This window comes from Pongo pygmaeus, chromosome 7 (genome assembly GCF_028885625.2).
Source record: "Pongo pygmaeus isolate AG05252 chromosome 7, NHGRI_mPonPyg2-v2.0_pri, whole genome shotgun sequence".
In the NCBI taxonomy this organism is placed as follows: Eukaryota; Metazoa; Chordata; class Mammalia; order Primates; family Hominidae; genus Pongo; species Pongo pygmaeus.
Genome location: NC_072380.2, coordinates 29,448,363 through 29,519,590, shown reverse-complemented (window position 1 = coordinate 29,519,590; position 71,228 = coordinate 29,448,363). Strand labels below are relative to the sequence as shown.

General features: G+C 46.4%; 2 protein-coding genes across 2 annotated transcripts; one reads left to right on the top strand and one right to left on the bottom strand.

The window, feature by feature from the left end:
* Positions 1 to 41,635: 41,635 nt before the first annotated feature.
* Positions 41,636 to 48,358, bottom strand: LOC134739967 (serine/arginine repetitive matrix protein 1-like). The gene is made up of 4 exons (XM_063668481.1): positions 48,071 to 48,358; positions 47,709 to 47,789; positions 45,540 to 45,617; positions 41,636 to 42,810 (listed from the first exon to the last, which is right to left on the bottom strand). Exons 1-4 carry the CDS (start codon positions 48,356 to 48,358, stop codon positions 42,706 to 42,708), a joined length of 552 nt encoding a protein of 183 aa, XP_063524551.1. The 3' UTR covers positions 41,636 to 42,705.
* A 141-nt stretch (positions 48,359 to 48,499) lies between these two features.
* DUSP4 (dual specificity phosphatase 4) lies at positions 48,500 to 62,794 on the top strand. Its single transcript, XM_054498959.2, has 4 exons — positions 48,500 to 49,378; positions 59,006 to 59,151; positions 60,748 to 60,967; positions 61,841 to 62,794. The coding sequence occupies exons 1-4, from the start codon at positions 48,946 to 48,948 to the stop codon at positions 62,224 to 62,226; spliced, it is 1,185 nt and encodes a 394-aa protein (XP_054354934.2). The 5' UTR covers positions 48,500 to 48,945; the 3' UTR covers positions 62,227 to 62,794.
* Positions 62,795 to 71,228: the final 8,434 nt, after the last annotated feature.

Genomic DNA, 71,228 nt, shown 5'->3' with positions numbered 1-71,228 from the left:
TAGTGTGACTGTACAATCCATTTGCCAGGCACAATCGTGGCTTATGCCTGCAGCCCCAATTTAAAGATGGACCCCTCCTTCACCCTACTGATGGGGAACATTATAAAGGTGTCGAATGTTCCACGGTGGGTGACAGAGAGAGGATTTGTTTCTCAGTGCAGACAAAATATAGGTGAGTTGATATTTTGCAGAGAATGATGAAAGGCATGAACAGCAATAGAGCAGAGCTAATGTTGCACAGGAAACGGTCTAGGAGGGTTACTGTCCCACAGGATCATCATAGCATGTTACAACCCTTTGCCCTTTGAACTCTGTGTGTTTTGTGCTTTGGGTATTTGCTTGCATTTACAGCATTCTCTGTCATACTTGTAGCTTTGTGTCTGTATCCACACAGAGAGTATTTCTTCTAATAAGATGCAGATTCCTTATGGAAGAGATAATGCCTTTTTTTCTTTAGTATCCTTCACCCCACAGTGACAGGAAGAGGTTTGTATGCAGAGAAGCAGGTAATAAGCTCTTACATCTCCCATTAGAATGTTGTAATTGAGGTTGTTCACTGCCTACCATTTCGTACTGATGTCTGGGCACAGAAGCCAACCGCATTTCCCAGACTCCCTTATGGTTCAGAGTGTCATGTGACTCAGTTCTCACCCAACAGACTGTGAATGGAAATGACATGTGTCACTTCTAGGCTTGAGCGTTAGAAAGTGGCCATGCCTTTTCTGAATTATTTTGTCCTTTCCTACCAGCAAACCTACTCACCACCCAAGCTTCAACCATGTAGCAATGACAAGACCATAGTTGATGGTGGAGAAACCCAGTAGAAGGAAACTGGGTCCTTGATAGCTGGTGTGGAGCAGAGTGGCCTGCCAACTGGAGTGTCTCTTTGGACTATCATATGAGAGAGGAATACAGTTCTAACTTTAACCACTAAACTATTGCTGAGTCTCAATTACTATAGCTAACCCTAAACCAACTATAGCTAACCCTAAACCAACTCAGAGAAATACGAACTCCAATAGGTCAGGGATCTTACCTGCCTTGTTTATACCTGGCAGAAATAGGCATTAACAACTATCTGTTGAACTAATAAATGAAATTGCCCCCCGGAAATGTGAATGAGGAAAAATTTACGGATGAGACTAACAGGCCCTGCCTAGATGTCACTAGGAAATTTATCTAAAATGGAAACATTGCTAACCACATTATTAGCTTAGAATTGTAATTTTTAATTGTGAAAATAAAATAATATGATGAAGTTGAGTATTTAAGGGAAAAATCTGGATTTAAGTATTTAAGGGAAAAATCTGATTGGCCCATTTTTCTCCAACACTGTTAATAGGAGACAGTTCCTGACCCAGTCTGCTTGACATATACAGCTGTGTAGAGAAGAGAATGAAGGATAAACCTAGCACAGATTGATGAAAACATGCTAACATTATCCAACTCTTTTTGTTCTGCTTATGATTTCACTGAGTGATCTTCCCATATTCTTTGATCTTCTAAGCAAACTTTCCCATTAGAAGATAAAGAAAAACAGAAGCACTTATTCACCACTGCATATCAGCCCAATTGTTACCTGTATCCATGTATCAGTTAGGATCAACTAGGTTCTGTTGCAATAACAAAAATTCTAAAATCTACATGCTATACTGGAATAAAGTTTTAATTATTGCTAATGCTTACATGCCCATTATAGGTTCATGAGTAGGCAGGCTATGCTCACTGTAATGATCCAGGGATCTAGGATGATAGGATACTCACTACCTCAAATGTTGTCAGTTTCTGTGCAGTAAGGAAGCAGAGTGAGTTGTGGAGGGTCTTGAACCAGCAATTAAATGTTCCAGCTAACGTGACAATAGGCTTAGCTTGCTGGGGACTGTCCTGATTTAGCACTGTAATTCTCACAACCTGGGAAACCCCTCAGTCTCAGGAAACTAGGACACTTGGTCACCTTCGCTGTAGCCCAGATGTGACATATCTCATTTCTACTCACAACTTAATGTCAAGACCCAGTCATGTGTATCCTCTGCCCAACTACATGGGGGCCAAGAGGTATAATCTGAAAATGCACCCAGAAGTAGAAAGAACCAGAAATAGTTGACAAGCAGTATGAGCATAAACTCTGATCATAAATTGGTATTCTACTTTACAAATCACTCTCTCATGAATTTATTTTTTTACTCCTTATTTTTGATTTCAGGGGAACTTGGCTATATGAGTCAATTCTGAATTTCTATCTCTATGCTGAATTATGCAGGAGCTGTAGAGATAAGTAAGCTTTAAGCCTTGCCCTCAATAGAGTTTTAAATTAATAGGGGAAAGAAGATACTAACATTATAAGATGAATGCAAAAGTACATAGAAAAGGCTGAGATGTTAAGAGTAGAGAGGAATCACACCCAGTTCAAAAGTCAATCAGGCGAATAATTCAGAAAGAATAATATTACCCCATATGATAGTATTCATCAGAGACATCAGCACACAAAAAATCAGAACCATACCATCATGCCCTCCAAGAAACCTTGCCCAAATATCAAACCCTCCACCAAATCTTCCAAATTTAAGACAATTAAAACTGATCCCAAAGGCTGGGTTTGTTACTTACATGTTATTATCCTAGCCTTCATATTTTACAAACCTTTGAAAAAAATTTATTTTCACTCACTCCATACTTATAGCATGCTATGTCATTTTACCAGTGTTATTTTTGCCATCACTTTTAGGAAATCTCTGCATTATTCTAAAATTCTTCAACAACATCCCTATAAGTGAAAACTGGCATTGATGTGTGGGGATGTTTTGTTCTCTGATAATTATTCTTAATAAAAATGACAAGTCTGTACACTGCCTACTTGCAGTTGACGGGGGAGGTGTCATGCGTGTTACCGCAATTAACCAACTAGTAACTTAGAAACAGATTTAAAAGAAAGAGATGTCGACTGGCCTTGGTGGCTCATGCCTGTAATACCAGCATTTTGGGAGGCCAAGGCAGGAGGATAACTTGAGGCCAGGAGTTCGAGACCAGCCTGGGCAAGAGTGAGACCCTGTCTCTACAAAAAATACAAAAATTAGCTTGACATGGTGGCATGTGCCTGTAGTCCCAGCTACGCAGGAGCCTGTGGAAGGAGGATCACTTGAGCCAGGAAGGTTGAGGCTTCAGTGAGCCATGTTCATGTCACTGTACTCCAGCCTGAGTGACTAAGCAAGATCCTGTCTGGGAAAGGAAAAAAAGAGAGAGAGAGACAGACAGGAAGGAAGGAAGGAAGGAAAGAAGGAAGGAAGGAAGGAAGGAAGGAAGGAAGGAAGGAAGGAAGGAAGGAAGGAAGGAAGGAAGGAAGGAAGGAAGGAAGGAAGGAAGGAAGGAAGGGATGTCTTCATGTTCCTCTCTGTGTGGGACCAGGAGGGGGCTTGCAGTAATCAGGCAAGATTTTCTACATTTTCTATCAACAGATCGTTGGTGGCAGGCCCTTTTTCCAGCCAGATTTTGGGAATGCAGTCCTGGAAAATGGCATCTGCAGTGGGTGAGGCTCACGGCCCTGTTTGCAGTTTCCTCCAGGATCTCAGGAGAATCTGTCACCAGAAAGGCAACTAGTACTTGAAAGTGTTTCCAGTTCTTCCACAGCTTTCAGGCTGCAAACAACTGTGGAATGGAAATCTGTTGCACAAATTGAGAAAGGGCCAGATGCAACCCGATAAAGGGATTTAAACTTTTTTGGGAGCCTTGTGTCCCTCAGTGAAAGGCATTTGGCAGTCTCCTGCCCCCCTCTCACTCCGTGTCCTCCCTCAGTGTCTTTCTACTCCCAGATGGTCGTTCCACAAGTCCCCCCAATCAGCTCCCCTCCAGCAACACAGCAATAGCATAAACCTGGACTCCCAAAGGAGATGAGGCAGCCTCTGTATATATGAGTCTCATTATCCAAAAGCTTCAGGGAAAATCATTCATTCACAAACACTTATTGGACCCTACTAGGGATCAGACACTGTGCAATAAGCCTGGGGCGCAAAGATAATTAAGACATGGTCCCTGACACTAGAGATCCCTTCAGACTTACATGATAGACAGAAAGACAAGTGAGTCCAATGCGGAAAGAGCTATAATAGAGATGCAAACCAAGTGCCAACCCAGGAGAGGAGTGGTGTTTGACCTAGGTCTTCAAGGATAGTGAAATGGTAACCGAGAAAGGGGCCCTTCTTGGCAAAGCAAATAGCATGGAGGTAGAAAAGGGTTGGGCATGTTTGAAAAGCTGCAAGAAGTTTGGGGTGGTGGAAGTACCAAGGGGCAATGAGAAGGGGAAAAGTTTTTTCATTCATTCAGCAAATATTTACTAGATGTCCTGCTGAATCTCATGTTTGGTGTTAGAGATATAACAGAGAATAAGACAAGGCTTAGACCTTGAGCTTCTAGTAGAAGGAGACAGTCAAGAAACGAGCAAAAAAATAAAGACGAATTTCAGGCAGGGTGCAGTGGCTCACACCTGGAATCCCAGCGCTTTGAGAGGCTGAGGTGAGCAGATCTCTTGAGGTCAGAAGTTTGAGACCAGCCTGGCCAACATGATGAAACCCCATCTCTACTAAAAATACAAAAGTTAGCCGGGTGTGGTGGTACATGCCTATAATCCCAGCTACTTGGGAGGCTGAGGCAGGAGAATCACTTGAACCTGGGAGGCAGAGGTTGTAGTGAACCAAGATTGCACCACTGCACTCCAGCCTGGGGGACAAAGTGAGACTGTCTCAAAAAAAAAAAAAAGAAAGAAAGAAAGAAAAAGAAAAAAAGATGAATTTCAGAAGGAGATAACAGCAAGAAAGATAATAAAACAGAAAATGTGAGGGCGATGGAAAGGGACCATTGTTAGACAGTGGTCAGAGATAGCCCTAATGCGAGGAATGCATTTTGGCTAGGAACCTGATACAAAACAGGCAATGACATAACGTCCTAGGGAGAGAGATTCCAAGCAGCCTGAACAAGCAAGTGGGAGGATGGTGGAGTGAGGAAGACAGTGGAGTGAATAGCCTTGCCCACTATGATGATTGCTTAGAAATTCAAGGTCTTACTCATAATTGGCTTACCAATGGCAAAAAGAGTGATGATTTTGGAGGTCTATTCAGTTGGTGGCCCTATAACATACCCAGAACATATACAAATAATCTCTGACAGGGCCAAGCAAGGTGGCTCACGTCTGTAATCCCAGCACTTTGGGAGGCCGATGTGGGTGGATCACCTGAGGCCAGGAATTCGAGAGCAGCCTGGCTAACATGGTGAAACCCCATCTCTACCAAAAATACAAAAATTAACCACACGTGGTGGTGCACGCCTGTAATCCCAGCTACTCAGGAGGCTGAGGTGAGAGAATCACTTGAACCTGGGAGGTGGAGGCTGCAATGAGCCAAGATCGCACCACTGCCCTCCAGCCTGGGGGAAAGAGGGAGACTCTGTCTCAAAATAGATAAATAGATAAAAATAAAATCCCTGACAGAGCTAAACATCAACTTTCTAACACCTAGGTACTTAAAATTCTTATTTGAAGAATTTTCTAAAGAAAATGCTACCACGTATGCAGCCACTCAAGAAAGGAGGTCAGTGCTAATAAGGTATAATGTGAAGAGGACTAAAAAGGAAAATAATCGTTCTATATCCCAAGTGGACGGAATCTTAAGAATTGTCAAATCTAACCATTCCCCTAAAACCCCATTTCACAGATGGAAAAAAAAAAAGGATCAGAGTGTTCAAGTCACAAACTAAATCAATGGCAGAGCTAGAACCAGAGAGAACCCAGGTCTCTTAACTTCCAGGTTTAATTCTCTTGCTAGTTTGTTTTAGAAAAACTCAAGCACTTAAGCAACATTAACCTATGCAACTGAACTAAGAAAGAACACATACTACTCCTATTCATTTCCATTTAAATAGAATCACCAACAATAGCAGGGCATAGAAAAGTTTATCTGTGAACAGCCTTGGACTTTATTAAATAGACTGTATATTTCCTCTGCCCCACTCCCACCTGCAAGCACAGAAACAGCACCTGCTAGCAAGGACTTTGGAGAGCGAAGTTTTACTGTGTACTCAGTTTCAGAGGTGGAAAAATCAACTCTAAAATCAATAATCATTTTGCAATCAAGTAGGAGACGTTAAAATGGAAGTATTTCTTACTCTTGGGGAGGGGTTCTCTCCACCGTTTTCATCAGATGGTAGTAGCCACAGAAACCTACTTTCCTTATACAAGTTGAAAAGCCATTTCCAACTTCTCCATATGGAAAATGAAGAAAATATTTTGCCTTGAGAAACTTTTGGCATTTTCCCTTCCTGGTTGTGATCCATGCAGCCTGAGAAAAGCCAGTGTCATACATACTATTTTGGTAGATCTAACGCCAATGCTGAAAGAAGTAAAATTAACTACAAGTGAGGGAGAGAGATTCAACCGTAAGTTGTGTTCGAACTGGTTTCCATTTGGTTTTGTGGTGGAGAGGCAGTCTTGGTTCCTGCACAGGCTTTTGGGTTATTTCATAAATGCTCTCCTTCGAAGCCCTGTGAGGTTCTTCTATGTGATTAAAGTCACCAAGAAGTTTTATGATTGAAAACTCCCCTTGGCTTAGGATTTATTTAGATACTCCTCTGACATGCTCTTGCTAACTCTGTAGCTCTGGTGGGAATTGTACAAGGAAATTTACTCATAAGTCACAAAACCAAGCTAATATGACAAGCAGAGAAGAGCCATCTGGCAAATTGTTTCTAAAACACTTTCCTCATATTTGTTCAATTCTGTTTCCCTGCAAGGCATTTAACAGAAGATCCAGCACACACAGTTAAACCAATTCTGAAAGTTCCCCAAAGCTTTTTGGGTGGGTATCTAGGGTGAGAAATTATTTAAAGACTTACAGGTGTAAAATAAAGTCTTAAGAATAAAGACAGAGTCCTCAGTGCTGGGAGATTTAATTATGGAATTGTGAAAGAGATTTGGGCATTACCTCTTTGGTCCCATTGTCTTTCTTTGGTCCCAGAGGTTTCTAGGACTCCCAATGAGTGATGAAACAAAACCAGCCTTTGGTAGATTGAGTGCTAGACTGTACTTGCCTTGAAGTTCACAAGAGGCCCTGAATAAGGGAAAAAGAAGGCCACAGGAGCGCCACTCCCCCAGCCTTACGACGCAGAACCAGCATTTGCAGCACATCATTCTACCTGAGTGAAGAGGGATGAAAATAAAAAGGTTCCAGACTCCCATTCCAGCCAATAGTGGATAGGGAGCAGAAACCATTAGACAAGATAGAATCAAGCTCTGAAAAGTCTTTAACTAATAAGGTACCAGACCTACTCCATTTCAAAATGCAAAAATGGTTTACATCACTCTAGATACCCTGTTCAGGCCCTGGGACTCTGAAATGCTTACAGCCTTCAAATGGGTCTTGTTTTAGCATCTGATCATTAACAAGTACAATCCCCCCTCCACCTTTTTTTAGAGATCATGTCTTGTTCTATTGCCCAGGCTGGAGTGCATTGGTGTGATCGTGGTTCAATGCAGCTTCTAAATCCTGGCCTCAAGCAATCCTCCCGCCTCAGCCTCCCGAGTAGCTGGGATTACACGCATGTGCCTCTGCTTCTGGCCATGCGGTCTCCATTTCTTACTTTGGTTTTAATTCACGGCTTAATTAGTGAAGGCCACATTGACTCTTTGGGTTTGGAATACCAAAGTTGAACTTCACCCCACACCCCGCCCCCGAGTTTGCCTCCCCTATGTCTCTGCCCTTTCCTCCCCATACCTCATTCCAGCCTCACCTCAGAAACACAGGTGTGGACCTGTCCCCAGCGTCAGCTGCTCTGACCACTCAGCAGCTGACAGCACAAGCTGATGGTGCTGACAGCTGTTATTACCCAGAGCTCCTAAGGAGAGATGCCAGAGGTAGAGACCTGCCAAGCCGGTAAAATTTGTTTTAGCAAAGCAAAGTGAAGAATCTACAAAATAGGAGCCTCTGGCCCAGGGTGAATGAAGGGTTTCAGCAGAGTCCCCAGCTCTCATCTCTCCCCTACGTGTGGGAAATCCCCAGGACTGCTTGATCACACTGACCATTCCTGGATTCTCTCCACTCAAAGGTGAGCAGTGAGCCTCATGAATCTATTAGTGCTGGGAATACAACAGGAAAGGGTGCTGGTTATATGTTCAAGTGTCCACTGTCCCAGAAGGAAGTAGTTGGCTTAAATTCTCATATCAAGGACCGCAAATGTTCCTACTTCAATTTCTCATCTCTTAGGTAGAGATGATCAGAGCTCACCCCACAATCCTCTCTGCACCTACTCTCTCCACAACTTTAGGTCTGTCACCCTTTGGAGAGGAAGAATTTACTTTTTAAAGAAAAATATCTATAAATAGGATAACTGGGAGGAATTGGAAAGTTTTAAAATTAAACAACTTTGTTTCAAATAAAGTGACCAATTTCTAGACATTCTTATACTGACCTCCCAAGACAGCTTGATACGTAATATGCATCTTGAAAATGTATTTTTCCAGTAGCTATCTACACATGCATAGTCGATTTTCTTTTTTTTTATTTTATTATTATTATGCTTTAAGTTTTAGGGTACATGTGCACAACGTGCAGGTTTGTTACATATGTATACATGTGCCATGTTCGTGTGCTGTACCCATTAACTCATCATTTAGCATTAGGTATATCTCCTAATGCTATCCCTCTCCCCTCCCCCCTCCCCCCACCCCACAACCATCCCCGGTGTATGATGTTCCCCTTCCTGTGTCCATGTGTTCTCATTTTCAATTCCCACCTATGAGTGAGAACATGTGGTGTTTGGTTTTTTGTCCTTGCCATAGTTTGCTGAGAATGATGGTTTCCAACTTTATCCATGTCCCTACAAAGGACATGAACTCATCCTTTTTTACGGCTGCATAGTATTCCACGACATGCATAGTCAATTTTCTAATTACCTATTTTGATAAGGGTTAGAGATAGTCTGATGACTTAAAACTTTATTTTAAGATTGAGTAGTGCTCTAACTTATTTTCTTCCTTTTTTTATTTTTATTTATTTATTTATTTTGAGACTGAGTCTCACTCTGTCGCCCAGGCTGGAGTGCAGTGGCGTGATCTTGGCTCACTGCAGCCTCCGTCTCCCAGGTTCAAGTGATTCTCCTGCCTTAGCCTTCTGAGTAGCTAGGACTACAGGCACTAGACACCACACCTGGCTAAATTTTATATTTTTAGTAGAGATGGGGTTTCACCATGTTGGCCAGGTTGGTCTCAAACTCCTGACCTCAAGTGATCCACCTGCCTCGGCCTCCCAAAGTGCTGGGATTCCAGGCATGAGCCACTGCGCCTAGCCCTCTAACTTATTTTCAAAGCGAATAAATGTCATCCCGTTTGATCTTCTCATCTGTCACCTGAGGGAGGAAGGAGAATAAACTGGGTAATAAACCCAGACGTGCCCCCTATTGCAGAAGAGGTCTCAAGTTTTCTGCTTATTCGGCGTTCACAGTTTCACTAGCCTCTCTGAGATTTTCCAAACCACATTTCCACCCATGAGGCCAAACTCCATTTTCATACATTCACTAGAGATGCCTCCTGACTTGAAGGTCAGAAGTTTTTTTCCCCTGCATTCCCCGTCTATCCTCTGGTCAGGCTGAAAGAGTGAGTAAATTGTAAAAACAGGGCCAAGAAGAAAATCCTCTCTCTGGTGGCTCTTCTGGCCCCTCTAACCAGCCCCTCATCCACCACATCCAACCCCAAGTGATCAGTTCTTACCAAATCAGGCTTTAAAAAGCAGGACGGAGCACCGACTACCAGAGTAGTGGAGAGGAAGTGATCAGAGAGTTCTGCTGAGTATTACCTACATTGGGGAATCCAAAGAGTCCATCAATGCCTTACTGGAATGTGAAGAAGTAAATTCAGATCATCGAGTGTCCCGGATGCCAAGTGCACTACAGGTGCTCGAATACAATGCGTGTTTTGAGACAGAAGAGTTCAAACCAGAAGAGAAAGCACTGTCAGAGGGCCCGTGAGATCTGGCTGCAGTCAGCCCCTGGCTAGATACCTGGCTGGGGCCTGGCCGAACAGCAGCCTTTAAAGGATTGTGAAGAAGACAAGTGTTTCAATATGGACAGCGGAAGACGGAAACGTTTGCAGTTTGTCCAGGGAATTTGCGTCTTTTTCTTTGTTCTACTCACAGTATGACAGGCCCCTGACATAGTTGGGAAATAGACACAAACACAAAGTGCCCTAAAAGAATGAAATTTGTGAAAACAGGAGGTGATGCAGGGTGAGGCAAAGAGGAGACACTGACAATACATGTTGTGCCCAGCAATTTTCCCCTTCTGAAAATGTGTTCTCAGAACTCACTGGACAAGTACATATGAGCAAATAGACATTATTACATTATCTTAGCATTAATTCTAATAGCAAAAAAAACTATTACTAGGATACAAGTTAAATCAATTGTGATGTATCCATAAAATAAAATACTATTGAACTATTTTAAAACAATATTATAAAAACAACAATGGTCTGGGTGCAGTGGTTCACTCCTGTAATCCCAGCACTTTGGGAGGGCCAAGGCAAGAGGACCGCTTGAGCCCAGGTATTCGAGACCAGCCTGGGCAACATGGTGTAACCTCGTCTCTACCAAAAAAAAATACAAAAATAAGCCAGGTATAGTGGCATGCACATGTAGTCCCAGCTACTCGGGAGGCTGAGGTGGGAAGATCACTTGAGCCCGGGAGACAGAGATTTCATTGAGCCATGATTGCATCACCACACTTCAGCCTGGGCCACAGGCCACAGAGCAAGACCCTATCTCAAAAAATAAAAACAAAAAACCAACAATAACAACATTGTAAATCTATATATCAACATGGTTAAATGTCTACAACATGGTAAGTTAAAAATCAAGGTACCAAGTGGCGTTTGTGGTATGATTCCGTGTTTCAGTTGTTAAAAAAATAAGCACTTGCGTGATGTAAATTTTTGTTAAAAAAACTGTTTATATATTACAATGAGACAGGGAAGATACATACTGTAATGTTATTAGTAATCATGGGTAGACAGTGGGATTCTTTTTTATGCACAGAATGTCATTTTTTTTTTAAAAATGGAGTCTCGCTCTGTCGCCCAGGCTGGAGTGCGGAGGTGGCGCCATCTCTATTCACTGCAACCTACGCTCCCAGGTTCAAGTGATCCTCCTGCCTCAGCCTCCTAAGTAGCTGTGATTACAGGCACCTGCCTCCTGGCCTGGCCAATTTTTTGCACTTTTAGTAGAGACAGAGTTTCACCATGTTGACCAGGCTGTTCTCCAACTCCTGACTTCAAGTGATCTGCCTGCCTTGGCCTCACAAAGTGCTGGGATTATGGGCAAAATGTCTTACTAGTCTGAACTTTTTTTTTTTTTTGAGACAGGATCTCACCCAGGCTGGAGTGCAGTGGCGCGATCTCGGCTCACGCAACCTCTGCCTCCCTGGTTCAAGCGATTCTCCTGCCTCAGCCTCTCAAGTAGCTGGGATTACAGGCTCATGCCACCATGCTTGACTAATTTTTTGCATTTTTAGTAGAGACAGGGTTTCGCCATGTTGGTGAGGGTGGTCTCGAACTCCTGGCCTCAGATGATCTGCTCACCTTGGCATCCCAAAGTGCTGGGATTACAGGTGTGAGCCACCGCACCTGACTGAACTTTTTATAATGAACATATATTAGCCATATATTCGCACACTCCCAATCTAAGTTAATTTCCCTCTATAAGAAAGCCGGGCCTGGGCTTGCTTCTGGAGCACACATAGTGTGCACACCAGCTTGTGGGGGTCACCTGTGCGTGTCCTTCCGCCCTATCACGTGGCTGTCACCCATACCTGGAACGTAGGATGCTCCGAGGACTCTGCTTCTGCTCTCAGCTATTTTTTGGAACAGACTTGAAGACTTGTCATTTGGGTCACCTATCAGACGAAAAGAAAAACAGCAAATGAGTCAGAGAAACCACATATAAGGAAAAATAAAATAAGCTCCCTAACCTCAAATACATGAATATGAATTTGGATGCCATGTAGTTCCCCCCTGGGGGTCAAGTTTGTAATGATTGGCAAAAAAGAGAGAGAGAGAGAAAAAGAGAGACAGAACCTGGTTTCAGGTGTATAAAGATCAGATAAAGCAAGGCTTTATTTGAAGTAAAACAAACGCAAAAGGAGAAAATTATGTATTGCGACATTTTATGAGGATCTCGTCTTCCTTTTCTTCCCCTCAACTCTCAACTGCTAAGCTCTTTAATGTATGGGCATATTATAATTTCTGTGATTTCCCCAAGCAAAGACCTGGACAGGCAGATAAAACTTTTCTTGGGCAGGAGGATGTGAAGAATTAGGGGTAAGGTAGGCAGAGAGGAGAAAGGCAAACAGAAACAAAAAAAGCTAGAGGCAGACCTGAGTATCCTGAGTTGAAATTGGGGGTTATTTGGGTTTTTGTTAAACAAAGCTGAAGAGTGAAGACACAGGGTGGACCCCAAATTCTGAAGTCCTGGTGCATCTAAAACCCATCACTTAGTCCTGGTGCAGTGGCTCATGCCTGTAATCCCAGCCCTTTGAGAGGCTGAGGTGGGAGGATCACTTGAGGCCAGGAGTTTGAGACCAGTCTGGGCAACTGAGTGAGACCCCTATCTGTACAAAAATTTAAAAAAATAGCAGAGCGTGATGTCACATGCCTGTAGTCCCAGCTACTCAGGAGGCTGAGGTGGGAGGATCGCTAGAGCCCAGGAGTTGGAGACTGCAGTGACCTATTGTTGTGCCACTGCACTCCAGCCTGGGTGACAGAGCAAGATCCCGTCTGGTAAGAAAAAGCCCAGAATTTTACATGAAAGAGGGAGGCACCTGTGTGTGGGTGTGAAACAATGAACTCCATCATTTCACAGTATGTGAAAGAGGGAAAGAATCATCCAAGATTCCACAGAGAAGGAGAAAAAGAAGAAAACTGAATTTCTCTCCAAAACCTCTGCACAGACAAGTCTCTTTCTGGAAGCAAGGCAAGGGGTGGTATGGGTGGGTCCGGGTCTGTCCAGAGCCCTGGAGAAGGTGAAGGTTACCTGGTTGGCCCCCGCAATGGATGCTATGGCATTAGAGGCTTTAGCAGTGCACAGGGACTCTGCAACTCTTTGTTGCTCAGAGACAAGCCAACCAAAGGCCTCTTCACGTCTCTTAAGTCCGAGAGTGGGATGAGGGGCGGGGGACGGTCCGAGAGCGGGATGGGAGGTGGAGGACAGTTTTTTTTTTAAAAGAAAGGAGATGGCTCTTTTACTTTCCTTCCTTTTTAAGGAAGGAAATTTCTGGTTGTTGTTCACTCCCGATTTCCTTTCCTATTATTTCCACCTCCTATTCCCACACATCATCTTAAGAAACACAGCTTCCTCCCTAAACAACTGCCCTGATCTGAGGCCTTATCCTGCTGTCTGACACAATCTTGACTTTTTCATGCCAAAACAAAAATCAGAGGAGGAGACGGTTAATAGGTACAAAAAAAAAAAAATAGAGTGAATAAGATCTAGTATTTAATAGCACAACAGGGTGACTATATTCAGTATGTGTGTTTGTATTTATTTATTTTTTTATTTTTTATTTTTTTTTGAGATGGGGTCTCACTCTGTCACCCAGTCTAGAGTGCAGTAATGTGATCACGGCTCACTGCAGCCTCGAGCTCCTGGGCTCAAGTGAAACTCCTACCTCAGCATTCCACGCAGCTTTGATCACAAGCACACACCATCACACCCAGCTCATTTTTTAAATTTTTTGTAGAGATGGGATCTCGCTATGTTGCCCAGGCTAGTCTTGACCTCCTGAGTACAAGCAATCCCCCTGTCTCGGCCCCCCAAAGTGCTGGGATTAGGCGTGAGCCACCACACCCAGCCTCAATAATAATTTAATTGTACATTTTTAACATAACTAAAAGGCTGGGTGTGGTGGCTCACATCTGTAATCCCAGCACTTTGGGAGTCTGAGGTAAGTAGATCACCTGAGGTCAGGAGTTCAAGACCAGCCTGACCGACATGGAGAAACCCTGTCTCTACTAAAAATACAAAATTAGCCTGGAGTGGTGGCACATGCCTGTAAATCTCAGCTACTTGGAAGGCTGAGGCAGGAGAATTGCTTGAGTCTGGGAGGTGGAGGCTGCGGTGAGCCAAGATTGTGCCACTTCACTTCAGCCTGGGTGACAGAGGAAGACTTCCTCTCAAAAAAATTAAAAATTGAAATAAAATAACTAAGAGTGTAATTGGATTGTTTGTAATACAAAGGATAAATGCTTGAGGGGATGCATATCTCATTTATCCTGATGTAATTATTACACATTGTATGCCTTTATCAAAATATCCCATATACCTCATTAATATATACACCTATTTAAAAATTTTTTAATTAAAAAATTAAAAATCAGAAAATCAGTCTTCAGAAAAAAAGTTATTTAACAAATTTCAGCAAATGGTTTGTGAAAGTCAAACATTCCCAACGCCACCCACTACACCTCTGTGAACTAGGTGCGCTTTTTGGTGGTGTTGTTGTTGTTTTTGTTTTTGTTTTTGTTTTGAGACAGAATCTTACCGTGTCGCCGAGGCTGGAGTGCAGTGGTAGGATGTCAGCTCACTGCAATCTCTGCCTCCCGGGTTCAAGTGATTCTTGAGCCTCAGCCTCCCAAATAGCTGGAATTACAGGCGTGCCCACCACACCCAGCTAATTTTTGTATTTTTCATAGAAATAAGTTTTTACCATGTTGGCCAGGCTGGTCTCAAACTCCTGGCCTCAAGTGATCTGCCCACCTCAGCCTCCCAAAGTGCTGGGATTACGGGTGTGAGCCACCACGCCTGGCTGTGAAGTAGATTTTGTTATGCCCCATGTTTACAGGAAGAATGTGAGGCTCAGGGAAGTTTGTGAGCATCATGAGTAAGGATATTTCACAATGACACCGGAGGCCAGGCTGTTGCACAGCCCCAGAGGCCTCAGTCTCTCCTTTGTAATCTGATAAGGACCTATCATTCCGAGGCACTAGGGTAATGGACATCTGGAATATTTTTGATGAAAAACTCAGAGGGAAACCTCTTTGAAAAATTCCTGAGTCTCTCTGTTTTGCTGAATCTCCCTCTTAATGTTAATTTCTACCAGGGAACATTTCTAAAAGAAGGCTGGGAGGGTGCCTCTGATGATCTTAAAGAATCCTCCAGGTTTCCTATGGCTTCTGCTATTCTGTATCTGTGCTTCCTTATCCCACCCTGTCACGTTCTCGTTTTCATTCCTTAGATATCTTAAGAGGGAAGTGCAGAGGATCCACATTTAGAAGTACTATGTGCCCGTCACTCATGTGCACACCCCCACACACATGCACACGAAATTGTATGTATGTGTATTGGTTTATTTTCTATACATTTGTTTCCTTTAATGCTCACAGTAAGCCCTTACAAGATAATGATATTGCCATTCCACAGATGGGGAAAAGGAATCTTCAAGAGGTTAAGTAATTTGTCCTTGGTCGCTGCTGCATTGCTTGTGCAGTAGTTAACTCACTCTAAAATTAAAGTAAATTACCGCCCTGGCTGGAGTGCAGTGGCACGATCATAGCTCACTGCAGCCTCCAACTCCTGGGCTCAAGCTATCCTCCTGCCCCAGCTTCCAAAGTAGCTGGGACTACAGACGTGCACCACCACACCCAGCTAACTTGTTTTGTTTTTTGTAGAGATGGGAACTCACTGTGTTGCCTAGGCTGGACTTGAACTCCTGGGCTCAAGCGATCCTCCCTCCTTAGCCTCCCAAAATCCTGGGAGTACAGGTGGGAGCCACTGTATCCAGCCAACTTTAAAAATATGTCCATAAAAACAGTGTGATACTTGCACCAGATGCTTCTAATTTATACACTGCGAGCAGTTAGTGAGCATTCAAGGACAAATCAGGACCTAGCCTTCCAGAAGTGGTTAACAGATGAAGTGACCTAATCAAGGATCAATATCTTCAAAGGTAGTTACTTAGCATTTAAGTTATAGTATGAAAAGCTACACTAGAGAGTTTATTAGTTAGCATAAGGGATGCTAGAAATATTTGTATTGGCTACATGAATAGGTGGTTCATTCTAAAAGAGGTCATTGGTTAGAAATATTACACAGCCTCCAGTGGCTTTGCATATTTGAGGCTAAAAAGGTGGGCAAGTCAGGCATTTTCATGCCAGAGGACATTCCTATTGATTCTGTCTTTCCCATTCCCTGTGGACCTAACAAAAGATGTGCCCTGCACTTCTGAGCAAACCTTCCAGGCAAGGCGCCTGTCTGAGTGACACAGGACAGGTTGGGTGACCAGGTTGCAGGACTCTTTGTACCAGCTTGCTAATAAATATTTGTATGCTTAGTAGAATTTAGTTGAAGATTCACTAATACCCACTATTAGGAACATGGCTGAGGAAAGAGACCTCAGCCCACTTATCTCAGAAGGTCACTGTCTTTGCCAGGTGACCCCTGCTGCTTGCTGAGTGTCTGGACTGGCTTAGGTGTGTCAGCAACAGTCCCATAGCTGGTGAGAGACAAAGGCAGAATTTGGGACCAGCTCCATCTTCTCCAAACCCCAGCTGCCCCTTGAAAGAAAGGATGGTCCTGTTGAGGCTCAGAAACGGATACCTAAAATACGGCATTTTGACATGCTGGACTACAGAAGCAGCCTCCAGGTCTCTCTGACCTCCCCCTCCTGTCTCTCAATCTTCTCTCTGTCTCAAAGTGCAGGATGAAGCTGTTCTCTGAAGTTCCCTTATCTGCCTAAAGTCTGCACCTACCAAAGAAGAAAACAATCACCTCTGGTCCCTTCCCTGAGTTTTCATTAACCAAGCTCATATCGCAGGAAGAAAGGCTGAAGCTTATCAACACACCTGGACAGACTTGTCACAAACCATTGTCTTCTGCTTCAGTCCCATTCAGTATTTCAAGGAGAATATTTTACCAGCCGTTGTCTGCTCGTGGGCCCAACAGACTTTGTCCCAGGCCATTGTATGTTCTCCAAGCCCATTGAATTATCCCAAAAATCATTTACTATACCTCTCAAAGCCATCCACATTTCTCCATCTTTCCCCTATGAAGGGTATATAAGCATCTGTAACCCATCAGGTTGTGGGGTCATTGATTTCCTATGGTTCCCCCCAAATGCAGGTAAAAATAAATTCTATATGCCTTTTTTTCCTGTGAATCTGCCTCTTGTCAGTTGGTGTTCTGCAAACCTTCAGAGCGTGGCGAGAAAGTTTTCCCTTGGCCCCTGCAGTTTTGGCACTGTGAGCAGGACAACCAAATCCACTCTGCTTTTCTGGAAGCTGCAGTCAAGGGAACCCAGGACCTGACAAGCTGGCAGAAGGGTAAGAAATTCTTACTGGTCAGATTCCTGGTCTTTTTTATGTGGAATTCAGTTGAGCAGATGATAAAAGTCACTGTTTGTCTCTTTTTCTTTTTCCAAGTTTAAGATGAATGGGAGAAAAGTATTTGTGTGACTAGTGTTAGGTTTAGCGACTGATGTATTTATTGTTAAGAATATTCATAGTCTGATTTTTTCCCCCCAGAAATAGTCCTTGTTTTTCCTGTCTTTGTCTTCCTGTGTCATTTTGTCACAAAGAGGGGTATCATAGGGTACAACATGAGCCTAATGCCCCTCTAAGCCTGTTCCTTGAGCCCTTACAGATTGGTAATTTTTGTTCTCATCAGACTAGCAGACAAATTGTACTATGGGTCTCTGAGATAAAGATCGGATGAGGTTCACCTCTCATCTTGTTTGATGTCCTTGAGAGCTTGAATTGTGACCAAGTGGGAGCCCCCCACTATCTGCTATCTGAGGGGCATGATTTTCAAGTCATGTCTGGTGGCCAGTCCAAAAGCACTGGGGATGACAAGACATGTTCAAATTTTAAGCAGTACACTCTCTGTTCCTAGCATGCTAAGCTCTCAGGGGAGTTTATCTTAATAAGAGGTCCCTTCCATGAGGGGCTTTTGTTGTCTCAACTCTTGTTGCCTGGTACTCCTGGGAAAGTCCAATCCCAGGAGGGCCCACCTGGTGTCACAGATTAATGAGTCTGTGATTGGCAAGCCTTCCCACCAAACAAGTTTGTGGGTCCTGGAGGCACCATATGCACAAACACCATTCTTAACCATCTGTGGCAACAAGAGTCTTTTTCCTACCTTAGTCTATTTCTGGTAGTGAATTTTTGGAGAATCATGGAGGCTGCATTTTCTGTGATGATTTTAAAAAAATATCACTAACATCCATGATATGCTAGACCTGGAAATTTACCTCTGGGACTTTTTATGAAAAAGGCTCATTGGCTTGAGTCACTTATGGGATAAGTATATTGGCCATATATATTTTTAAAAGTTTTTAGAGCGCTCACATCTTAAATAGCGATCTTACTGGTACCTATGAAAAGATAGGAAAGAAATAATAGCCTTGAAAATTATTTTGGACTGGGCACAGTGGCTCATACCTGTAATCCCAGCACTTTGGGAGGCTGAGGTGGGCAGATCACTTGAAGCCAGGAGTTTGAGACCAGCCTGGCCAACATGGTGAAACCCTGTCTCTACTAAACAAACAAAAAGTAGCTGGGCATGGTGGTGCACACTTGTAATTCCAGCTACTCAGAAGGATGAGGTGGGAGAATCACTTGAACTTGGGAGGCGGAGGTTGCAGTAAGCTGAGATCACCATTGCACTCCAACTACACTTCAGCCTGGGCAAAAGAGCAAGACTCTGCTGGAAAAAAAAAGAAAGAAAAAAAACTCATTTGGCAAGATTTTTAACAGATTGAAAACAAAGTGGCCAGGCATGGTGGTGCGTGCCTGTAGTTGCAGCTACTCAGGAGGCTGAGATGGGCCTTGGGCCCAGGAGGACAAGGCTGCAGTGAGCTATGATTGCTCCACTGCACTCCAACCTGGGTGACAGAGTAAGACCTTTCTTAAAAAAAGAAAAAAAACTTTAAAAATCCCTTGTACAGTCACACTGCCTGCTTTGGGTTCCCTATGGGATTTGCAAAAAAAAAAAAAAAGGCACTCACTCTACCCTGTCGCTTGCCTAGTGGTTAAGATTCTGTACTTTCACATTGTAGCTTGGGTTTGATTCCAAGTCAGGGAACCAATTTCTGGAAGACGTAAATCCCTTAACTCAGATCAAAACAAAAAACAAAAACAACAACAACAAAAAAGAATTCATTTGAATTATTTGTTTTGATTATGTATTTGTGTGACTCGACTTTTTGCACTACCCACTTGTTCTTGATCCTCTTCCCTCCTGTGGACAGCTCTTGTCTTCCTGCTCATCTCTAGGTGCCTTTTTTTGTTGTCTTTGTAAGGTGGCTCTGGATCTTGTAAGGACTCCTTCTTTGCACCTCTTTGGAGATGGCTCATACATCCTTGGTTGTCATACAGGTTTATTGGTTTGGTTGAGTCACTTGGTAGGCATCTTTGATTCAAAAGGAAAGAAAAAAGCCTGGGTGTGGTGGCTCATGCCGGTAATCCCAGCACTTTGGGAGGCCAAAAGCAGGTGGATCACTTGAGTTCAGGAATTTGAGACCAGCCTGGAAAACATGATGAAACCCTGTCTCTACTAAAAATACAAAAATTAGCCAGTCATGGTGGTGCATGCCTGTAATCCCAGCTACTTGGGAGGCTGAAGCAGGAGAATTGCTTGAACCCAGAAGGCAGAGGTTGCAGTGAGCCGAGATTACGCCACGGTACTCCAGCCTGGGCAACAGAGTGAGATTCCATCTCAAATAAATAAATAAGTAAATAAATAAATAAACTCTGTTGAGTTGTGGGGTAATCACACTCTTGTGATTCCCTCTGCTTCCTCCCACCCATGCACATTAAAATAAATTTGTATGCCTTTCCTCCTATTAATCTGCCTTATTTCAGTTGAGTTTTCAGCAAATCTTCAGAGGGCAAGGGATAGTTTTCCTTTGGCCCCGACAAAGCCAGCAAAAGGAAACATTTGAGGCCAACAGTTTTGTTAGTCAACAAGTAGGAAAAAAGAAAATCTTTTTTATTGACTGAACGATCTTTAATCTTCAAGATCTTCCATAAAGTGAATCCTTCAAAATCCTATTCGTGTCATATCTTCTTTAAAGGTCAGGCTGAATATATAAACCACTTTAAGTCCTAACAGGAAATAAATGATGTTTACACTAAAATATGTACTCAGATATTTTATATGAAATTCAGTACAGGGCCATAAAATGAGAGAGTGGGGAAAGCGATGGCCCCAAGGTTCTCAATGTTCTTCTGCAAAAGATCAACTTTATTATTATTCTGGTGTCCTGGACCCAGCCAGGGAAGTGCACCCTCTGTTTCATGTGGTGAAACTCCAGGCTGCTGCTTTTTCAAGCAATCAGATTGTCCAGATCATCAACAAGGACTTATTTTTAGACCTGCAAGGATGAGAATTTCCTACCCTTCTACCGCCCATTGAAGGCGATGGGGCCTTGTTTGTGAGTTTTATCAACAAGGATATAAAACAGAAAATCTTCCAGGTTTTTTTTTTTTTTCCACCCACACTGACATATTGACTGAAAACATTTCTGAATTGGACCCAAAAAGAGAAAACATGAGCAGGAAAATCGCCTCAATGGCAATGACTGTTGAATTGCAGCCTTGAAAACATTCAGCTCCGTCTGTAACACACATGAGCGCCCTGTAAAAAGATTGCTGGGAAGTTTCCCTCGAATGCATTTATATTGGTGAGATCAATGGTATCTGTGAGTAGAGTTCATAATACTAGAAGCACAGGTTTCTAGTTGGAAATCTGGAAGGGGTCTTGGAGGCTGTCTAATCTAGCTTTCTCATTGTACGGATGAAGAAACCCACTCACTCAAGTTCCGATGATAGCTAGAGGCAGAACCAGAAGAATGCAAGAGTTTCAAATCCTAGTGTCCTTTTCCCAATACCTCTTATCAGAAACTAAATTGCTTGTGAGCTCCAGGCCAAGCTGGGGCATCAAGAGATAAAAATATCTCTAGATCCTTCCATACTAATCTTTCTATGATAAAGAGTTATGCTGGCCCGGTGCAGTGGCTCACACCTGTAATCCCAGCACTTTGGGAGGCTGAGGCCAGAGCATCACTTGAGCCCAGGAGTTCAAGGCCAGCCTGGACAATATAGTGAGACCCTCTCTCTATTTAAAAAAAGAAAATACGAAAACTAGTCAGATGTGGTGGCACGGGTCTATGGTGCCAGCTACTCTAAAGGCTGAGGCAGGAGGATTGGCTGAGCCAGCAGGTTGAGGCTGCAATGAGCGGTGATTGCACTGCTGCACTCCAGCCTGGGCGACAGACTAGAACCTTGTCTTTAAAAAAACAAACAAACAAACAACAACAACAAAAAAGTCAGACTGAGGTCAGAGTGCCTAATACACCTCCTCTTCTCCACACTTCTCTTGACATCTTCAGTTCCTGCCTAGAAGAACTTAAAGTTTTCAAGATTTATCATTTAACAAAATATATTTATCCCTGCACTGGAACAAACATTCTGAAATGAGGCCATATTTTCTATCCCTTGTAAAAGCACCTTCCCACCTAAAGCCAAGTGTCTAGTTTCCGGAGGAGCTAAATGGCTGAAGACCCTGGCTGGGTGAATGAAAACTATTTACCATCTGCCTTTGTTTGATGCCTTAACAGAGGATCTGAAGCACCAGTCTGAAGCTATTCTGAGAAGTGATAGAGGCAACGAGTCCTAGACATGACAGTGAGCCAACCTAGGTGAGCTTCCTGGGGATCTCCAGGTAAATTTCTTTTTTCTTTTCTTTTCTTTTATCCTTTTCTTTTCCTTTCCTTTTCTCTACTCTTTTCTTTTTGAGTCGGAGTCTCACTCTGTCACCCAGGCTGGAGTGCAGTGGCATGATCTCGGGTCACTGCAACTTCCACCTCCAGGGTTCAAGTGATTCTCCTGCCTTAGCTTCCCTAGTTTCTGGGATTACAGATGTCCTCGCCACCATGCCTGGGTAATTTCTGTATTTTTAGTAGAGACAAGGTTTCACCATGTTGGCCAGGCTGGTTTCGATCTCCTGACCTCAGGTGATCTGCCCACCTCGGCCTCCCAAAATGCTGGGATTACAGATGTGAGCCAATGCACCCAGCCAGGTGAATTTCTTGATCCTAAATGGGAGAAGTGCTGTGCTTGGTTCTATCAGTATACAGGAATAAGAGCAATAAGGTATGGGGCTTGGGGGCAGGAGAGAGAACCCCTCTTATTCTTTATTCTGTAAACTTTCAACCTCCTGGTCCTTATCTCCAGCCCCATCCCCCAGACATTCCTCCCTATTTAACATTATCCTTTTGTCCCTATATCCTGGAAGGTTTGTTTTTCCAGGAAGTAAAGATAATCTGGAAGCAAGAGGACCAAGTGGATTCCACAGTGGGCAGTCTGCTAACTCCTTTTCATTCATTCATCATACACATTCTGAACATTTATGTGCTGGGCTCTGTGGTTAGCACTGAGGCTCTGGTGTGAACCAACTCCTACATCTTCCCTAAAACTCAGCCTTTCTCCTAGCAGGATGACTCGGACTGATACCCCTAAGCCCTTGAACTAGGATCGCAGAATTCTGCATACTCCTCTTCCTGACCTTTCATCCATTCAGCCAACACTTACTGATCACATGTAAGTGATTCAAAACACTGACAGTGTGCAGGCAAATCAGGTAACCATCTTTTCCTCACTGTCTAGAAGGGAAGATGCTCATATAAAAAATAAAACGCATGCCGGCACAGTGGCTCACACCTGTAATCCCAACACTTTGGGAGGCCAAGGCGGGCAGGTCACTTGAGGTCAGGAGTTCGAGACCAGACTGGCCAACATGGTGAAACCCTGTCTCTACTGAAAATACAGACACTAGCCGGTCGTGGTGGCGGGCATCTGTTGTCCCAGCTACTGAGGAGGCTGAGGCAGGAGAATCGCTTGAACCCGTGAGGCAGAGGTTGCGGTGAGCCAAGATCATGCCACTGCACTCCATCTTGGGCGACAGAGGGAGGGTCCGTCTCAAAAACTAAAAATAAAATACAAATCTAGATTGTTTCCAATTTGCAGGTATTATTTTAAAAAGCTACAATGAATATACCTGTATGATTTTTTGTGGACATATGCTTTCATTTATCTTAGGTAAATACAGCATCCAAAGGACTGTTATTGGATGAATAGATAAATTGTGGTATATTCATTTATTCAATGAAATATTATTCTGAAATAAAGAGGAAAGAACAACTAATATTTGCAGCAATGTGGAAGAATTCCAGAAACACTGTGATGAGCAAAGGAAGCCAGGAACAAAAACAGTTCATTCTGTATGATTCTATTTATATAAAGTTCTAGAACAGGCAAAACTGATCTGTGTTGAGAGAAATTAGGACAGTGGTTGCCTGTGGCAGGGGGCATTGACTGGAAAAGATGCATGAGGAAAGGTCTATATCTTATCTGGGGTGTTGGTGGCACAGATGTACACATTTGTCAAATCTTACCACATCACACACTTAAAATCCGTTCATTTTGTTATATGTAAATCATACCTTAATAAATATTTCATTAGAAAAACAAATCTGCACAGGGTTTATTTGTATCAGGAACAAACATGGCAAAAAGTTAGGATCTGGCAGTTAGGAGGTGGTTACATATGCGTTTGTTATTTGTTGTATATTTTTGTGCCTTTCAGTATGCTTGAAACAAATCCTAATAAAAATATTTTTAAAGTTTAAAATAGAAATACAGAATAATCAAATCCCAAGTTAGAAAACATCTTAATGTTCATTTTGTCCAACTTCCAATTTTGAGCTTGCATTCCCTTAAAACATCCCTGGTAGGTGGTCTTCCAGACTGGATGGGAACTCACTGAAGGAGAGTACTTCCTACCTCCTAGGGCAGCATATTCCAAAACTAGCATGGTGAGTGCAGCAGGCAGAGAGGTACAGGGACAGGATGCTATGGAAACTCAAGGGGAGAAGGAAGCACCTGCCCTCCTTAAAAGCAGATGGACTCCAGAACCGCCAGGAGCTGGCACTGGAGATGTAATAGGCAGCAAAAGCTGACCCACCCTTGCAAGCGGCAGAGCTGCGGCTGACAGTTTGATACTACTTAAAGGTCTTGTTCTTTCTTCTCTGCCTAACACTTTCCAAGTCTGCTAGCACTGACCTAGCTTCAGGGCTTTTAGGAGTAGATCAAGGAGGGAGACAGTGACCCTGGAGCCAGGCCTGCTAAGAGTCAGAGCTGGGAGGCCAGGCCAGACGCTGGGCACATACTGAAAGGGGCCCCCTCCCTTCTATCCAAAACATGGGTAAGGTAAAAAGGACATTCTGGAAACCGTGGTGCAAGCTATCAAGGAATTTTCTTTATGGCAACATTGACCACCCAGCCAAAGAGTAGGGGCAGGCCAGCTCTTCCACGACGTCACAGGACAGGAGTGGCTCTGCCTGCTGCCCTTCCTCCTGCCAGGGCTTCACCATCACTGGGGAAAGCAGGGCTCCGGGGACCCTGTGACCCTGGCTGGACCTATTTCAACCTCTCCCTGTGCAGGATCAGGTCCAAGGGCAAGCCGCAGATTGGCTTTCCTATCACTTAGGATTCTCAGGTTGCCAGCAACAGAAAACAACTTGATCTAGGCAAGAAAATGAATGTATGAGACAGATACAGGGTAGTTCCTAGAGTAGCAGAAAGAACTGAACAACCAGGCTTGCAGGGACAGGAATCATGGCCAGCTGGGATCTGAGGAGCACAATCACATGGACAGTCCCATTGGGACAAACTCATGCCAGCTGTTCCATTGTCTGCTCAAGAGAAAGAGAGTCTGATAGGCTGGCCTGGGGGTGGGGGTGTATCCATTGTAGGCAAGCATTTAGATTGGCAATTCCACCAAGCCCAGGGATTTCTCCAAGGGAAAATGATGGTGCACTGGCCAGAAGAAGTGCCGGGCAAGTGAAAATACTTCCAGTGCCCTCAGTGTCTAATTTGTGTCCTCATCTGCTACAGGGCGTTTGCAAGGCCCTGCGATATCACAGAGCAACATGGCACACTGAGCCCGAATGGCCCAACTAACCTCGAGGCTCCCCCAGGGCCCTCTCTCCTGTGTGTATCCGAAATAGCCCACCAAAGACCTGGATAGTGTGGAGTTCAGAATGAACTCTCCAAATCCACCAGACAAATTATTGTCCACAATGTGAGCTTCCCAGGACGTCCGTTTTGGCCCAACCTAAGCTCAAATTGCGTGGGAGATTTTCCTAAGCAAACCCCACGCTGACTCTTCCTGAGTCACCTCTGTCTCTGTCTGGCTGAGCACGTCCAGGTCTTCCTTTGCAAGCTCTGCCAAAAACCAGGCTTTAGGGAAGTCTGTTCCTTTTGGAGGCTGTGATGTGAGCCAAGCAGGTAGAAGAGGCCCACAGCTCCAGATCTAATCTTGGCCTTCCCTATAATTTGTACTGACTCCAGGGGTGGCCAGGACCAGGAGGCAAGATAAGGTAGCCCAGGCAGCACAGGGTCTGGAGTGGAGGCAGGACGCAGGATGGGGATGCCCCATGGGACAACCCCAGCTTCAGGCTGCATAGAATTTTCACGAATCTGGTTAGCATCACTCATTCATTCACTAGAAACATGTGATCCTCAAGTGCAGGGTTTCTCATTCATTTTTTTCACTGCTGTGGCTCCACTGCCCAGAGCAGCACCCAGCCCATCTGGCAGTCACTGTGTCTTTGTAGCATGAATGTGTAATAACATGGCGTTGTCTTCTTTGCAAAACCACAGTGGGATCCTCTTCCCCACTGGCCGGGACTGCCTGTGGAAAGGGGCTCCGAAAGCCCCCCTTCTGCTAGGTTCCGGCCATCAGAGGCAGCCGTGTGACCCAGGCAGGCAGCTGGCCAGCAGCTCTGCAGTACTCAGGGCTGAGGATGAGTCAGGAGTTCCTCTGCCCTCAGTACTAGGCTGAAGAGGCTGTGACGTGCCTGGTGGCCCCTCTGGGCAGTGGCTGGCAGCAGAAACACACACGTAGCAGACACACTTGGCTTCCTCAGCCGGAGAGCCGGGAGAGAGCAGTCTCTTCTGTTACGTAAGAGACAGAAGGGGGACTGGGGGGCCTGCGGCTGCACAGGGCCTGCTCCCACTCGGCCTTCTTCCTGAGATCCTTTTCTTCCTTTGACTCCAGAGGATGTGATGAGGAGGAGAAGGGAAGCCTGCTGCCGAGAGCAGCTCCATTCACTGAGCCCCGGCCCCTTAGGAGCTGCAAGGGCACTCACCTCCCACTCTCCCTGACCGAGGCCATGGCCTGCAGCAGCTGCCTGGGAAGCACCCTTGGCAAGGGCCCTGCTTGCCACACCCCTGGGCAGTTAGCACCCTGCCTGCCCACTCTGCACCCCTGGCGCTGGGGGTCCGCACCTCCCTGCAGCCTCTCCACTTCCTTCCCTTCTCCTCCTCCCCAGGATTTCCATGGTCAGGAAGGATTTTCCCTGGGTAACCAACTGTCTCTGGGTACAAAGAACTGCCTGTGAAGGCCATCTCCCCAACAGCCTATCAGAGCTCACCTCCTGCTCACCCCTGGGCCGGTCACAGAGGCTTGCTGCGTCTCTGAAGGGCTATCCACGGCCCTTCCACCTGTGTACATCAGTGAGCACTGTGGAGGTTTCAAGAGTTTCTGGGGCGAGCCCACCTGAGCTCACCACCTGCAAGCTCCTACCAGAGAACCTCGGGGAGTGACCTAAGCTATGCGTTCCTCACTGTCCTCATCTGTAAATTGGGAGCAATCACAGGGTCCACCTCATAGGATCTGTGTGTGAGGATCTGTGGTTCGGGTATCACTTAGAACAGCTGCTGGCAGGTAGCACAGGCATAAGAAACATTCACAGCTGTCCTCATCCTACCTGCCTTTCAGGGCCTATCTGGAAGTCTCATCTGGTCTTTCTCTTATCCAGACCCCCAGAGTACTTCCATCTGCAGCACACAGGACATCACAGATTGTCAACGCTGTCACACAGTACTGCTCCGGTTATTCCTCGTGGTTATCTTTGCTTCTCAGGGAGATGGTGAGTGTCCAGCTACGAGTCTCTCTCAACTTGGGCATTCTGTGTGCTGGGCTCTTGATTTCTTGCAAACTGATTTCAGAATTCACTTATATAAATTTTTTTTTATTTTACTTTTTCTTTTTTCTGCTTATTTAGAGACAAGTTCTCCCTCGGCTGCCCAGACTGGAGTGTAGTGGTATGATCATAGCTCACTGAAGCCTCAAACTCCTGGGCTCAAGAGATCCTCCCACCTCAGCCTCCCGAGTAGCTGAGACTACAGGCATGCACCCCCACACCTGGCTAATTTTTAAATTTTTTGTAGAGACAGGTCTCACCATGTTGCTCAGGCTGGTCTCGAACTCCTGAGCTCAAGCAAACCTCCCACTTCGGCCTTCCAAAGTGTTGGAACTCCAGGTGTGAGCCATCACACCTGGCCCACTTATAGGTTTTTTGAGCTATAATCTCCACTGCACTCCAGCCTGGGCAAAAGACTAAGACCTTTTCTCTTTAAAAAAAAAAAAAAATATATATATATATATATATATATATATATATATGTAGGTTTTTCATATTTTCATATTTAAGTGCAAACAAGCAAGGCCTATTTTTCAGGAACCTATCACGTGGTAAGTACTATGAGGATGAAAAGACTCATCAACACATCTGCTCAGTTCCAGCCAGAAACCTGTAAGTTACCCAGGCCTGCCCTCCGCTAGTCCCCATCTCCAGCAGTCACTGAGCCCTGTGGTTCCCACCACATCCTTCCCCTCCTGAACTTCCTCTCAGCCACTGCCCTCATCTTGGCCCCCTGTTTCTTGCCGAAACCATGGCAAAAATCCCCCACTGGTCTCTCTGCCTCTAGTCTCTAACCCTAAGACCCCAGAAGTATCTTCGCCAAATACAGTTTAGATCCCGACATTCTTTCATCTCACGCACAAGTGGAATCTAAAAAAGTTGAACTCTTAGAAGCAGACAGCGGAATGGTGGTGACCAGGGACTGGGGGCTGGGGGAAGGGAGTAGGAAGATGTCGGTCAAAGTACACAAAATGTCAGTTACACAAGAGGAACAAGTTCAAGAGACCTATGGGACAACACGGCACGATAGTTAAAACAATGTGTATTGTGGTCTTGACAATCACTAAAAGTGATTTTTGTAGTGATTTTTGTACTTTTTGTAGTAATGAGTGTTCTCACTACAAAAAGTAATAAGTATGTGAGGTAATGTATATGTTAATTATCTTAATTTAACACACAAGGCATACATACTTTTTTCGGTGTTTTATTTTGTTTTGTTTTAGACAGGGTCTCACTCTGTTGCCCAGGCTGGAATGCAGTGGCGCGATCCTGGCTTACTGCAGCCTTGACCTCCCAGGCTCAAGTGATCTTCCCACCCCAGTCTCCCCAGTAGCTGAGACTACAGGTGCACACCGCCATGCCTGGCTAAATTTTTTTGTATTTTTTTTTTGTAGAGACGAAGTTTTGCCATCTTGCCCCAGGCTGGTGTCAAACACCTGGGCTCAAGCGATCCTCCTGCCTCGGTCTCCCATAGCGCTGGGATTATAGGCGTAAGTAAGCCACCATGTCAGGCTGGCATACATATTTCAAAACATCGTGTTGTATACCATTAATATATACAATTTTTATTTGACTACTTAAATAATTAACTAATTATTTTTAAAAAGACTCCCAGCGTTTCCTGTGGTCTCTGGGATAAAAGTTCAATTTCCACACAAGTCTACAACCTTAACAGCCTCAGCCCCCACCTCCCTCCACTGCATGAATTCCAGACATCCCCCGTCTTGTGCCTGGACACACTCTCTTTCTTCCATTGAGAACAACTTTCTTCCCTTACTCTACCTGGCAGCCACCACCCTTCCTTTACAACCAGCTCAAATGCCACTTCCCTGGGCTTCCACAAAGTTTGTCTCTGCCTCTTTATGCTCCCGCAGAACTTAGTACAATCCTGTATTAGAATACTTGTCACTTGGAATTGTCATTGTTTGCAGAAGAATTTCTTCTGCTGGGGAGTGGCTAGGCCTTGTTCGTCCAGCACCCATCCCTAGCCTGTAGTAAATGATCAAGAAATATAGGAATGACTTCATGCAAATAGCACTGGAAACTCTAGGACTTACCTCCCATTTTTCTCTTGCCATTTTCAGCAATACTGAACAGAAGACTGGTTTATAATCACTGTCTCCAATTCTGCTTCTCCCATCTTTCTTGAGTCCACCCCAATTGTTTATCTGCACTACTTCTCTCCAAGGTCACTGGTGGCCTCCACATTGTTTAACCCAGTCGTCAGACGTCGGTCCTCCTCTTCTGCAGTTGATCCCTCCTCTGCCTGATCACTTGCTTCTCTGGCGTTCTTTCCCATCTCATCTCATCACCGGCTTCTCAGATTTCTTTCTAATTCTCCCTCATCTCCCTAAACTAATGTTAGAGAGTTTCAGAGCTTGGTCCTGGGGTCTCTTCCCTCTCTATTTTTTTTAGAGACAAGGGTCTCACTGCATTGCCCTGGCTGGAGTGCTGTGGCACCATCATAGCTCACTGTAGCCTGGACCTCCGGGACTCAAGTGATCCTCCCACCTCAGCCTCCCAAGTAGCTGGGACTACAGATGTGTGCCACCATACCCAGCTCTTTCCTCTCTTCCACCTGCACTCACTTTCTTGGTTATCATATGCAGATACATGGCATTAAGTGTTATCTCTATGTGGATTATCCCCAAATTTACGACCCCTGCCTATTTTCCTCTCTTAAACCTAAGGCTCCCATGTGCAACTGTACACTCCACGTCACCACTCCACCTCTCAAGCTTGTTCTGCTGGATTCCTGATCCTCTCTTCCCCTCCCCAACACCTCTTCTCCAGCAGTCTTCCTCGTGTCAGTGAATTGCAGCTCCCATCTTCTGGCTGCTCAGCTCAGACATCTTAAGTTGGCTTTGGGTTCTTTTTTACTCTTAAGACCTCACCCCCATCCATTGCCAAATTCTGTCACTCTACCTGCAACTTATCTGCAGACCTGGCTAGTCTCACCTGGACTATTTCAGCAGGCTCGCAACTGGCTTTCCCACTTTGGCCTTTGTCCCCTACAGTCAATTCTCAACATGGTGGCCTGATTGATCCTGGAAAATCCAATCCAGCTCATGTCACTCTTCTGTGCAAAACTCTCCAAAGGCTTCCATCACCCAATGGCCAATGAAGCCCCAGGTGATCTGGTCCCTACCGCCTCTCTGGCACCACATACTCCCCTTCTCTCCCTCCTGGACTCAGCACCAGCTACTCTGGCCTCCTTGCTATTGCTCAGACAGGCCAGGCACACTCCTGCTGAGCTGACCATTGCGCACATGGTCCCCTCAGCCTAGCATGCTTCCCAAAGGATGCAGGACTCACTCCTCCATCACCTTCCAGTCTTCTCCAACCACCTTTATAATATTTGTAATTTACTTTAAAATACTTCAGTACAATCAGTGGGACATTATGTATGTGCCAGCTCACTGAAGCTTTAATTCTAGAGCCAGTCAGCCAACGTGCAATCGAGAATGCACAGTTCAGCAGGCCCTCAAAAGACCACCCTCCAAAAGCTGCTAAATCTGAAGAGTTTCTGTCACCTGCATCTCAAATAACAACCAATACTTTGCTAATTAACACATTAATTTTTTTAAAAAATGGCTTTATTGGCGAAACTAGCAATATGTTAAATAACATGGTGAAAGTTAAAATCAAGGTAAAATGAGAATTTTTTTTTTTTTTTTGGATTGGCTCAAATCATTGACTACAATTATTTATAGACAACCCTCACTTTTTTTTTCTTTTTTTTTTTTTTAGATGGAGTTTCGCTCTTGTTGCCCAGGCTGGAGTGCAATGGCGTGATCTCAGCTCACTGCAACCTCTGCCTCCCAAGTTCAAGAGATTCTCCTGCCTCAGCCTCTGGAGTAGCTAGGGTTACACACCACAACACCCAGATAATATTTGTATTTTTAGTAAAGACAAGGTTTCACCATGTTGGTCAGGCTGGTCTCGAACTCCTAACCTCAGGTGATCCACCTGCCTCAGCCTCCCAAAGTGCTGGGATTATAGACGTGAGCCACCACGCCCAGCCCAGACAACCCCTACTCTTACATAAATGGGCATAAGAATTACACAAGGCTTATAACCTGTATTCATCAGGAGAGACTTGAGGCCTAATCCGCCCTGTGTCCATCTGTTGGTTTGAGAGAATGTGTGACTACCTGATCCCAACTACAAGGCCAGAACCTCAGAAATGTAGAGAGTGATGAGAATTCAGAACAGGTTGTATTAACAATTTGTGGTCTACTTTACAAATAATCATTTGGTTAATCAAGCAGAATTCCGTTTGAGATGTGCTTTGATTATTCCCCGATAGTGGCATTATGGCTGAGTGGCTCATGATCTCACCTGCCTCAAACTCCTTAGTGTCTACTACTGTTTACCAAAAACAACTTAAGAATTTCACATACCCAAACCGGGTTAGGTCAAGCTCCCAAGACCTTCCTATTCAAAATTGGAAGCATTTTCCCACACTCCCTACCCCTGTTCCACTTTGCTCCCAGTCTGTCACCATCTAACACACCATGTATGTCACTTCTTGTGTTGTGGATTGTCTGTCTCTACCCATAGATGATGTAAGCTCCATGAGGTCAGGGATTTGTGTCTATATTTGTTTGCTTTGCTCAATACCACAACCCAGTGCAAATAACAGAGCCTAGTGGAATAACAATGGCTCAGTCAGGTGCGGTGGCTCATGTTTATAACCCCAGCACTTTGGGAGTCTGAGACAGAAGGTTCACTTGAGCCAAGGAATTTGAGACTAGCCTGGGCAACATAGCAAGACCCCATCTCTACAGAAATAAAGAAATTAGCTGAGTATGATGGTGCTTGTTGGTAGTCCTAGCTACTCAGAAGGCTGAAGTGGGAGGATGGCTTGAGCACAGGAATTCGAAGCTGCAGTGAGCTATGAGCTATAAGCACACCACCACTGCACTCTAGCCTGGCTGACAGAGTGAGACTCTGTCTCAAAGAAACAAAAACAAAAAATAATGTCTGAGTATTTGTTACATGAATGTATAAAAGAAGATGAGGGATCACTGCAAGAGAGCAGATGGAACACTGAAAACTTTCAAAAGCAACACCTTGGCTGGAATATCAAGAAAATATAGAATGTGATCATGTCACGGAACAAAGATAACCAGTGCAGTCTCAATTACAGACACAAACTTATCGTTTGCCCAGTAAGGGGAGTCCCATCCTTTAAGAAAAGTCAGTGAGTCTCCTTGAACTGAAAGTGAAAGGGACAGACATAATGTGGAAAAGTTTTGTCCAAATTTCCGATTGATTCAGAAGTGAAGTTTGAAGTCTCTCTTGAGATGGGTTCTTACTTTTGTTTTGCATCATTGAGACGTGGGGCAATTCTCAAACAGATCCAGGATTTGCATAAGGCTTCCGGGGAGGATGCTGGAGATAACACTGAGGGCAGATTCGTACATGCCTGCTCCAAGCTGGGCAAAATCTTCCTTGAACTATCCCAAGAGGCCCAGGAAAAGGGCAACTCGGGCAGAGAAAACAGTGTGAACCAAAACATTCAGGAGATAGAGTAGAGAATGCAACCAGGAAGACACGTGGTTCAAGGAAGCTGAGCAAGGGGTGATTCCAGATGAGGGGTGGGAGATGTTAGGAAGGGAGGTCAAGGTCCCACTGTAGATCCCATGAATGTGGGAGGCAATAGAGAGTCCTAAAACATTTGCGATCGGGAAATAGAATTGGAGTTGTGAAACTGGGGGCAAGAGGGCTGGTTTGGAGGCTGGTGTGATATTCCAGGTAAGAGGCAGTAAAAGCCTAGACTCAGAGCCAATAGACAGACATGCCAGCTGCCAGGGAGGGGGCCAAAGAAGAGGGTGGGAGGAGTCACAGATGGCTCTGGGACAGGCCACCATCAATCTGAAGTCCACCGATATGTATGCTTCTCCACACCCTCACTCTCTCAGGTGGTAAGGCTGTGGCTCAGCCAGGAAGCATGCTGAACTTCACAGGGGCAGGTTGGTGGCCTGGAGGGATTAACCTGGTTTGGATTAGCTGGTCACTGGGTGAAGGGAGAGGGAAGGAAGGGCAGGAAATGCAAATCCCAGTGGTCAATGGTCAGTGTAACCAGCTCCAACACTGGGTGTCACTCTGGGGGTACAGAAGCTGGTGGTTCAGCCCCCCTTATTTAGGAGGTGGGATTTAGTTCCCTCTGAGGAAAGTTCTGACCACCAGACCCAGCCAAGGAAATAAGATACAGGCAACAAGAACCCAAGCCCAGAGGGGATGGAGCAGAAATTAGAAAATCATGGTGAAAGGTCAGGCCCGGGCCCTGCCTGGGCAGACCCAGTGTAAGGCTACCAGACCCATGCAGGGCTTAGCAGATAGTGGGGAAAGAGCTCCAGGCATGCAGCCAGGCTTGGCTGAGGGGCAGTGGGGCTAAGTGCCTTCGTGGACAAGCGGTGGAAGGCTGGGAAGCTTACTTCCAATCCCACATTCCCTTGCCCACTCCCTGACAAAGTTTCATGCAGACAATTGGGCTATGGAATGGCCATTGATGATTTACCCTTTGTCTATGTCCTGTTGTATCGGGAAGAAGGGGTGCTTCTGAGTACACAACACCCAAACAGCTCTAACACAGCTGCCTCTGCCAAGCAAAATGGACTTGCTTCTCTGTCACCTCTTCATCTTTGTGAACCTTCTGGAAAAGGTGGAAACCAGCCATTAAACGGCAGGAAAAGGCAAGACAGGGAGGCCAGGGAGAATACAGCCACCAGCAGGGCAGCTTGCCCCAGGCAGTGCCAGGTCAAACACGTGCAGCTGCCCTTTGCCTGGCTGGCTCTTCTCCACCCCCCCATCATTCTTCTCTCAGAAGGTGTTGCCGCCCAAAGTCCCCCAGATGCCGCTGCCCCTCAGAGCCCTGGACCTCAAGGAAGCCCCCACTCCCAGCACCACAGAGCCATGGGGGAGATGTGTGGATGGCACTTGGTGCACTGATTCCAGCAGCTCTGCAACCTCCTTCAGAGAGAGAAGCTCCTTGCCTGTCTCCGGGGACGTCCTCCACACACTGCCTTCTACAGCAAGAAGGGTCACATTCTTCCAACTGACCTGGCACTCTCCCTCTTCTTCCTCACCTTCTTCAACTGCTCTTAGCAATTGTTTCTCACTCTCCTGACAAATAAACAGGTCACCTTACCCAGCCTGGGGAATTGCGAATCACTGGAATCTGACAGCTAGTGCAAGTGGCATTTGCCTCGGCCCCAATTCAAGGCTGGAGAGCTACTATTTCAGGCTTCAGCCTCTCTGGCATCCTCACCAGATCTCTGCCCCATCCTCTGCTTGTCTTGGGACATGTACCTCTGGGGGATGGAAGCCCCTAGTCCTCCCTCAACCCCAAGCCCAGCCGGGTAAGGAGCTACTGCTGTGGAGAAGGTTTGGGAGGGATGAGACCAAGCAGGAAGCTGGCTCGGCTGTGCCTGCAGGAATCTGGAAGAGATGAGGTCCCCAGGAGACTGAGATCTTCCCTAGACATTCAAAGATGTCGTGAGATGGGCACAAGCCATTGACCCAGGAGACAGTTGCTCACCTTATCACAAATAGATGCATCTGTCTGATCCCTGAAAGGGAAGTCCTTGGAGACCTCAGAGAAGTGAAGACACATTCCTGAGCCTAGAGTCAAGGTAAGAAAATTGGGTATTGAGCCAGATACCATGCTAGGCTGTTTTATATCATCTCATTGAATCCTCAGGCTTACCCTCAGGTGGTCTATTTTGTCCCCATTTCAAGGCAGAGAAAACTGGAGATCAGAGACATTAAGTAACTGACCTAAGGCCACATAGCTGGAAAGGTCAGAGCTAGGGTCCAAACCCAGCCTTGGCTGACTCGAGAACATGTAGTCAAGCTCTTGTCAGCCCTGGCTTACTCTCTCTACTGCACAGAAGTGCCTTCTGGTAAGAGTATAAGAAAGAAGAGTGCTGCCAGGTTCAAGCCTCTTTCTGAGAAAATAGCAACAGTTCTGTTATGTCCTCTCCAAATTCATATATAGAGGTCCTAACTCCTGGTTTTTCAGAATGTGATGTGTTTGGAGATAAAGTCTTTAAAGAGGTAATTAAGTCAAAAAGAAGTCATCAGGATGAGCCTTAATCCAATATGACTGATGTCCTTATAAGAAGAGAAGATTAGGACACAGACACAGACAGAAGACCAGAGAGAAGACAGCCATGTATAAGCCAAGGAGAGGGGACTCAGAAGAAACCAATCCTGTGACATCTTGATCACAGACTTCCAGCCTCCAGGACTGTGAGAAAATAAATTTTTGTTGTTTAAGCCACACAGTCTGTGGCACTTCACAACGGCAGCCCTAGTAGACTAATACGAGTTCCCATTTACTGAGGGTTTTTTGTTGTCTAGTCCACAGTCTTGGACTTCCCAGCCTCCAGAACCATAAGCCAAATAAATTTCTGTACATTGTAAATGACCAAGTCTCTGCTATTCTTTGACAGCAGCACAAAATGGACTAAGCCATGTAGGCAGGAAACCCCTCATAAAATTCAGCATGTAGCATATGTGGCATATGTTTCTGTCAACTCTCTTTCCATCTTAATTCTCTTGGCAACAACTGCCCTTGGACTTCTCTCAAAACAGGACTTGACTTACAGGAAGAGTACGGAAGGGAGCAGGATAAACACTGGGTGAGCCTTCCTGACTGTAAGCCTAAGCTGACCTTGAGGGCATTGGCAGAGTGGGATACCAGGCACTTCTTCCCTTGGCATACTTTGAGCAACTGCCTTTCTCATCCACAATAATCACAGTGAAATGCAACATGCTCCACTCCTGGGGGTGCCCCCGATCTTTCCTGTTCCTGCCTATCAATCACCACCCAGTGACTGCTGATAACCTCTTCTAGTGAGGAAGACTCACTGAAAAGTGAGCAACTCAGACTGGAGGTGAAAGGAAATTGGTCCCTAAATTTTGTGAGCATTAAATTTGAGTACATTCTGCGATGAATGAACGATAACATAAGTAACACTCACAGAAAGGGGGAAGGAGAAAACTCCTTTGAATTGCAAGGGGTGGAGAAGGAACTAGGGCTTTGTTTTTTGTTTTGTTTTTCACAAAAATGAATCCAGGGATAGAGGGAGAGGTTGGAAATGGGTGTTTCAAGAAGAAAAAAAAATTACATGCACACATACATACACACTCTTCATCTTCTGCAATGTAAGGTCTTGGGGAACCTTATACAGGGAGAAGGCCTTAGCCAGAACTGTCCAGTAGGGAATGTTTAAGCCCATCTCCAGCATTTTTCTTGATTCTTCAGTCAATTGTTAAAAAAGAAAGAAAGAAAGAAAAAGAAAAAGAGAAAAAAAGAGGCACAGGAATAGGAACTCTCATAAGTAAGGGAAAATCTATATTTTTAGCCTTCTGCAGTTTGGTGTTCTTCAAACTTGAGAAATTCCAAGTGGAAATCCTGGTGGGTTTTTTGTTGTTGTTATTTTTTGGTTTTTGTTGTTGTTGTTCTTGAGACGGAGTCTCACTCTGCCACCCAGGCTGGAGTGCAATGGCATGATCTCGGCTCATTGCAACCTCCGCCTCCTGGGTTCAAGCAATTCTCCTGCCTCAGCCTCCCAAGTAGCTGGGATTACAGGCATGTGCCACCAAGCCCAGCTCATTATTTTGTATTTTTAGTACAGACAGGGTTTCACCATATTGGCCAGGCTGGTCTCGAACTCCTGACCTCAGGCGATGGGCCTGCCTCAGCCTCCCAAAATGCTGGGATTACTGGCATGAGCCACAACACCCAACCGATCCTGGTCATTTTTATTTCTATTTCTGTGTTTTACACAGCCCAAAGACTGTGAAGGTACTGCTAAAAACCTCTGTCTTTCACCTCAAACCAGTGATAGAGAAGTTACATTATATCTTCAAACATCCTAGAAAAAAAAAAATCTGTTCTAGAATTGCCTATACTGACATGGGCACAAAATACCTAACAGCATGCTTTGTTTATTCCATCTTTATTCACATGTATAAAACAGAAGAAGGAAAAAAATCTTTGCCTGACCTAATAGTCTGGACGACAATATGCTCTAACCACAGTTCATTCCAAAAATTAAAAATATCCCTTCTGAAAGGGAAAAAAAAATGTATGTGATGCTTATGCCTTAGGCCAGGAAGTATATATCCTTTAGCTTAGGTTTGCTCTAAAGAGCCAGCTACACATATAAGCATGTTTCTGTATGACCGACTTGTGCACCTCCATTGTGTGGAAGCAGCAAGTTGTGTTAGAAGTTCCTGTAAAGGGCTGGGTGCGGTGGCTCACACCTGTAATCCCAGCACTTTGGGAGGCCTAGGCAGGTGGATCACCTGAGGTCAGGAGTTTGAGACCACCCTGACCAACGTGGTAAAACCCTGTCTCTACTAAAAACACAAAATTAGCCTGCCATGGTGGCGCCTGTCTGTAATCCCAGCTACTCCAGAGGCTGAGGCAGGAGAATCGCTTGAACCCGGGAGGCAAAGGTTGCAGTAAGCCAAGACTGCACCACTATACTCCAGACTGGGTGACAGGAATGAAACTCTATCTTTAAAAAAATAAAATAAAATAAAGAAGTTCCTGCAAAGCATGCGAGAGGATGAAACCTGCATCTCTGGGGCAGGACTGGAAGTGCCTGGAGCTCTTGGACTGAGGATGGAGTAAAGGGAGCGTAAGAGGAGGTGGCTAGGGTGTATCAGTCAAGATGGGTATCTCCAGAGACAGAGTCATGGTCCTGGGTACCCAGGCAGGAAACCTCAAAGTCATACAAAATCAATAAGAAATGGAAGCCAGCAACATTGATGTGTGGTAGAGAAGGTGGATTTGCAGGTATTTGAAAGAATGTAGGGGACACAAAGGGAACAGAGACACAAGCAGGGTGGGGAAGGTGGGGGATTGGTGCTTGGCGTGTTCCCCGAGCACAAAGTCATAGTAATTAATCAGTTAACTGATCCCTGTTCCAAATATTTGGTGCACAGCTGTGGCCTGAGGATTGCAGAATGTTTGTCAGTATCCAAGAACAGATCTTACAGTGCCTGCTGGGTAGATAATATGGGCAGGGGTTGTAAGGTGAATTGGCCGCAATATTTAGGAATACTTAATTTTGCTATAAAAAAATAAGAAAAACAAATGTTAGCCATAGAAATAAATAAAATATGTGAGTATTGAACACTGATTTTAAAAAAGGATGAAACCGGTGGTCTCTCAAAAAGTTAAGCAGAATTACCATAGGACCCAGCAATTCCACTTCTAGGTATATACTCTCAAAGAAATGAAAGCAGAGACTCAAACAGATACCTGAACATCCATGTTTGTAGCAGCATCACTCACAATAGCCAAAAGAAAGAAAACACTCAAATGTTCATCAACAAATGAGTGAATTAAAAAACATACGGTATACACAAATGATGGAATATTACTCAACCCTAAAATGGAATAAAATTTTGATACATGCTACAACACGTGTGAACTTGGAAACATTATGCCAAGTATTGAAATAAGCCAGACACAAAAAGACAAATCCTGTATGATTTTACTTATACGAGGTATCCAGAATAGGCAAATTCATAGAGACAGAAAGTAGAATCGAGGTTACTAGGGGCTAAGGGGAGGGGAATGAGGAGTTGGTGTTTAATGCACACAGTTTTTAGTCTGGGGTGATGCAAAAGTTCTGAAAATGGACAGTGGTGATGGTTGCACAACATTGTGAATTCGCTTAATGCCACTGAATTATACTCAAACCTCGAAACAGTAAAGTTTATGTTGTGTGTGTTATACCACAATTCTTAAAAAAGAATAAAACAAATAAAAATGTTGCTTACGTTACAGGAAAGGGATCCCAATCCAGACCCCAAGAGAGAGTTCTTGGATGTTGCGCAAGAAAGAATTCAAGGCAAGTCCATAGAGTAAAGTGAAAGCAAATTTATCAAGAAAGTAAAGGAATAAAAGCAAGGCTGATCCATAGGTAGAGCAGCCCTGAGGGCTGCTGGCTGCCCATTTTTATGGTTATTTCTTGATCATATGCTAAACAAGGGGTGGATTATTCATGCCTCCCCTTTTTAGACCGTATAGGTTAACTTCCTAATGTTGCCATGGCATTTGTAAACTGTCATGGCGCTGGTGGGAATGTAGCAGTGAGGAAGACCAGAGGTCACTCTCTTGGCCATCTTGGTTTTGGTGGGTTATAGCCAGCTTCTTTATTGCAACCTGTTTCATCAGCAAGATCTTCATGACCTGTATTTTATGCTGACCTTCTATCTCATCCTGGGACTTAGGATACCTTAACCATCTGGGAATGCAGCCCCGTAGGTCTCAGCCTCATTTTACTCAGCTCTGATTTAAGATGGAGTTGCTCTGGTTCACACGCCTCTGACACTTATAGTCAGAAAAAAGATGAATGGGCCAAGTTACAACATGTGTATTATGCCACCTCTATATGACAGGCACATTATCGCTGAATCAACCATCATTGGTGAAACTACGTTAATCCCATCTGTCCCCACATGAGCTTTGTCTAGAAACACAGAGAAAAGCAATGGCTGTTTAGCAAGCTCTTTATTGGCCAGGCATACTTGCCCCTTCGTCTCTCTGGTAGAGCAAGATCATTTTGGCTTCAGGCAGTTTTCTCTGCAGAGCCTCCTTTTTCCAAAGTAACTACCCCATGAGCTTGGAAGGTCAATGTAGCGGAGAACACCGGTCACATGAACACTGAGTCACTGAGGAACGGGTCGTGTGGTCCTGCCACCTGCTTGCACCTTAAGCTAAGTGGGTGAACCTATCTCACATCTTTCCCCCTGAAAACACTGGATATTTTCAGCTGATTCAATAAAACTTGCGATATGAGTGACTTAACTCGGTCTGAGAGCCTTTCTGTTCCACGACCTCTGGGCTGGCTTGCCCAGTTAGCATAATTGGAGACTACCATTGTATCAAAGAAACTGCTCATACAATGTCAGAGAAAAGACAAGCACTGTGCAGGAAACAGTAAGAAATAGATGTGAAAAGAAGGAAGGGTGAGAGAAAACTAAAAGAGGGAAGGAGCACCTTTCTCTGCTTGGATAAACGGGGATAGCATCAAGTTGAATCAAGGAGACAGGGAGGATGGGAGGTGGAGCAATCGACATGGATGGAAAGCAGCAGAGCTAATCCAGGAGCCTTTCCTGTTCTGTTGACCAACAGGCAAACACCTGGACTAACAGCTGGGCCCACTGAGCAGCCCAGCCTAATGGCACGAAGACCCACCTGCGCGTTTCCGTGCACCTGGAGTTTTGCCAAATGCATCTCCATGGAGAAAACAATGTATAAATCAGAAATGTTGCCCTATTTACACCTCTCAGCTTAAAAAGAAAAAATTGTCTAAGAGAAAGGAATAAGGAATAATAATACATCTTTTGAAAACGTTCCCAATGATGAATCTAGGTGTTAATAACATTCCCGGCTGGGTGTGGTGGCTCTCGCCTGTAATCCCAGTACTTTGGGAGGCCGAGGCGGGCGGATCAGGAGGTCAGGAGATCGAGATCATCCTGGCTAACACGGTGAAAACCTGTCTGTACTAAAAATGCAAAAAGTTACCCGGGCGTGGTGGTGCGCACCTGTAGTCCCAGCTACTTGGAATGCTGAGGCAGGAGAATGGCGTGAACCCGGGAGGCGGAGCTTGCAGTGAATCGAGATCAAGCCACTGCACTCCAGCCTGGGCAACAAAGCAAGACTCGTCTCAAAAAAAAAAAAAATAGAATAAAATAATAATAACATTCCCAGTGACAAGATGTGAAAAGCAACGGCTAGAAACGTACCCAAAGTTCCCCAGCTACTTAAACAGTGGCTCTGGCATCAAAACCCACACCTGTCTGGCTACAGAGCCTGTGTCTTTTTTCAGAGCAGCAAATTAAGCCCAGGTCTGCAGAAGATAAAACTCAGTTCAAGGCAGGGGCATCCAGACAGTCCTTGGAAAAGGGATCTTGCGCTTCCGGAAGAGAAGACAGACCTCTTCGCCTGGTTACTTGATGAAGAGTTTTAGGACTGTGCGACAGAGAGGACACACAGCATTGTGAGTCTAGGGGAGGAGATAGAGAAATAGATTAGATTAAAAATGGAGTTGGCGGGGTGCTAATGAGTTAACCTCCAGTAAATGGGCTGAATAGCAGGATGTAATTACCCTCTGCTTAAGGGGGACTCTTGGTGTTTCCCTCAGTGGGTAAACCCTTGAGGACTGTTATGCTAATTCCAACGGAAAAGGTAGAGAGAGACTATAATTCTTTTCTGCAAAAGAAAACAGCACATTTTGCTGTATTCTTTTTGTATTACTGATTCCGGAGAGCCCAAATAATTGTTTTAAAATTAGATTACATAAATGAAATAAGTCAGGCACAGAAAGATAAATACCGCATGTCCTCATTCATATGTGGGAGCTAAAAAAAACTTTGAGCTCATGGAAGTAGAGAGTGGAGTTGTGGTTATTAGAGGCTGAGAATGTTATTAGATGAGGGAGAGGAAGATGGGGAGAGGTTGCTTAAAGAATACAAAATTACAGCCAGATAGGATGAGTAAGTTCTTGTGTTCTAAAGCACCGTAGGGTGAATATAGTTAAAAACAATTTATTGTATATTTTGAAACAGCTACAAGAGAGGATTTTGAGTGTTCCCAAGACAAAGAAATGATCAATATTTGAGGTGATGGATATGCTAATTACCCTGATTTGATCATTACACAATGTAGATACATGTATGAAAATATCAGTCTGTATTCCATAAATATGTACAATTATTATGTGTAAACTAAAAACAAAAGGAAAAGAAATTTAAAAATGTAAAAACTGGACTCATAGAAGATTAAAACTCCTCATAGAGGAGAGACGAGCAGCTCCATAGTGCAGGATGACCAAGGCACCCGTGGGTGCTGGGGCAGGTGGGGCTGTAGCTCTGCAGGTGTCATCTCAGAATGGCAAACGGTTGAGAAGTGTGGGGTGAGATAGGCTTCTCCTTTTGTTTCATTCCAGGGCTGGTAATCTGAGCATCCCATCCAGTGGGGAAAGGCTGTTTTCATGCCTTGAATTCAGAAAACCATTATTTCAACTGAAGTGAGTTGATCAATCTCATACAGTATCAAAGGCCTTTTGCTTTTAGCTAAGGTGGAAATTTCTTATTTAGAAATTGTTGGTTGTTGGCCTTTTCCTTCGGTATACCAGAAAAATCAGAAGAACTTTAGGGTTTCTGAAGGACTCCAGGGTTTCTAAAGCCACTGATTAGCTGCAGGAGACCTACTCACCATCCAATCAAGGCTTAAGATGAAAGCTCTGACACCTTTCTTTGCACTGTCCAGCACTTGGTCAGCCATGATGTGCTTACAAGAAGAATTAACTGACCATTAGACAGGGCAGGGAAGACTATCCAGGACCTCTGCAGAATTAATGTGGAGACATCAGTGGACGACGATGGCCTGGGGCTCTGGTAGCAAACAGGTGTCATGACAAAGGTCTTCTATCACTTTGTCTTATTTATTATTTTGTCAGTGAAGACGTAAGTCCCAGATTTTCTCTGATAGACTTGCTTTCAGGTTGTCTTATTGTTTTCAATAAAAGAAGATTTAGTAAACATATAAATAAATGTGTTTTTTATGCTTCCTTCTTGGTAAGAACTTTTATATAAGTAATTTCACAAGTCCAAAAGACATCTTTTCTGACCATGTACTCCAACATTGATTTGGAAAATACATTCACTGTTGAAGCCTTGGAAAGGTGATTTAGACATTTTGTTGTCCTGAAAAAAGTAAATATAAAATGTAAACAATAATTACATTATTTTTCCTTTGTTTTACAGATGGTAAAATCAAAGTACGGAACAACTGACTTGGTTAAGATGGCAATGAAAGAGTCAGGCCCTTACTTAGGTCAGCTACCATCTAGGTCGGTTGCTCGTCCATGGCACAGATTTTCTACAGAGCTTTTGCATCATCTTAACTCCCTTGTAGTTCCACACCAATTGCTCATCTATTTTTAGCAGGCAAACCCACTGGGGAAAAGAGATGCTAACAAATGAAAGGAAAAGAATACAAGGCACAAGGGCAGAATGAATGTCAGAGGTGAGATAGCAGTTTACAAAGAAAAAAAAAGAACCTACAAGAGAACTCAAGGACATTTCAAGGATAACATTTAAGTAGATGAAATGCACTTTATTCATGATGGCCTTTTCTTCCATTTCCCTAATCCCACAACACGGCTCCATCCCTTTCTCTTCTGAATCTTCCTGGCATGCTGTTTGTTCTCTAATGACACTTTGTTAGATCCTGCTTTCTGGCAATGTACAGTGGCAATCACACCCTGACTAGACCAATGAGACTGTCAGCTTTTTGAAGGCACAGTGTTTTGGACAAATTTGTCCCCCTACTTCCCGCACCTCTTGCCAAGTCTAGCACGTTTGTTGAATGCATAAGAGAATAGGCACAGCTAGAGTGACCCCAAATAACCGAGTTTTGTTTTGTATTGTTTTGTTTATTTGTCTTTTGAGATGGAGTCTCGCTCTCTCGCCCTGTCCAGGCAGGAGAGCAGTGGCCCAATCTTGACTCACTGCAACTTCTGCCTCTCCAGGTCAAGGGATTCTTTTGTCTCAGCCTCACGAGTAGCTGGGACTACAGGCACCCACCACCATGCCTGACTAATTTTTGTATTTTTAATGTTGGTCAGGCTGGTCTCCAACTCCTGACTTCAAGTGATCTGCCAGCCTCCCAAAGTGCTGGGGGATTACAGGCATGAGCCACCATCCATGCCCAGCCTCCGAGTTCATTTTTATCCTGTTTGGAGAAGTGTTTCTTTCCAAAATTTGTTTCCGAAATTTTGAAGACGTTTTATCAAAATGCTTGGGACGTTAGCACGTCACTAAACAAATAAATAAAAACTATGAGCTCTGCTCTCCATGAGTTTATATTCTAAAGCAGGGACAAGGAGGAGCTAGAGATCGTCCTTTATCTTATGGCATTATAGTGTGCTCAGCTCTTCAGAGGGCGAGATGGGAAACCTAGTGAAACTTGGACTTGGAGCTGACAAGTCTTCTTCTGCTCAGAATCATACAGGGTCAGAAACAGACCAGACCTGAGAAACCATCCTGTCCAAACTCTTCATTTTGCAGGTGAAGAAAGTGAGGCCAAAGGAGACTGTCTTGCCCAAGGCCACCAAGCTAGATGGTGGCATAGCCTAGATTGAATAGTTTTAAAATAAAGCAGTAAATAAAGCAATGCATTAAAACCTTTCTGCAGAGACCCTGGGTTAGAAACTTAACCTTTTATTATTTTTTATTTGTATTTATTTATTTATTTTGAGATGGAGTTTTGCTCTTGTCGCCCAGGCTGGAGTGCAGTGGGGTGATCTCAGCTCACTGCAACCTCTGCCTCCCGGGTTCAAGCGATTCTCCTGCCTCAGCCTCCAGTGTAGCTGGGATTACAGGTGCGTGCCCGTTATGCTGGCTAATTTTGTATTTTTAGTAGAGACGGGGTTTCACCATATTGACCAGGCTGGTCTTAAACTCCTGACCTCAGGTGATCTGCCCACTTCGGTCTTCCAAAGTGCTGGGATTACTAGCGTGAGCCACCTCGCCTGGCCGATACATAGCCTTTTAAATCATTAATAAGTGCTAGAGTATCAAGCATAGAAAACAAAAAAGATCTGTAACAAAGTCAGGACTTAAAAAAAGAAATCCTCAGGCTATGTCTTTGAGGGTTTTTGGTTAGGTTCAGTGTGAACTTTGAAGACTTTCCTTCACTTTCAGTCCTGACTTGATGGGCAGAGGTACGCAGGGAAGGACAGGCATTTCTCAATTCCATTTCTAAACGTTGCCTAAGAACACGCTGTGTAGACCACAGGCTTCTCTGCTTTCAGGAGCAGGAGAGGGTCTCCCAGTTCTTTTGAGCCTTCCCACTACCAGGGGGCAAGTTCCCTAATTAGTTGATCTAAGAAGCCTAACCAACAAGATCTGTGCAAAATGAATTATTCCTGTTCCAGTTCGGCGTAATAGCAAGGCTCCCTCTTTGCTCAGGAAAGGAAAAGCCACAGGACTTTTCTTTCCATCACCACCTTAATTAATTCATTAATGATTTTTCAGGCAAGTTTTATTCAGGCACTTTGGGACAGAGCAGTGAGTCAGAGGTTGGCATCAAAACTAGAATAGAAGCTTTACTTCTCTCTTGGGATTCTTCTCTGGGCTTTAGATTCCCCAATCATACAACTTCCTAATTGGAAAGAAATGTTCCTAAACAAGAGCAGGCGTTTTGCTGGAGCCTGACAGTGACTAATAAGGTCGGTCTAAGGACTGTCTGATGAAAGAGAAGCTGGATTTACTTGTCACAGTGAATTTTTAAAAGTTCTTTCACCCCGAGGTTTACTGCTGAATATAAATAAAAGACCTCTCCTTGGGCAATCCCATCCCAATTCCTACAAATATGCCTTAGTTAATTAAATTAATTTTGAAATGACATTCCATGTCTTGCTCCAAATTACCTTTGTTTTCTCCAAGATCTGCTTATTGACAAGCTGTTTCACAAGGTCCCTGTTTAAACTGGTTGTTTTGTCCACAGACTGCAGACGAATTGGAGACAGGTTTTATCATTATCTCTATAGCCGGCATGGAGTAGCCCTCGCGTTGTACTCATTTAACTGTGGACCAATGGCTCACAAACATACAATTAAAAAATATGTATCTAGGATATTTACACAGTATCCCGATAAATACAATATGGTAATTTAAATCTCCTTTGCTGAAATTCACACAACTGAAGGCCAATTCCTGAGTTGGCAATGGGGTGTGGATTTTAAAAATTAGTCTTTTTTAAAAATCAGGCCTTCGCTTTCGCAATTCAAGTGGCTCTCGGCTTAAACACATTAAGTCCCAAGCTGTGACTCCCTTCCAGGGAACAGCCGCGTAGGCGCGGGCACGCACACGTGGACACACACACTCACACGCGCCCTCCCACACCCCTTTCCGTGTGAATCGCCTGCGGGATTTAGGGCTTCTCCACCAGCGATTACTGTCAGGTGCAGAAAGCAAGCCTCTTTGTTCTATGGGCATTTTCCTCCCCCTGGATTTGACTGTTATTTACTGGCCACGTGAGCGCCAGGCGCGGGTCCGGCGGAGGAGGCGACCCCAGAGCAGGGGAGACAAAGGCTGGCCCAGAGCGCGACCCGTGCGCCCCAGGGACGTCTCCCCAGCTCCTGCGACACGCGTGAAATTGGCCCGGACCTGCCTCCTGAGACGGTTTTTCCAGAAATGTCTTATTAAATCCTTTGTAAAGGAATCGGTGTTTACTTGCGCCGGGAGAGCTCCGGCCCTGGGTCCCGGCAGGCGGCGGATTTCTGAGCTGCTGGAGAGCAACCCGGGAAAGCAAAATCAGCCTTGGACTGTCGGGGCCCCTGGGGCTCCTTGCTCCTTATCGAAAGCGAGTTATTAGATAGACCCCCACAGTCCCATTCAGCAGAATAGGAAACTGGACTCAGACACCTTTTGCCCTCCCCAGAGGGAGGCCACGCAGTGCGGCTTTGACCACTGATCTCCCACCCGGAGTGCCCGACGCCCAGGGTCCTGCCACCGGGCAGCCTCGGTCAGTCAACAGTTGTGGCCCCTTCCAGGGCCTGGACTAGAGTGAGCACAAGCCTTGAGCGCAACATTTAAGAAGGGCGCCGAAAAGTCAATAATCAAAAGAAATATCTTGATGCAATGCCTCTTTAAAAGAAAAAAAAATGCAAAAAATCCATGATGAATAAAATACTAAATTTTAAAAAGAGAAAGGATCCGTGCAGTGCCATCGTAAGCCATTTTGGAGCCCGGAGCAAAAGGAAATATCACCTTGCCCAAGCGGTGCCCCTCACAGCCCATCCGAGTAGGGTCCGGGGGTCGAGGCATTCGGGGCGCAGTGGGGGACGAGGACAGTCGAAGGTATCGGAAGTGGAGGCTCCGCCGAGCTCCGGTCGGGGAGTGCAGGAATGGCCCCCGGGACCGGAGGTGAGAGCTCGGGAGAGCCGCTCCGCCCGGAACAAAGGCATGGGGAGAGGGCGAGCTGGGGCCGGAGAGACCCGGCGGGTTCCGCTGCCCTCGCTGCCTGGGTCGGGCTTCCACGCGCGCCCTGGAATGGAATACGCTACTCTGCAGCCTCCGAAACTGCGAGCGAGTCCTGTAACTCCCTTGCTCTGTGATTAATTCTCACTAACAAGACTTGGCAAGATGTCGGGCGAATGATTTTTGGCTTCTGCACGGTCCCCACCGCGTGCGTGCACAAACCCCCAGCCAAAAGCCGCCTCTGGGAAATTAAATGCAAAAGAGAAATGGGGATGGGGAGGGCTGCTACGTGACCAGGAAAAAGGGATGCCCAGAAACCTGAATCGGACCCAGAGCTGCTGAAGTCCTTTCAAAAGGTCATTCTTTGCCGGTACATTATCCAGGGTCCAGCTCCGCAACAAACGTGGACCCTGTCATTTCTTGAAAGGATAATTCACAACTATGCAAGATAGGGTGAAGACGTTTCCCAAACCCGAAAACCTTGTTTTTCCCCCGACCAGGGTTAAATAAACATCTTTTAGGAAGCGTGGACAGGAGTGCAGCCTGCTCTCCTCCCTCGGAACACCATTTCGGCAATTAATGCCTCCCTTTGGGTCGTAAAGCAACAAACCCCACACCTCACTCGGATCCTGGGCTTCGGGCGGGAGGACTTTCTCTTTCATCTTCCAAGCAGGGGGTTGCCCACGTTCCTGGGGAAGCTATAAAATTGATTTAATGGCTTTAGCTGAAAATCGATCACGCTAATGCATACGCTAACGTCTCAGGAATCGCATATTCAGAAAGGACTGGCCGAGCCGAAAGCGCACAGGGAGTCTGGGGCTAGGAGGTGTCAGGCCCCGCTAGGTGGGCAGCGGCGCTCCGGTCCCCTCTCCACTTGGGTAACCGGGAAAAACCTACGGGGCTGTCACGCGGGGAAGCGCGAAGGTGCCAAGGGATGAAAGCTCAAACCCGAGCCCTGGCCTCCTCAGCCGGCTATCACCTTTGGCGCCGCCAGCCTAGCGGCGGGGTGCAGCGGCGGCACAGGTGCCGGTGTCGGGCTGGAGGCGCGGCGCAAGCTGGGCCCGCGGGCAGACGGCGAAAGGCGCCGCGCGCTCCATTCACAAAGTCCGGGCGCTGCCCGCCGCTGGCGGTGGGTCGGAGGCCGCCTCCCTCTTCCTCTCGGCCTCGGTTTTATGAATGGGCCTGATGGCGAGCACCCGGCGCCCTGTTTACTCCGCTCTTTGTGACGTCGAGTTCCCGTGACCGGGAGCCAGCGGCCGCGCTCCATTCAGCTCCGGGGAGGGTGTGGGAGGAGGGGCCCGGAGGGGGCGGGGAGTCAGCGCGGGGGGCGGGGGACGGCGCGGAGCCCGGAATGGAACGGGGCGGGGCCTGGCGGGGTAGTACCTAGCGCCCCCTCCCCCGGGAGCGCGGAGGAGCATTAATAAATCTCTAAGCCGAGGAGCAAACTCTGGCTGGGGCAGTGCGCTGAGCGCCGGGGGAGCGTCGAGAGCGGCAGCGCCGGCGGCAGTGGCTACACGGGCCGCGCGACCGGCAAAAATACACTGGAGGCCGCCGCCGAAAAGAGTCCGCGGTCCTCTCTCGTAAACACACTCTTCTCCACCGGCGCCTCCCCCTCCGTTCTGCGCGCCGCCCGGCTGGGCGCCCGAGGCCGCTCCGACTGCTATGTGACCGCGAGGCTGCGGGAGGAAGGGGACAGGGGAGAAGAGGCTCGCCCTCGGAAGCCCTTGAGGACCAAGTTTGCGGCCACTTCTGCAGGCGTCCCTTCTTAGCTCTCGCCCGCCCCTTTCTGCAGCCTAGGCGGCCCGGGTGCCCTTCTCTTCCTCGCGCGCCCAGCCGCCTCGGTTCCCGGCGACCATGGTGACGATGGAGGAGCTGCGGGAGATGGACTGCAGTGTGCTCAAAAGGCTGATGAACCGGGACGAGAACGGCAGCGGCGCGGGCGGCAGCGGCAGCCACGGCACCCTGGGGCTGCCGAGCGGCGGCAAGTGCCTGCTGCTGGACTGCAGACCGTTCCTGGCGCACAGCGCGGGCTACATCCGAGGCTCGGTCAACGTGCGCTGCAACACCATCGTGCGGCGGCGGGCTAAGGGCTCCGTGAGCCTGGAGCAGATCCTGCCCGCCGAGGAGGAGGTACGCGCCCGCTTGCGCTCCGGCCTCTACTCGGCGGTCATCGTCTACGACGAGCGCAGCCCGCGCGCCGAGAGCCTCCGCGAGGACAGCACCGTGTCGCTGGTGGTGCAGGCGCTGCGCCGCAACGCCGAGCGCACCGACATCTGCCTGCTCAAAGGTAAACGAGGGCTCCGGGCGCTAGCTGGAGAGGAGGAGATGGCACGGGAAGGAGTCTCCGGCGTGATTCGTGGTTGCGGGGATCCCCGCGCGCCCCTGTGTGTGTGTTGGTGTGTACGGGTTTGCAAGGTTTCTGTGCAAGTGCGAGGTTCAAGTCCTCAGGGACAGTGCAGACGGGTTCCTCCGGTCACCTGCAATTCCGCACCGTCCTAGCGAGGCCCCGTTTATTGACACTAACGGTCCTAGCCTGGAGGATGAAGCGACTCCTCTGCACGGTCCATCTTGAGTCCCGGGAACAGTTTCCAAGTACCACGGGGCGCGTGGGGACAAGATAGGCCTGTTGGTTTGGCGTGCTGGGGCCCTGCACTGAGCCCGACCGGGAGAATCGCAGAGGTGGAGAAAAGGGTGAAGAGGGGTGGGTGCCGAGGTACAATTGGCCCTGCCAGTTTCACCGAAAACAAGACCCTGGCAAATGCAGAAAGGGAGATTGGGTTGCACACACAGTGTAGAGCGATCTGTGTCTGCGTCCCCGCTACCCAACTCCGAGCTCAGCTTGGAAGGTGGCCAATCCCCGTCCCGGGCTAGATCCAGGCTGTGGGAGCGGGAGACTGAAGGACTGGGTATCTTGGGGACGCCGGGCGGAACCGGTCCTCTAGCTCCTGCAAATCCGGGCAGCGGAGAATGACCACCTTTTGTTCAGCCCGGATTTTCGTCTATCTGATGGCGGCGCGTGCCGGATTTTAGCGAGCCCTGGCGAAACTCTAGGCGGCGGGGCTGTCTTGTCACATTTGGTAGTCGGAAATCCTGGAAAAATCGCGTGCTGTCCGAGTCCCTGGAGGGACCGGGCGCCCGCCACACCTGCAGGGCCGGGTGGGTCCGCGGCCCTGGGGCTGGGGAGTGGGCAGGGCGCGTGGGGTCCGGGCGCCCCCTGCCGCGCTGCGCCCCCGCCTCCCGCCGCCGCATTCCGCGCATTCTTTCGCGCGGGTAGGGTCTGCGCTTCTGAGCCCGGGAGGCAATTCAGACCCCCCCACACAGCCATCAAAGAGCCGCTCCTCCCCCCGCAGGCGCCTTCGCCGCCTCCCTCCCTTCCTTTCCTTTCCGCTCCTCTTCCGACCTGTCCACCAGGGAGGAAGGGAGCTGGAAAGGGGGCGGAAACGTCTCCCCTCCAAAAAGCACAACAAAACTGCTCAGTGCGTAGGAGCCGGGTTCGCCCCTGCCGAACAGCGGGGGACTTTGTTCTCCGCAGTTGTTTCCTGCCCATTTGACCTGTCAGCTGCTGGGGAAACGCTGCTGTTGACCTTTGGTTGAACTGCTAAGGCGATTTTGCTGATTTTTCTTTCTTTTTCCGCGAGGGCTGTCTTTTGCTTCTCCAAATGAACCCAGTCCCCCTCCCTTCTCCCCAAAGCGCTCCAAGAGAAAGTGCCAGGAAGGGGCTTGTCCCGGAAGGCCTGGCCGCTGAGCGGGGCCAGGTCCTGGTTAGGCCACCAGGGTGGGCGTCCGCGCTATTGTTTGAGCTTGTCGGCGCTGGTGGGAGAGATGAGGGCAATTCCTCTGGGACGCAAGTCCTCTCGAATAGCCGGGGTTGGCCGGGATGTTCCCCGCACGGCGCTGCCCTCGAGTCCCCCCGATGGAGAGCGCGGGCGCGCCTTCCTTCGCTGGCCTCCAAACCCGGGACCCGCGAGAACACAGCAGGGCTGGGACTGGGCTCCAGCCCCACGTGGAGTCTGGATTTGTTTTGTTGTGTTTTGTTTTCCTTCCTGGAAGAAATCCCGAGGGGACCGCCCTAGAGCGGCCGCTCCGGGACCTTGGCCCTTGGGCTTCCGGGGGTGCAGCCACTTAGGCCCCGCTCCCGGGGACAGAGGGATTATTTTTTAAGGTTTATCCCCAGGGCGCGCGGCATTTCCTTGTCCCTCGTGAATCCCGTTGAGAGTCCTCCCTCCCTAACCTCCTCCATTTCCCCAGCCAGACCGATTCGAGAGCCCTGGAGATTCTGGGCAAGGTTAATGACTGGGTAGTACTAACCTCTAGGTAAAATGACAGCCCTCTGTGGGTGGAGAGGTGCCTGGCCAACGGAAGAGAAGTACTTTAAGGGCTATTTCCTCCTGAAGCCTGCACTGCCTCTCGTAGTCGGCCCCGAGGCGGGCGAGGCGGGCAGGGAGGATCATCTTCTGCATCTCAGAGTGGACATCCTTGCAGATGGAGGTGTGCAGGCCTGGGCCACAGATTTAGCTTCGGTCTCTTCTGGAATAGCCCCTCCTAGCCAGAAGTTCAGCTTCTGCTTCCAAAGGGAGCCTGCCCTTGGAAGCAAGGACCTAAAATTGAGAGGTGGGGGAATCTTCCAGCCTGCTCTGTTGTGGTGGTGAACATCTTTGAGGTTAACTGGGCCCTTTTTTGTTTAGCTTAGCTGATTTTGACATATGTGTTCAGCAGAGGCCATCTTTAACCCAGTTCCTCTTCTTCCTCTTTGCCCTCTAATGGAAAGGCATCCCTAGAGAGGTCAGAAGGAAAAAGTCAGTATCTGCTCCCACAGCTTTGCGGGAAGGGGCTGGGGAAGGAAATCAAGGTGTCTCCCAGGTCTCCCGATACACCTCCCTTCCGTGCCTGGAAGCCAGTGCAGTGGAGCAAATGTGGTTTCCCGGGAGGGGGCTCTGGGGCAGAGACCTAAAGGGGAATTTTGAAAAGCAAAGGAAGAAAAAGCCCTGTAGATTATCTTTAGTAAATGCCTGAATTGGTGAAGGGTTGGAGAATTTGTTTCCTACTGGAGTAATTCATTTTATTTTCCAGCGAGGGAATGTATGTATGTCTCATTTCAGGTGTGCCTGGGCATGTCTGTAAAGCAGGACAGGAAGCCAGTAGAAGGCCTGATGGTTGGTGTCTGCCATTCTTGGAGGGGTTAGGAGAAGCAGTAAAAGCAACAGAGTATTTTCAGAAGTGATAGTAGCATTTCCCGCCAAAGCTATCTAATTCTCTTAACTGCATTTTAAAATTCAGTTTTTCTATTTCTGCCACGTTGAAGGGTTACTTCAACCACGTTGAACTGGTTACTCCATGCAGGTGGCAGGAGGTAAACTTCACTTAATATCAATAAAGTACAACCTAGCCTTTACATTTCCTCAGATTACCCGACTTTTGCTAAAAGCAATAAAGAAAAATCTAATGTTTTCTATCTTTTCTAGTAAAGGATTTCCAGTGGGGTAATTTTTTTAAAACTCATTTAATTTAAAATCCTGTAAGGCGTTTTTAGGGTCAGTTTGGAAATTTTAGTTTTTCAGATTTTATCACAATACACTTCTTGAAATCTCTTTCTCTCTCATTCATAAATCCTTGGATTAGAGTTTGAGACTCCCCTGGTCATTAGAGAAAGACAAAAAGAGCTTTTTCTTACCCTATTCTTTGCCTTTAATAACCCCAAATAACAAAATATTCTGTTACGCAAAAAGATTTCAGGTATAAAAACATTACCTTCCTTTCCACCTACCTAAAACTTCCCTCAGCCTTTGTCAGTTCTAATTTAAAAGCTGTCCTGGAGCTGTTCGAGAAATGGGGAAGATCATCTAGCTATTCCAGTTTCTCCTTCCACTCACCCTATAGTACCCAATAGGATCCAATAGCCCAGGGCCTGACCATACAGCCTGTGATATTACCCTTTCTGTAGAAAACAGTCACTAAGGCCACTGATGAATGTGGGGGAAGAGGGACACAATTAACAGCTCTGGAAACTCTGGTGACATTTTTGTTTTTTCTCTCTCTAGCCCCACCATTGCTATCTCTGTCTTCAGTTCCCCAGGAGGGCAATGGCATCAAACAGCACAGCTCTGGGGGATGTCAATATTGCATACCTTTTCTACTTAAAGGGAAATGACTAGCTTTTCTGCTTGCAAATATAATAGCCTTTCTGCTTGCAGATACGGTAGTTTCTGCTTACAAATGTAATACAATGCCCATGACAGCCAAGGATTGGAAACGTAAGTGCTAGGTCTTACAGGTGATTTTTTACAATGAAGCAAACTCACTATGTTAGGCATCATTTACATTGGATGTCTCCAACTAACAAAAGTAACTAAAGACAGATGTAGGTGTAAATTGAGAGTGAAATTTGACCCTTTAGACCGTCACAACTTCCTTGGGCTTATCCTGGGTGCTTATAGGAGAGGTGGGCTCCACCCACAAAAATGGACTGCTCAGAAAAATGAGGGAGAGAGAAAGGGTGGCCACTTTACCGAGCCAAGAAATTCCTTGAAAAAAAATCAGAACATCGGAAACCAGATAGCTGATTTCCTTACCGGGAGGCAGTTCCCGGCTAACAAAGAGAAAGCACGACGGGAAGAAAAGTTCACTCCAACAGAAGCCAGTTTGCTGAACATAGCAGATCGCCCAGGAGGACTGGGAGAGACTGCAAACCAGTTCGAGCCCCCAGCATGGCGTTAGGTGTCAGCCAGCTGCCAGGAAGGTCCAGGTGTCTGTGTTCAGAGTCTCAAGGTGAGAAGTTCACTTAGTTGGATTTTAAATACAGCTCAGCATTTACATAGGTGCTTACGAAGTCAGCAGTCACATAAAGTAGAGTTCCCAAAGGCAAATGGCCTTCAAACAACCCCAGACTTTCTTGCAAGAGCATGACTTTTCTGGCAAGAGCAAGGCCATGAGCCCTGCCTGGGATCTGGCACTCTTCTGAGTGTTGGGGGCGTAATGGGGAAAAAGTGGCAGCCACATTAAGATCCATGACCAAGGCCGGGCATGGTGGCTCACACCTGCAATCCTAGCACTTGGAGAGACTGAGGCAGGCAGATCACTTGAGGCCAGGACAACATGGCAAACTTGGTCTCTACAAAAAATACAAAAATTAGCTGGGCGAGGTGGCATGTGCCTGTAGTCTCAGCTACTCAGGAGGCTGAAGCAAGGAGATTGCTTGAGCCCAGGGAAGTCAAGGATACAGTGAGCCATGATCGTGCCACTGCACTGCAGCCTGGGCGAGAGAGTGAGAGTGACAGACCCTGTCTGGGGGGAAAAAAAATATCCATGACTATAGTCACCACCAAAGGACAGTCTTCCCCATCACAAATCCCATTAACAGTCATATTATGGTGATATTATCAGCGCTACATCAATCTGCCCTTTGTAAAGTACTTTTACATACATTATCTCCTACTCCTGCAAGGGATGGGGGAGTGCGGTAGAGAGCTTCTGATGAGGGGTCCTCATTTCCACTAAACTTTGAAAATTGCCTCCCTGTATGAGGATGTGAGAAGGAGGAGGCACGGTGGAGTTGAACTGTAGATGGAGTTGTAGATGGAGTTATTCTTCAAGTAAGTCTGATGAAAATCACACTCCTTTTTTTCTTCCAGACTTTCAAATTGTAAAATAAAGGTGATAAAATGAGAGATTTAGGAATAGAAAATATATTCTTAAATAAGGACATGGGAAAAACAGGTTGAAATTAGTAAGAAACCTCTTATGGAATTACATTCAGTAGGACACAGACACGTTCAATACATTCATTTCATACATTCAAAGGGCATAGGAAAAACAGAATTCATTCATTCAGAATGGCACATTTGATAATGAAATTATTCAGGAGATAGAAGTGCAGATTTTAGGCACCTGCTGCTTCAGAGCTGGCAAAACTGACCCGCAAATAAGTAGATCCTGGATATTTAGAAGCAGAGGATACTGGAACTTAAAGATCATTATAATCAGAAATTCTTACATTTTGAGAGTGGGAAAAACCAGAGTTGAGGAGGGAACATGCTTGTCCAAGTTCCACAAGTCGAGTTGGACTTACACCTGGATCTGTCTCCACTTCTCCTTGCACACCTGCTAGGGGCACGGGAAGGAGCCTAGCCCCTTTGTAGACAATGAGAATAAGCCTTCCCTTTCATGATTTTTTGGGATAAAACTAGGTTATCTAAATCTAGCTCTTAAAAGGGCTGTGGCTATGGTACTTGCATGGATTTGGGGATGGGTAGGAGGGACAGAGTGGAAGTCGCCTTAGAATAATCTTTTTTAACCCCACCCACAGTAAGAAACACATTTTAATTTATATCGTGACCCAGGAGAGGGATACATGCACATCTGAAGAAAAGTTCCATGAAATGATATCCTCTTTAAGGGCAATGCATCCTCCTAATTCCTATTCTATTGTATTCCATTTTAAAAATGTGGGTCATGACTCTTTAATGACAGCCTGGATTAGGAAACCAATGGATAGAAGCAGAGTTTGGTGAAATATCAGCAGTGCCCTATTTGGATCAGTTCTGTTTTTGCATGAAAAGTCTGTCTTCACTTGATGAAACCTGCAGGCAGTGCCCCCTGGAGAAGGGCCCACCAGGAAGGGGTGGAAGGCAGAGGTGGCATAGATTGACACCCAGAGATGACTTACTGGGGCACGGCCCTGTGGGGGATGGATTTGAGCAGCTTCTTCCACCGATGGATAAATGGTAACTTGCATGCATCCTCCCGCATCACCTTCACTGTGTCCTCTGGGCTCCACCAGCCCAGAACATATTGTTCTCACCCATGAGTGCTGGCCTGAGTGCAGCCCAGGGCCCACCAGAAGGAACTCCCTTTAGTGTAGCATCTTGTGAAACCAGCCACAGACCCCCCAAAAGCTGGCCACCACTGTCAGGGACGAGAACCTTCCAGTGTTCCTGCCCCTTGAGCGAATTTGCTTCTTCACCTTGTTCCTTTTTTTTTTTTTTTTTTTTTTTTTGAGATGGAGTCTCGCTCTGTCGCCCAGGCTGGAGTGCAGTGGCGCGATCTCAGCTCACTGCAACCTCCACCTCCCAGGTTCACGCCATTCTCCTGCCTCAGCCTCCCGAGTAGCCAGGACTACAGACACCTGCCACCACGCCCAGCTAATTTTTTGTATTTTTAGTAGAGACAGGATTTCACCGTGTTAGCCAGGATGGTCTCGATCTCCTGACCTCGTGATCCACCTGCCTCGGCCTCCCAAAGTGCTGGGATTACAAGCGTAAGCCACTGCGCCCGGCCCACCTTGTTCATTTTTGCTTGTTCTTTAAAACTCCCTCAGAGGGAATGACTTTTCCGTAATCATTTTTCTGCTGCCTTCTAATGGTGCCTTTTCCAGACAGTTGCGATGAGCCTGGGGGAGATGACAAACGGCCCCTTCAGGCCACATCTAGCCTGTTCCCCACCAAATGGGTCACTTGGGCCCTCCTTACCCCCCACACCACTCCGTGGCCAGCAGTCGGTGCCAGGTCCCTGACAAGGGTTCTGCTGAGTGGCAGCCATGGCCATGCTTGGGAGAGAAGATGGAGGTCTGGAGGTCTCCGGAAACCAAGAGACAGGTTTCTGGGAGAGCAGGCTGTCAAATGCCCAGTACCTTACCAGCATCACCCTGTCCCCGGTTCCTCTTTGGCCTTTGAGGATCTCTTCTGAGGGCACCCGAGGGCACCCCTCCATGTAGGCACCGAGAAGGGAAAACTTTGTGATCTGTCTCCCTGATGCCAGGCGCAGAGCCTGGCTGTTGGAACCAGTCCTCAAAGGCCTCTGTGCAGGGGACTTTCATCACTTACAGACGAGGAGAAGGCTCCGAGAGGTTCAGGAGGCCCGGGCTGTACAGGTGATACATGCTCAGGGTGGGGTGCAACCTCATGGCAGAGCCTATCCCCTTCCCGGAACTTCACTCCAGTGCCCTGTTCCATACCCTCAGCAATGGAGACAACATCCTCTCAGCTGCTCTGGGCTCTTCCTGCTTCTCCAGCCCCGAGGGACACTCTGCTCTGTGACCGTGGGGCCTGCCCTGGCACTCCTGGGCCACCCAACCATTCACTTTTGAGTGCAGTCGACGGCTTGTCTGTTTTGGTGGTGAGTTTTTGCAGGACACCACCTGTGTCTAACATGTCGTTTTAAAATGTGTTTTAATAGCTCAAATTATGTAATAGACAAAAGGATCATGTAGCTAGAATTTTTGCAAATCCTAGAGAAGTATATAGAGTAACAAGTGATGGCTTGGGATACAAGTGCTCAACCACTGTTAATGAATGAGTTTCCCTTCCACTTTCTCCAAAAGGGAGCATGGACTGAAGTTTCCCATCACAGAAGCCCCTGAAGGACTTCAGCTGCAGACAGATATTTCCTTCTTCTTCCCCCATCCTCTAATTACTGCATTTTGGGCAGCAGTGGTGGCAACCGAATAAGGAAAGGGGTTTATGATGGGAGGGAGGGGGTGCTTCTGTGATGAGGTGGCTGCCGAGGCCACCAGCATGACCGAGGCTGACGGTACCGGCCCCACCAGCAGGTTTTCCATCCAGGGAGGCTGGTCACTGTGACTCAGCAGGAACAAGGGCCTGTGACCAGAGAGAGATCCATTTATATCCTGAGGGAGGGAGAGGAGGGGAATAGAGAAGTCTCCGGTCAGAGAGGAAAAAATGTACGCCCTGTTTCTATAAGCCTTATGATGTGGTAGAGAACCGTTTCCTTCCTCTCAGTAGGAAGCAGTCTTTACGGTTGGGATTTGGGGCAAGTGACTGACTCACCGTCACATGTCTGCACATTGGAAAATTTCTATGAATGGCCCTAGGGCACAGAGGTCCTATGTCACTGTCATGAAGACCACAAAGGTAGCGACATCCAGGACTGTCGGCCAAATTGTCATTGAAGTCAGTTGAATGGGTCTGTTGGAATGGTGGTTCTCCAACGCACAGGCCCTACTGAATCAATTGAATCCATTTCTGGCCCTACAGAAACTGCAAAATAAAAATAAAAGCAGGGCCATACATTGATAGTACTGTGGATTGGAAGTTGGCCGCAAAAGGAAGTCCCAGAGGTCACAAGAAAGCCAGAGATAGGGCTTGAAATGTTGTCTTTTTGGATGGCCTCCCTGTGGCGTCTCCCTGTATCCCGCCTGCCTCCTCCCTTCCTGAATAGGAGCACTCACCCTATCCCAGCTCAGCTGGCCATTTATCATCTTCTTTTTTTATTTAAAAGATCTCCCTTCTCTGGAAGATGATCCCACAGATAACCATTCCAGGGCTTACCCACTCTCAGGTCAGGAAATACTCCCTTGCCCCAAACCTGCACATAGCATGAGGGGTTTATTTAGATTTAAGCCCGTTTTCCTCTTGTTCTGGCCTCTTGGTGACGGAACGGCTGTTCATGAGGATGTGCAATGGACATCTGTTCCATTGCTGAGATCCAGAAGAGTTTGTACCAGGGTCATTTTTTTCCTTCTTTCTCACATTGGAGAACCTCCCCCGAGGAAGGGCTGGAATCAGGGGTGGCAGGTGTCTCTACAGGTACTTAGTGTCCTTGGAAGCCCAGCGTGACCTTTCCTTCTCTATTTTGTCATTGTCCTGAGGAGCTACTCCACAGAGTCCCTTCTGCACATCCCCCTGCACGTCTTCCTTTGTATGTCTACCTCTCTAACCCAAGTCTTGTCCATAAAGCTTATCCTTCCAGCTTTACTGCAGTCCTGGCGAGTGTGTCCTCTGCATCGCTGGAAACCGCTCCATGGCCATTCTCTAGGTCCACAGCGCCACCTAGTGGCCAATATGGAGCACGCCAGCCCCTGCCTTCCTAGCAGCCCGCCTGAGTCTGTACGAGTCGAGTTCTTTCTGACTTCCTGCAGGCTTAGTGACCCCATTAACCTGAGCCTCTTTCTCCTTTACAGGCGGCTATGAGAGGTTTTCCTCCGAGTACCCAGAATTCTGTTCTAAAACCAAGGCCCTGGCAGCCATCCCACCCCCGGTTCTCCCCAGCGCCACAGAGCCCTTGGACCTGGGCTGCAGCTCCTGTGGGACCCCGCTACACGACCAGGTAGACTCGGGGGGCAGGGCTTGGAAGTGGGACCAGGGACAGCGTAGGGGCCAGTGGATACCTTCTTCTCAGAGTTCTGAAGGTGTTTTTTGTCTTTGCTTTGGAGACAGTCTTGCTCTGTCACCCAGGAGTGCAGTGGTGTGATCATAGCTCATTGCAGCCTTGAACTCCTGGGCTCAAGGGATCCTCCCTGGTAGCTGGGACTACAGGTGGCGCTACCATGCCTGGCTAATTTTAAAAGGTTTTTGGTAGAGATGGGGGGGGGGGGTCTTGCTATGTTGCCCAGGCTGGTCTTGAACTCCTGGCCTCAAGTGATCCTCCTGCTTTGGCCTCCCAAAGTGTTGGGATCACAGGCGTGAGCCACTGCATCCAATCCTGAGATTTTTTTAAGTCTTTGAATGTTATGCCTCAATTTGGGGAGAACGCGGTGAACCCTGAGTATTGGGGTGGGATGTTAGGTAGGGCCTATTTACTCCTTGGAAATCTTCCCCTTCCCTCTCTAAATATCCTCCTAAGAAAAAAGTCTAAAGACATGACTCCCTGGCTTGGCCTCTAACGTGGTGTGCGGACAAGTGAGGAGGCCTCCAGAAGCCCTGGGGGACCTGCTCTCTGGGAAGCTGAGGTCTTTCTCCTTTGAAGTAGCAGGCCATGAAATAACATCTCGGTCCCCGACAGGCAGGCTGCTCCCGTGTATCAGCCAAATGAACATAGATGGTCACCCACCCTCCCTCCAAGAAAACCGGCTTGAGCCACTTGTGTTTCTTACAAGCCCACCCTCCAGCCCTTTCAGTTAGATGGACTCTGCTGCCCACATCTCATGTGCTAAATTTAAGCCACCGTTGCCTCATTTTACCAAGATCCTTACTCTTGTCCGTGTGGCCATGAGGGCATCACCTTATTTATTTGTTTATTTTTAGAGACAGAGTCTCACTCTGTTACCCAGGCTTGAGTCCTGTAGCATAATCATAGCTCACTGCAGCTTCAAAGTCCTGGGCTCAAATGATCCTCCCATTTCAGCCTCCCAAGCAACTGGGATTACAGGTGTGCACCATCATGCCAGCTTCATTTTTTGAGAGATGAGGTCTCACTGTGTTGCCCATGCTGGTCTTGGAACTCCTGGCTCACATGATCCTCCCACCTCAGCCTCCTAAAGTGCTGAAATTACAGATGCGAGCCGCCGCACACCTGTTTTTGATATGCCCAGTGAATACATATCAAAACAAATAAGTATCTAAACCCCACAATAAATGGCTTGATGATTAGCAGATATAAACTCAGTGTCACAGATGGTGCCATAAGGCCGGCATTGTCCTGCTGCTTATTTTGCCATGGGCGAGGTGCAGGAGAGTCCCACAAGACTTTACCTGCTCTGGCCTCTTTGCTCACAAGTAGAGGGCAAAGGCTGGAGAAGTCCCACTGGGCCCATCGCCCCTCCAAGAGTTCCAGGAGGCTACAGGGGGAGCCTGGGAGGGCCAGGCCCAGCAGGCATTCTCCCTGGGCTTGGAAAGAAAAGCTCTTCTCAGACAAGCTTCCACTCCCTGTGCCAAGCACTTTACCCTCATGTCATTCGGGGCCTTTGTTTCCCTTTCTGTGCAGGGGGGTCCTGTGGAGATCCTTCCCTTCCTCTACCTCGGCAGTGCCTACCATGCTGCCCGGAGAGACATGCTGGACGCCCTGGGCATCACGGCTCTGTTGAATGTCTCCTCGGACTGCCCAAACCACTTTGAAGGACACTATCAGTACAAGTGCATCCCAGTGGAAGATAACCACAAGGCCGACATCAGCTCCTGGTTCATGGAAGCCATAGAGTACATCGGTAGGCTGGCCCTGCTCTGGGGTTCCTGGGACTGAGGGCGGGTGGGAAGGATGAGAAAGAACCCCTGTAAGCCTGGGTTGAAGGCGGACATTGGAGGCACTGAATCCAAGGGTCCCCATTCCCCCTCTTCCTCATTGGGAAGGCTTATACATTGGATGTTGGGTTGGGAGGGAGGAGGGAAGATGGACCTACACACAGGCTTAGCTTGCAGAGCCAGTCACCTTCCCCTTGCATGGCTTGGGTGCCTAGATGGTAAGAGTTTTTGGACGGGGAGGAAGACACAGGGAGCATTGAGTCACAATTTTTATTTTATTTCTATTTATTTATTTATTTTGAGACAGAGCCTTGCTCTGTCACCCAGGCTGGAGTGCAGTGGCGCCATCTCAGCTCACTGCAACCTCCGCCTCCGGGGTGCAAGTGATTCTCCTGCCTCAGCCTCTGGAGTAGCTGGGACTACAAGTGCACCACCACGCCCAGCTAATTTTTGTATTTTTGTAGAGACAATTTCATCATATTGCCCAGGCTAGTCTTGAACTCCTGAGCTCAAGATATCCACCCTCCTTGGCCTCCCAGAGTGCTGGGATTACAGGCATGAGCCACCACCCTGGACCCCACTGTTTTGTTTCTGCAAATGGAAATCCTTGAACGGATAATGGGATTTAACCAGCTCCAGCCTAGTGATTCGGGAAAATAGACCTCAGAATGGGGGGCATTCTAGAAACCCGCCAACATGGGTTTTCTTCCTCTCCAGTCCTTGGTCTAGCATGGCTAGTCCTTCCTTCAGAGCCCCCCAACCCCAGGGGCTGGCTGGTGCCCCTGGTCGGGGCTGGGATCTGCAGAAACGTGCACTAACCTATTGAACCCTGTCCCCAGATGCCGTGAAGGACTGCCGTGGGCGCGTGCTGGTGCACTGCCAGGCGGGCATCTCGCGCTCGGCCACCATCTGCCTGGCCTACCTGATGATGAAGAAACGGGTGAGGCTGGAGGAGGCCTTCGAGTTCGTTAAGCAGCGCCGCAGCATCATCTCGCCCAACTTCAGCTTCATGGGGCAGCTGCTGCAGTTCGAGTCCCAGGTGCTGGCCACGTCCTGTGCCGCGGAGGCCGCCAGCCCCTCGGGACCCCTGCGGGAGCGGGGCAAGACCCCCGCCACCCCCACCTCGCAGTTTGTCTTCAGCTTTCCGGTCTCCGTGGGCGTGCACTCGGCCCCCAGCAGCCTGCCCTACCTGCACAGCCCCATCACCACCTCTCCTAGCTGTTAGAGCCGCCCTGGGGGCCCCAGAACCAGAGCTGGCTCCCAGCAAGGGTAGGACGGGCCGCGTGCGGGCAGAAAGTTGGGACTGAGCAGCTGGGAGCAGGTGACCGAGCTCCTTCCCCATCATTTCTCCTTGGCCAACGACGAGGCCAGCCAGAATGGCAATAAGGACTCCGAATACATAATAAAAGCAAACAGAACACTCCAACTTAGAGCAATAACGGCTGCCGCAGCAGCCAGGGAAGACCTTGGTTTGGTTTATGTGTCAGTTTCACTTTTCCGATAGAAATTTCTTACCTCATTTTTTTTAAGCAGTAAGGCTTGAAGTGATGAAACCCACAGATCCTAGCAAATGTGCCCAACCAGCTTTACTAAAGGGGGAGGAAGGGAGGGCAAAGGGATAAGAAGACAAGTTTCCCAGAAGTGCCTGGTTCTGTGTACTTGTCCCTTTGTTGTCGTTGTTGTAGTTAAAGGAATTTCGTTTTTTAAAAGAAATCTTCGAAGGTGTGGTTTTCATTTCTCAGTCACCAACAGGTGAATAATTATGCTTAATAATAAAGTATTTATTAAGACTTTCTTCAGAGTATGTAAGTACAAAAAGCCTAGTGACAGCGGATTTAGAATATATTTATGTTGATGTCAAACAGCTGAGCACCGTAGCATGCAGATGTCAAGGCAGTTAGGAAGTAAATGATGTCTTGTAGGTATGTGCAAGGTAGCATGATGAGCAACTTGCGTTTGTTGCCACTGAGAAGCAGGCGGGGTGGGTGGGAGGAGGAAGAAAGGGAAGGATTAGGTTTGAATTGCCTTTTTTTTTAAAAAAAAAAAAAAAAAAAAAAAAAGACAGGATCTCACTATGTTGCCCAGGCTCGTCTTAAACTCTTGGGCTCAAGAGATCCTCCCACCTCGGCCTCCTGAGTAGCTGGGACTGCAGGTGTGTGACATCATGACCAATGTGAACTGCTTTTGAAGCTGGTTCATGGGCAGGTAGGCCCCCAAAGCAACTTTACACCACAGTAAGTCAAGCTTTTTTCTCTCCGATGATCACTGGGTGGTTGGAGCATTTTTTGCATAAACCTGCCTAAGACTTGTCTATCGTCTGTGATTAATATGCCATATCACACTAAGGTGCTCCTGGAAAATTGGGTGCAGTTCAAATTTTCCTACAGCAAATCATTTGGCAAGGCCAGCCATTGGGGAAACCAGACAACTAGAGACAACCCTGAAATGAATCCTTTTGTGAATTGAAGCACCATCTTTTCTTTTTTTGCATAAATTGGAGGTTTTAATTTTAGGGCAGTTACCTGAAGTGAAATATACCAACAATTTCTTGTGTTCTTTAAATTCCTAGTTGGGTGAATATTTTTGAAGGTCCTCTTTTGAATAAAGAGGGGAATGGACACCACATTTCAGGTCTTCTCGAAGTGTGGAAGGGCAAGAGAGCATCAGTGGATTGTGGATTGCTTACATCGGATTCCATTGGTATGAATTTCCCAAACTGGAAATCAAAGCGCCAGGGTGGGGTTGGGGCTGACTGCTGGTGAGAGGGCTGGCCGCTGGCTCCCGTGACGTGCGTCATGGGCACGCAGGTGCCATTTTGAATCTATCGTGGGCATGTGGGTGCCATTTTGAATCCTTAGTTGGGCCTTTCTAAATGGAGAATGGCTTTGGAGGGAGACACGTTTTCTGTGGGGAGGGTTTGGGGGGGAGGGAGGAGGGAACAAGCTACATGCTGTTTTGTTTGTAGTATTGTGGAACAGTCTTGTTATGGAGTGCCAGATTAGAGGTTATTGCAAACTTGTCTAGAAGTGAGAGCATGGTTTTTTTTAGCCCTTTGAGAGTCTACATCTAATGAACATTCTTGCTCACCCATAAATAACATCAAGCCTCAATGTCACCGTCACATTGGGATACTCTTTCTCATCTGGCATCCTAGACAGTACCTGGTTGGTTACCTTTCCTTCCATGAACCATGAACCTGTGACAGCATCATTCATCCTGACTTCGCCAAGCTCTGCCTGTGGGTGAGGTCAGAGCTCCCACTGGCAATTTTTAGAAGAGCCAGAGGCTCCCTGCTTCCTCTAGAAATAACAGTTCAGGGTGAAGCATGGAGGGGTTGGGTTCCCGGACAATGGAACCATTTAGAGACAGCACAGTTGGATATTCCCACTTTTTCCTTGATTCCTGGAAGTCCAGTGGGTTCTGCAGCTGAAAAAGCCCTGGGTCCCAGCAGCAGAGAGACAAGACAGAGGGGATGCTTGGGCGGGGAGGGACAGTAACCTGCAGAACAGATTCCATTTTTATAGAACGAGTACACATTTGCCAAAACAGTCCTGCTTTCCCAGACTGGATTCCCACCACAGGGACAGTCAGAACTCAGGACTAGCTCCAGCGACATCTTTCCTCCGAATTCAAGCCTTCTATCACAATGTCAAAACAGCTATTTATAAAGCCATTTTCATTGTATTTGATAACAGCACGAGTCCCAAAACTTTTAGAAATAAAATAGGACATTGGCTTGATTGAAAAGTGAGACTTTTTAAAAATTGTTCTTTCGTCAGAAGCCTTTTGGATGACTTACAATAGCTCTGATGAAGATAACACCCCAGAGTCAGTCCAAAAGGTCAGTGAGTTTCAATAGGCATCCATCCCTCCCATGAAGGGATTCTGGTGATGGGAAGTTTCTGTAATGACAGGAAAGCATTGACCCTCATTGATTGTCAACTTTGCTATTAGCCATGAAAGACAGGATGCTCATTGGGTATTCTGTAGAGTGAGGAATGCTGCCTATTCCCTCCCAGAATGTCTAACCCACGGGTGTGTGTTGAGGAGCCCTTGGGGAAATGGACCAAGTTTTCCCACAGAGCAGTATTAGGCTGAAGAGCAGGTGACTGGTAGGCCCCAACTCCCATCATTCCCTCCCAAGGCCATTTTGTTCAGTTGCTTATCCACGCTGGATTCCAGAGAGTTTTCCAATTTGGGAAGCCATGAGAAAGGTTTTTAAATTTTGGGAAGATGGAGAGAGGGACATAGGATAGTTGACTCCAACATGACAGGAAGAGGCTGGAGACTGGGAATTGGCCACCAACCAAGCCTGTAGTAGTAAAGCCATGGTCCCGCGTTGGAATTACCTGGGGAACTTTTACAATTCTGATACCCAGGCTCTCCTAGACCAGTTCAACCAATTCTAGGTGGGGGACTCTGGCATCAGTGTGTTTCGTAGCTCCCCGGGTGCTTTCCCTGTGCAGCCAAGCTTGGGAAACTGCCATGTTTTCTGGATGTCAAGGCGCTGTTGGAGGCTGGGTGTGACAGCACAGAGCCAGGTTGTCCTGTGGAAACCACAGCCACGGGTTTGCCACTGGCTCAGCATGGCCTCACCGCCAGTCCCAGCCTGGCTGAGGGACAAGATGGTTTCTCTTGGGAGTTCCTGAGTGGAGCACCCTTCCAGGCTTTTTGAAAGCCAGCTGATCTGTGGAGCCTTGTTAAGGGACTCAATACAGTGTTTGGGTATTGATGTTTTTCCTTGAGGCTGTCTTGTTCATCAATAAAGATGGAGGATGTCTCCTCTTTGAACCCCACTTCCCCACCAGTACCCTCTCTCCCTTAGAGTTTATGAGTTATTCAAGGAGGAGACTTCTTAAAGACAGCAATGCAATTCTTGTAACTTGTGTAAATAGCCCCATCTTTCAGATTGATATCATTTCTACATTTGATATGCCTGTATTTCTGTAGGATGTATATAGTTTAGGGGATTTTTTTTGTTTGTTTGGTTTTGTTTTTTAGAAGTCAATATGTCTGGTTTTATTTATTGCTTGAAAAAGATCATTTGAAAAAAATAAATACATTTTCAACCACTTCTGGCTTGGTTAGACCTTTCCTTGAAAACTGTTCTGCTGTTATGACTTGGAAGGGGAGAAAAGAACCTCTGGGTCAGTTAATAATCTTTCCCACTTAATAGCGCAGTGGAGGTGGAGTCCATTTGTTTCCTTCTTTTCCTTTCTTTTTTTTTTTCTTTTCTTTTCTTCATGGAGCCCTTTTCTTTTCTTTCTTTCTTTCTTCTTTCTCTTTCCTTCTCTCTGTGTCTCTTTCCTTTTCTTCCTTTCTTTTCTTTTCTTTTTTTCTTAGACAAGGTCTCACTCTGTCCCCCAGGCTGGAATGCAGTGGCACAATTGTAGCTCACTGCAACCTTGAACTCCTGGGCTCAAGCAATCCTCCTGCCTCAGCCTGCCAAGTAGCTGGGATTATGAGTGCACACCATCACACCAGACTAATTTTTTTTTGAGGTAGGGTCTCACTCTGTCGCCCAAACTGGAGTGCAGTGGCGCAATCTCGATTCACCACAACCTCTGCCTCCCAGGCTCAAGCAATTCTCCTGCCTCAGCCTCCTGACTAGCTAGGATTATAGGCACGTGCCATTACTGCCTGGCTAATTTTTTGTTTTTGTTTTTTGTCTTTTTGAGATGGAGTTTTGCTCTTATTGCCCAGACTGGAGTGCAATGGCACGATCTCGGCTCGCCACAACCTCCACATCCCAGGTTCAAGTGATTTTCCTGCCTCAGCCTCTGGAATAGCTGGGATTACAGGCATGCACCACTACACCTGGCTAATTTTGTATTTTTAGTAGAAATGGGGTTTCTCCATGTTGGTCAGGCTGGTCTTGAACTCCCGACCTCAGGTGATCTGCCTGTCTCGGCCTCCCAAAGTGCTGGGATTACAGGCGTAAGCCACCGAGCCCAGCCTCCACCTGGGTAATTTTTAGTAGAGATGGGGTTTCACCATGTTGGCCAGGCTGGTCTTGAACTCCTGACTTCAAATGATCCACTCATCTCGGCCTCCCAAAGTGCTGGGATTACAGGTATGAGGCACCACACCCAGTATTTTTTTTTTTTAAGAGACATGGTCTCCCTATGTTGCCCAGGCTGTCTTGAACTGAGCTCAAGCCATCCTCCTGCCTCAGCCTTGCCACCGCACCTGGCATGAACCCTTTTGCTCCCTGAACACTCTTCAAGGCAGGCGAGAGGAGAAGGCTGATACTCATCTCTAAGAGCCTGATTTCTCCACGCCATTCTCCAGTAGCAGAGAGACAAGGAAGAAGTAAATGATGAGAGATAGACAGCACTTCCTCTTAGCCTCTGCTGTGTGTCATCACTTAGGCCTGTAAAATTGACCTCTCCCAGCCGGGCGCAGTGGCTCACGCCTGTAATCCCAGCACTTTGGGAGGCTGAGGCGGGCAGATCACGAGGTCAGGAGATTGAGACCATCCTGGCCAACATGGTACACGGTGAAACCCCATCTCTACTGAAAAAAAAAAAATACAAAAAATTAGCCAGGCGTGGTGGCGGGCGCCTGTAGTCCCAGCTACTCGGGAGGCTGAGGCAGAAGAATGGCATGAACTCAGGAGGTGGAGTTTGCAGTGAGCCAAGATCGCGCCACTGCACTCCAGCCTGGGTGACAGAGCGAGACTGTGTCTAAAAAAAAAAAGATTGACCTCTCCCACTGAGGAGCCATCATTATATCCTATACTTGGTTGTAATAGAAGAATGCAAAAGGAATGACCACTCCTGGAACACCCCTCCCCATTGGGGAGGAGGTCCAGCCTGTCTCAGAGAATCTGAAGAAATTTTACTGACCTCTTATTCCCCTGGGATCATGAAAATGAGCACTATGTATCAAGGCCAGGTTGAAGAAGTAAGCTGATAAAGGTGGTGTCATATATCAGTGGTACCCCTGGTGCTGATTGTGGGTTGCTTGTATCAGATTTCATTGGTGTGAGTTTGCCAAACTGGAAACAAAAGGCATTAGTAAACATGCATTCCCACCATATCATGACAATTTAACAGTATTGTGGAAGCACTGGGCAATGTAATTAGCAAGGGGGAGAAATGAAGTATACAATTTGGAAAGTGGAGGTCAAATAATTTTCAGATGATGTGTGTTAAACAAAAGGGAATCAACTGAGAAACCATCAGAGATATGGTAATTCAGTAAGTGGTTGATTACAAAGTAAACATAAAAAACAGCTTTCCTGTAGGAAATATCAATTAAAAATTAACTAGAAGTGGTAGAAAATCCCATTTGCAATCATAACTTAACACACCTATGATAGACCTTAACAGAAATAGGAGGTATACGATGGACATGGTATAGCCCTGCCAAGGGACACATAGAGACACTTGGAGAAAGCGGAACATACAGATGGTCCCCAATTTACCAGGGTTTGACTTTACGGTGGTGGAGAAGTGATATGCATTCAGTAGAAACCATTGAAAAAGGAAAATAAATCTCAGGAGCCCAAAACCACTAAGCCAAATGGAACTCACTAATAAATCTTGGGACTCCAAATATCACTAGGCCACAAGGAAATTCCTTGTGAACAAAGAACAGACAGAACTCAAAGTACTCTCTTTGCTCACCATGAGACAAATGCTTATCTGATTGCTTCCTTTGCCATATTGTTTCACTAAGAGACTAAGGCCTAAGTGACTATTCCTGTAAATTGTGTTTTCAGTGGAAGGCTTATCAGAAACTCAAAAGAATGCAGCCATTTTTCTCTCATCTACCTATGACCTGGATGCCCCCATCCCCACTTTAGGTCATCCCACCTTTCCAGATCGAACCAATGTACACCTTACATATATTTGTTGATGTCTCATGTCTCCCTAAAATGTATAGAACCACCATCAGGACCTCCTGAGGCTGTGTCACGGGCACATCCTTAACCTTGGCAAAATAAACTTTCTGAATTGACTGAGACCTGTCTCAGTTATTTTGGGTTCACACCGCACTACCCATACAGGCATCCTGACTTTCAATTTTCAGTATAGTACCCTTTAAATTACATGAGATATTCAACACTTTGTTATAAAATCGGCTCTGTTGGATGATTTTGCCAGTTATAGGCTAATATGTCTTCTGAGCACATTTAAGGTGGGCAGAACTAAACTGTGATGTTCGGTAGCTTAGATGTATTAAGTGCATTTTAACTTACGATATTTTCAATTTACAATGGGTTTATCAGGATGTAATCCCATCATAAATCAAGGAGCATCTGAACTGTATTCTAGGATAAGAACACCCAGTATTGAATAGTATGATTTCTTCATAAATTAACCTATACAGTTAATGGGATCGCAATCAAAAGAGCAACAAGATTTTGGGAGGAACATGGCAAAATGATCTTGAATTCACTGGAGAAATAAATATTCAGGAAAACTTTGAAAAAAAACAACAGAAGGGAATCCCATGGTGGAGGAAGAGAAATTTATGTCCTTTTGAATTGTCCATTTACTACTATTGTGATGCAAGTAGTTTAGCATTTCCACAGGAGATTATTCTTAAACATTCCTGGGCCCACCTAAGACTTAGAGACTCTACAAATTCCCACAAGATTCTGATTTACAAGCCAATTTAGGAATGTCCGACACATGTTTCTCCTCTTCCATTCCCTTTCAGTCCCCTCCTAGCATAACAGCCCACAAACCATAATGCTTCAGTTACTATCACTGTATAACAATTTACCCAAGAACTTAGTTTTGTAAACTAACAACCATTTGTTTCGCTCACACGTTTGTTAATTAGGAGCCCGAGAAAGGCTCTGTGGGCATTTCTTATTTGAGGGTCTCTCGCGTGGTCGCAGATGGATGTTTGCTGGGGCTGCCCTTACTTGAAGGTTTGGTTGGGTTGGCCATCCACAATGGCTCGCTTACAAATGACTGTTGAGGTCGGTCATCAGCAGGGAGTTCAGTTGTGACTGTTGACTTGAGTGCCTATAAGTACTCTCTCCATCATGGTGGTTCCGGAATAGTCAGATTTGTTACATGACAGATCAGAGCATGAGTGTTCCAGTGAACAGGATGGAAGCTACTCGCCTTTTATGATCTAGTTGCAGAAATCTCAGCACATCACTTCATCTCTACTAATTGGTTTCAAGCCTGCTCAGATCCAAGGGAGGGGAGGCAGACCCTGCCACTTGATGGGAAGAGTGTCAAAAACTTTGTGTAGCCATTTTTTAAAAACCACCACTCCAATAAACAGATAGTTATCTAAAAAACCTGAAAATGCAAGTTTCACCACTAATCCGGAAACATTTGTCAGCTAACACAACACACACTGGATATTAGTAGTAATATCGGTGATACCATGAATAATATCAAAGTGTGTTAACACTGGACACCAGTAGTAATATCGGTGATATTGTGAATAATACCACAGTTTGTTTAATATCACAGCTTGTTAACACTGGACATCAGTAGTAATATCGGTGATATTGTGAATAATACCACACTGTGTTTAATATTACAGTGTGTTAACACTGGACATCAGTAGTAATATTGGTGATACTGTGAACAATATCACACTATTTAATATTACAGTGTGTTAACACTGGATATTAGTAGTAATATTGATATTTCATTAAAATCACAGTATGTAAACACTGGATATTATAAATATCACAGTGATATTTTATTAGTATTACAGTGTGTAAACACTGGATATTATAAATATCAGGGTGATATTTCATTAATATCACAGTGTGTAAACACTGGATATTATAAATATCTGGGTGATATATCATTAATATCACGGTGTGTAAAAACTGCATTTTATAAATGTCCGGGTGATATTTCATTAATATCACAGTGTGTACACACTTGATATTATAAATATCAGGGCTATATTTCATTAATATCTCAGTGTGTAAACACTGGATATTGTAAATATCAAGGTGATATTTCATTAATATTACAGTGTGTACACATTGGATATTATAAATAACAAAATGGTATGTCATTAATACCACAGTGTGCAAACACTGTGTTTAAACACTGGATAATGTAAATATCAGAGTGATATTTAATTAATATCACAGGGTATAAACACTGGATATCATAAATAGGGCAATATTTCATTGATATCACAGTGTGTAAACACTGGATAGTATAAGTATCAGAGCAATATTTTATTAATATCACATTGTGTAAGCACCGTGTGTAAACAGTGGATATTATA

Coding starts and splice junctions, on each gene's coding strand:
- LOC134739967 (XM_063668481.1), bottom strand. CDS start 48,358: ATGGAGCGCGGCCGCTGGCTCCCGGTCACGGGAACTCGACGTCACAAA. Junction 45,618..47,708: donor AAGCCCAGGATCCGAGTGAG/GTGTGGGGTTTG, acceptor ATTCGTCTGCAG/TCTGTGGACAAAACAACCAG. Junction 42,811..45,539: donor AGATCTTGGAGAAAACAAAG/GTAATTTGGAGC, acceptor TACTTTTTTCAG/GACAACAAAATGTCTAAATC.
- DUSP4 (XM_054498959.2), top strand. CDS start 48,946: ATGGTGACGATGGAGGAGCTGCGGGAGATGGACTGCAGTGTGCTCAAA. Junction 49,379..59,005: donor CGACATCTGCCTGCTCAAAG/GTAAACGAGGGC, acceptor TCTCCTTTACAG/GCGGCTATGAGAGGTTTTCC. Junction 60,968..61,840: donor GGAAGCCATAGAGTACATCG/GTAGGCTGGCCC, acceptor CCCTGTCCCCAG/ATGCCGTGAAGGACTGCCGT.